Genomic DNA, 72,089 nt, shown 5'->3' with positions numbered 1-72,089 from the left:
GAGTGCTGCAGTCCACGGGGTCGCAAAGAGTCAGAAAAGACTGAGAGACGGAACTGAGTAATGATGCCATACATACTAAAAAGGGCTTCTCTGGTGGCTCAAATGATAAAGAATCTGCCAGCAATGCAGGAGACCCTAGTTGGATCCCTTAGTCAGGAAAATCCCCTGGAGAAGGGAATGGCTACCCACTCCAGTATTCTTGTCTGGAGAATCCTATGAATATAAGAGCCTGACCTATGGGATATGGTCCATAGGTTTGCAAAGAGCTAGACAACTGAGCAACTAAGCATGCACATACAACAAATCAATAAACCTATATCTTGAAATTAAATATTCTATTGCAGAAAGATCTCTCCTGATACTGGAATGAACTTTACCATTCAATTTGAATTCACAGCATGAGTGATATTGAAAAGAACTGGATCAATTTATTGAGGGAATTCTTAGTATTTTTTTTAAGTAAATGGATTGTTATTATTATTGCTAAACAGGAAGACAAAATAGAAGGCTTTCATTGCTATTTAATGAATTATACCAATATACTGACAGAATAGAGCTTTAACTAAGTGAACATGAATGTATAAAAAAGGAAAATATAAAAATACAAGGTAGAATAGAAAGTAGAATACACACACACATACAGAGTATAATAATGACATTTAGATGGGAGAAATTTTGAAGAAAAAATGTTCTCTGAAAGATATTGCTTTATGTTTGGTATTAAATATTCATACAATTTAGTCTCTTTAGCCCATGACACAGATCCAGCCTATGAAAAACCCACTCTGCCTCCTCTGTACTCTAGACTCTACAGAATTTCTCTAACTTTTTTGGACCAGGGATCAATTTAGTAGATGATAATTTTTCCATGGACTTGGGTGGGGGGTAGTTACAGTATGGTTCAAGCTCATTATGTGTATTTTGCACTTTATTTCTATTATTATTGCATCCTTGTCATATCAGATCATCAGACATTAGATTGCAGAATTCAGAAACCCCTGCTCCAATACTTGAGGTCACAACGAGTCCATTAGATGTGATTCAGATAAGGAGTTGGAAGTTAGGAAGGTGAATGTGAGTCAGAGTGAGAACTTAGAAGTCTTTCATATTGTTGAAGATTTAACTCCAGTGATGTTCATTTGGGAGACAGTCCTATTCGAGTGATCTTTTTCCTGACATTTTTGGATTTTCTATATTAACTAACAAATACTAATACAAGAAATCAGGTAAAAGATTAGGAAATAACACAGTTTTACAGAGTTTGAAGAAAAGAAGAGGAGCTTCCCAATGGGAAAGAAATTATTTAGGGAAAGATGTAATAAAGTCAACAAGTAGCATTTCTATTCCAGTATTTCAAACACTCAGAAAAGCCTAGGTTAAAATTCCTACTCCCCTTATTTAGAGTATGTGATTTGGATAAAATTAAAAATATTTATTTTTAACCTCATACCAATCAATAAATTAAGGATTTCAAAAGAAATATTCTATGATAAATACACACACTGCTGCTGCTAAGTTGCTTCAGTCGTGTCCAACTCTGTGTGACCCCATAGACGGCAGCCCACCAGGCTCCCCCATCCCGGGGATTCTCCACGCAAGAACACTGGAGTAGGTTGCCATTTCCTTCTCCAATGCATAAAAGTGAAAGTGAAGTCGCTCAGTCATGTCCAACTCTTCGTGACCCCATGGACTGTAGCCTACCAGGCTCCTCCATCCATGGGATTTTCCAGGCAAGAGTACTGGAGTGGGTTGCCATTTCCTTCTCCCCAAATACACACTAGCATATGGTAAAACAAACAAACAAACAAACAAAAAAAGTCTTAAAGATAAGTTCTCCCAAGTTAAATTAATATGGCATAGCCCTTCCAGAAATAAATTCCAGTTCTATCCATGGATATTTCCTTTTTCTTTGAGCTTCTTTGTGTTTTTCTCTGAAGGTTATTGAAAAGAACAAGATAATGAGAAACTACACAGAAATAAGAAAGTTTATCCTCGTGGGACTGTCAGATGACCCACAAGTTCAGGTTGTGATCTTTGTCTTTCTGCTCATCACCTACATGCTCAGCATCACTGGGAACCTGACCATTATCATCCTGACCCTGCTGGATGCCCACCTCCAGACCCCCATGTATTTCTTCCTCAGGAGTTTCTCTATATTAGAGGTGTCATTCACGACTGTCACTATACCAAAGTTCCTGGCCACCATCATTACAGGAGATAAAACCATCTCTTTTAATGATTGTATGGCTCAGTTATTTTTTTTCATTCTCTTGGGAGTCACTGAGTTTTACCTTCTGGCTGCCATGTCCTATGACCGTTACATTGCCATCTGCAAACCGCTGCATTACATGACCATCATGAATCATAGAGTCTGTGCCCTGCTGGTCTTGGCTTCTTGGATGGCTTCATTCTTAATCATATTTCCATTACTCATGCTGTTCATACAGCTTGATTACTGTAAGTCCAATGCTATCAATCATTTTACTTGTGATTATTTCCCCTTATTACAACTTTCATGTTCAAATACCAAATTACTAGAGGTGATGGGCTTTTCCTCTGCTGTGTTTACCTTAATGTTCACTTTGACATTAATAATTCTTTCCTACACATATATAATCAGAACAATTCTGAGGATCCCTTCCACCACTCAGAGGACAAAGGCCTTTTCCACGTGTTCTTCCCACATGATTGTCATCTCCATCTCTTATGGCAGCTGCATTTTCATGTATATGAATCCATCAGCAAAGGACAGAGTGTCTTTGAGCAAGGGGGTGGCTGTGCTAAACACCTCCATAGCTCCCATGCTGAACCCCTTTATTTATACCCTAAGGAATCTACAAGTCAAGCGAGCCTTCATGGACATGGCCAGGAAGACTCTACTTTTCTCAAGGAAATGAAAAAATAAAAGTCCTGCTTTATAAATTAGAGGCATAACAAAGAGCAATCAAATAAAAATCAGGGCTTTTCAAAATCCACTCCTTTTCACATGATTTCCCTGGAAGTGTTTTTCACTGCTCATACTTTCAGTGCCAGCATCTTACCAGAGATAGTGTATACACTATTCCTGTTCTAATTCCCATCATTCACTCATGAATTTCCCTCCCTTTGGGCTCTTCATTCCGCTCTTTAACCTTGGGCTGACTTAATTTCCCTTTTTGAAATGTTTTTTAATTCCATGTTTTCACAATATTTCTTAGAAAACTAAGGGCAGACAGAAAGAGGCAGAGCAGCAGACATGAGAGAGACCTGTGTTTTGATTTCACCAGGAAACATTCTTTCTTGAAATTTAGGAAATATTAAATTATTTTAAACACTGTTTTTTCATTTTTTTTTAATTGGAGGATAATTGTTAAACAATGTTGTCTTGGTTTCTGCCATACATTAACATGACTCAGTCATAAGTATCCATATGCCTCCTCCTTCTTGACTTCACTCCCACCTCCGGCCCCAGCCCACCTCTCTACATTGTCACAGAGCCCTGGGGTAAGTTCCCCGTGTTATACCCCAACCTCTCATTGGCTACCTACTTTACATATGCAATGTATAAGTTTCAATGCTATTTTCTCAATTCATCCCACCTTCTCCCAACCCACACTGCCACCATGCTCACAAGTCTGTTCTCTATGCCTGTGTCTCTATTGCTGCCCTGGAAATAGGTTCATCAGTACCATTTTTCTAGATTCTATATTGAACATCGACATTTTAGCATCAGCAAACTAAAATGGATGGGAATCGGTGAATTTAACTCAGATGACCATTGTGTCTACTACTGTGGACAAGAATCCCTTAAAAGAAATGAAGTAGCCCTCATGGTCAACAAAAGGGTCCAAAATGCAGTACTTAGATGCAATCTCAAAAATGACAGACTGATCTCTGTTCATTTCCAAGGCAAGCCATTCAATATTAGAGTAACTAAAGTCTATGCCACAACCAGTAATGCTGAAAAAGCTGAAGTTGAACAGTTCTATAACCTCTAGAACTAACATCCAAAAAAGATGTTCTTTTCATCATAGGGGACTGGAATGGAAAAGTAGGAAGTTACAAAATACCTGGGGTAATAGGCAAACTTGGCCTTAAAGTACAGAATGGTGCAGAGCAAAGGCTAATAGAGTTTTGCCAAGAGGACACACTGGTCATAGCAAACACCCTCTTCCAACAACACAAGAGAAGACTCCACACATGGACATAAGCAGATGGTCAATATCGAAATCAGATTGATTATATTCTATGCAGTCAAAAATGGAGAAGTTCTATACAGTCAGCAAAAACAAGACCAGGAGCTGACTGTGGCTCAGATCATGAACTCCTTATTGCCAAATTCAGACTTAAATTCAAGAAAGTAGGGAAATCACTAGACCATTCAAATATGACCTAAATCAAATCCCTTGCAATTATACATTGGAAGTGACAAATAGATTCAAGAAATTACATATGATAGACAGAGTACCTGAAGACCTATGGACAGAGGTTCATGACATTCTACAGGAGGCGGTGATCAAGACCATCTTCAAGAAAAAGAAATGCAAAAAGTCAAAATAGTTGTCTGAGGAGGCCTTACAAATAGCTGAGAAAAGTAGAGACGCAAACTCAAAGGAAAAAAGGAAAGATATACCGATATTAATGCAGAGTTCAAAAGAATAGTAAAGAGCAATAAGAAAGCCTCCCTCAGTGATCAATGCAAAGAAGTACAGGAAAACACTAGAATGGGAAAGACTCAAAATCTCTTCAAGAAAATTAGAGATACCAAGGGAACATTTCTTGCAAAGATGGGGACAATAAAGTACATAAATGGTATGAATCTATCAGAAGCAGAAGATATTAAGAAGAGGTGGCAAGAATACACAAAAGAACTCTACAAAAAAGATCTTCATGACCCAGATAATCACAGTGGTGTGATCACTCACCTAGAGCCAGACATCCTGGAATGTGAAGTCAAGTGGGCCTTAGAAAGCATCACTATGAACAAAGCTAATGGAGGTGATGGAATTCCAGTTCAGCTCTTTCAAATCCTGAAAGATGATGCTGTGAAAGTGCTGCACTCAACATGCCAGCAAATCTGGAAAACTCAGCAGTGGCCACAGGACTGGAAAAGGTCAGTTTTCATTCCAATCCCAAAGAAAGGCAATGCCAAAGAATGCTCAAACTACCAAACAGTTGCACTCATGTCACACGCTAGCAAAGTAATACTCAAAATCCTCCTAGCCAAGCTTCAACAGTACATGAACCATGAATTTCCAGATGTTCAAGGTGGATTTAGAGAAGGCAGAGGAACCAGAGATCAAATTGCCATCATCTGTAGGATCATCGAAAAAGCAAGAGAGTCCCCAAAAACCATCTACTTCTGCTTTATTGACTATTGGAAAGCCTTTGACTGTGTAGATCACAACAAACTGTGGAAAATTCTTAAAGAAATGGGAATACCAGACCACCTGATCTGCCTCTTGAGAAATTTGTATGCAGGTCAGGAAGCAACAGTTAGAAACAGACATGAAACAGCAGACTGGTTCCAAATAGGGAAAGGAGTACTTCAAGGCTGTATATTGTCACTCTGCTTATTTAACTTATATACAAAGTACATCATGAGAAATGCTGGACTGGATGAAACACAAGCTGGAATCAAAATTGCCTGGAGATATATCAATAACCTCAGATACGCAGATGATACCACCCTCATGGCAGAAAGCAAAGAGGAACTGAAGAGCCTCTTGATGAAAGTGAAAGAGGAAAGTGAAAAAGTTGACTTAAAACTCAACATTCAGAAAACTAAGGTCATCGTATCCAGTCTCATCACTTCATGGCAAATAGACGGGGAAACAATGGAAACAGTGATGGATTTTATTTTGGGGGGCTCCAAAATCACTGCAGATGGTGACCGAAACCATGAAATTAAAAGAAGCTTACTCCTTGGAAGAAAAGTTATGACCAAACTTCCCAGCATATTAAAAAGCAGAGACATTACTTTGCCAACAAATGTTCATTTAGTCAAAGCTACGGTTTTTCCAGTAGTCATGTATGGATGTGAAATTTGGAGTATAAAGAAAGCTGAGTGCCAAAAAATTGATGCCTTTTAACTGTGGTGTTGGAGAAGACTCTTGAGAGTCTCTTGGATTACAAGGAGATCCAACCAGTCCATCCTAAAGGAAATCAATCCTGAATATTCATTGGAAGGACTGATGCTGAAGCTGAAACTCCAATACTCTGGCCATCTGATACAAAGAACTGACTCATAGGAAAAGACCCTGATGCTGGGAAAGATTGAAGGCAGGAGCAGAAGCAGATGACTGAGAATGGGATGTTTGGATGGCATCACTGACTCAATGTCCATTGAGTTGGTGATGGGCAGGGAGGCCTGGCATGGTGCAGACCATGGGGTCCCAAAGTGTTAGACATGACTGGGTGTTTGAACTGAACTGATGTGTATGCATTAATATACAACATTTGTTCTCTTTCTGGGAGAAGGCAATGGCACCCCGCTCCAGTACTCTTGCCTGGAATATCCCATGGACAGAGGAGCCTGGTAGGCTGCAGTCCATGAGGTCGCTAAGAGTCGGATACGACTGAGCGACTTCACTTTCACTTTTCACTTTCATGCGCTGGAGAAGGACATGGCAACCCACTCCAGTATTCTTGCCTGGAGAATCCCGGGGACGGGGGAGCCTGGTGGGCTGCCATGTATGGGGTCACACAGAGTCGGACATGGCTGAAGTGACTTAGCAGCAGCAGCAATTCTCTTTCTGACTTACTTCACTCTGTATAGCAGGCTCTAGATTCATGCACCTCACTACAACTGACTCAAATTTGTTCCTTTATGTGGATATTTGGTTTATGAACCAGTTTATAACCCAGCATATGGTTGTGCATGTGTGCTCAGTAGGGGCCAAATCTTTGTGACCCTATGACAACCTTCTCTGTGCATGTGCTTAATACAACTTCTTTATCCATTCATCTGTCAATGGACATCAAGGTTGCTTCCATGTCCTGGCTGTTGTGAATTTTGCTGCAATGAACATTAGGGTACATATGTCTTTTAGAACTGTGATTTTGATACATTGATTCTTCCAATCCAAGAATTGGTATATCTCTCCATGTGTTTCTGTCATCTTTGATTTCTTTCATCAGTGTCTTATTGTTTCCTGTATTGTTTCCTCTTTTGTGCATTTATTTCTGGATATTTTGTTCTTTTGTTGCCTTGGTTAATGTGGTTGATTCCTTAATTTCTCTTTTGGATTTTTGTTGCTAGTGTATAGGAATTCAAGGGATTTCTGTGTATTGATTTTGTATCCTGCAACCTTACTAAACTCACTGATTAACTCTAGTCATTTTCTGATAGTATTTTTAGGGTTTTTTTTTTTTTTTGTATAGTATCATTCTGTCTCCAAAGAAAGTTTTACTTCTTCTTTTCCAATCTGGATTCCTTTTCTTTCTTATCCTTCTCTATTGCCAATTGAACATAATTCCAGTTTTTACCTTTTCATCATGGCTGTGAAATAAGAACAATCATATGAAACATTTCCAAATGAAAAACAAGGTAAAAATTTCTTCAAGAGAAAAACAATTACAGTTACCTCAGAAATTTGTTTAAGAAAAGCTATGATGAACCTAGATAGTGTATTAAAAAGCAGAGACATCACTTTGCAAACAAAGATCCATATAGTGAAAGCTGTTTTCTCCAGTGGTTATGTATGAGTGTGAGAGTTGGACCATAAAGAAAGTTGAGCACCCAAGAATTGATGCTTTTAGACTGTGTTGCTAGAGAAGACTCGAGTATCCTTTGGACTACAAGATCAAACCAGTCAATCCTACAGGAAATCAACCCTGACTATTCATTGGAAGGACTGATACTGAAGTTGAAGCTCCAAAATTTTGGCCACCTGATTCAGAGAGCCAGCTGACTGGAAAAGACCATCATGCTGGGAAAAATTGAGGGCAGGAGGATAAGGGGGGAACAGAGGATGAGATGGTTGGATGGCATCACCAGATCATGGACATGAGTTTGAGCAAACTCAGGAAGATAGTGAAGGGCAGGGAAGCCTGGTGTGCTGCAGTCCATGGGAACACAGAATCAGACATGAATGAGTGACTGAACAATGACATAAAGTTGTTGGAAAGATTCAATCAGCCAATATAAAAAGAATAATTAGAATAGTTCTGGAATATAGTAATTGCTGACAAAAATTAATCTCAACCCTCCCTTTCTCTTTCTCCTCATTATCATAATAGTATTATTAATAGTAAAAAGAGTTCAATGTACTTGAATTTCTAATCTTTTAAAAATATTTGAATAGATATTTATATTGTATTTCCAGCACTCTAGTGATTGCCATTGTTTGATTTCCTGAAAATTCCAAATAGAATAAAATTTCCTAATAATGCCATTTCTATTACCTGTTAAAATGAAAATTTCAGAAATCCACATCAACCCTCACACACTTTTCATCAAACTAAATGGCCTGTGCATCTTCAAAAATAAAGTTTCTACTCAAAATTGTAACATTTACCTGTATTTTTTACTTCATTCAAGTATATTTGAATAAAAAAATTACAGAATATTCTGAAATAATAGTCAGCTTTAACCAGTTTATTGGGTTGAGTGTGGGTAAAATTTGAATATGGAGATAAATGAAAAGGAATCATACAACTGTTTTGAAAGAGTTTTTGACAGATTATGAGAATAGAAAGTATTAACAAGAACTTTATTCTTCTGATGATATAATCACTTGCATTTACTGGAGAAAAAGATGACCTTTTGGATGGTCTCCTTGAAAGCTTGCTTCACTTGCTGGTTCCTCAGTGAATATATGAATGGATTCATCATAGGAGGAACAGAAGTATTCATAATAGCAACTCCTTTGTTCAAGGATGCCTTTTCTTTTGCTGAAGGGTTAGCATACATGAATATACAGCTTCCATAAGAGATGGAAATGACAATCATGTGAGAGGAGCATGTAGAAAATGCCTTTTTTCTCTGACTGGCAGAAGGCAGTCTCAGAATTGTCTTGATGATGAACATGTAGGATAGAATTATTAATGCCAAAGTAAAAAGCAGAATTACTATTGCAGAGTAGAAACCAATCACTTCAAGGAGCCATGTGTCTGAGCAGGATAGTTGCAAGAGGGGGAAATAGTCACAAGCAAAGTGATCAATGATATTAGAACCACAGTAATCTAACTGGAGAAAAAGAATAACAGGTGGGAAGATGTTTAAGAACCCTGCCAGCCAAGCACAAAACACAAGCAATCCACAGACTCTGTTGTTCGTGATGGTTGTGTGATGCAGGGGTTTGCAGATAGCTACATAGCGATCATAGGACATGGCAGTTAGAAGACAAAATTCAGTGATACCCAAGAAAATTAAGAAAAACAACTGAGCTGTACAACTGTTGTATGAAATTGCTTTGTCCTTGGTGATAATTGTGCCCAGAAATCTTGAAATACAGACAGTTGTAAAGGAAATTTCTAATACAGAGAAGTTTCTGAGGAAAAAATACATAGGTGTCTGTAGATGGGAGTCCACCAGTGTGAGAATGATGATGGTCAAATTTCCAGTGACACTTAATATATATGTGATGATTAAAAAGAGAAAAGTCACAATCTGAAGCTCTGGATCATCTGATAGCCCCAGAAGAATGAATTCTGTGGGTCTTGTGTGGTTTTTCATTGCTGATCCTTTGTCCCCATTCAAAAAGAAAATGGATGATTTCCTATAAAAAATAAAAGATCAAAATACATTTGAGCATAGAATACAAAGCTTTTAAAGTATCGTTCATGATGATAATGAATGAAATTTAAAAACATGTTCACCTACATAACTCTCTCCAATTTCCATTCAACTTTTCATTCTAGTAAGGAATATTATCTGAAGTCAAATATTATTTATTCTTCAAAAATACATTGTCATAGACTATGAATAAAATAAAACTCATATGATAACACTTATATAAGGCTTTTTTCTCTAATAAATTTTAGTTGTTTCAAGTTATTCTTTAAAATATCTAGCTTCTTTGTAAAACACACATATAGATTTTAATGATTCTTCTGCTTTCCTCAGTATTATAAAAACCAGTATAGTTTGCATTTTAATCTAAATAGAGAGTTTGAAAGTGTACACAGTTTATGTATGTCTACTTCCACATTTTATATTCTGCATAACTGAGGCCCACTTTGTTTAGGTGACTTTCACTAGTTTAAATGACTAGTCAACATACTAAAACTGTGGAAAATTCTTAAAGAGATGGGAATACCAGACAATCTAACCTGCCTCCTGAGAATCGTATATGCAGACAAGAAGCAAAGTAAGGACTGGACATGGAATAATGGACTGTTTCAAAACTGGGAAAGGAGTACTTGAAGGCTGTATATCATCACCCTGCTGGTTAATGTGTGTGTGTGGTTTAGTCGCTCAGTCGTGTCTGACTCTTTGCGACCACATGGATTGTAGCCCACAAGGCGCCTCTGTCCACAGGATTCTCCAGGCAAGAATACTGGAGTGGGTTGCCATTTTCCTCTCCAGAGGATCCAGAGGATCTTCCTAACCCAGGATCGAACCTGCGTCTCCAGCATTGCAGACAGACTTTACCATCTGAGCCAGCATGGAAGATTATCACCCTGCTTATTTAACTTATATGCAGAATGCATCATGTGAAATGCCAGGTTGGATGAATCACAGGCTGGAATAAAGATTGCTGGGAGAAATATCAATTGCCTCAGTTATGCAGATAATACCACATTAATGGCAGAAAGTGAAGAGGAGTAAATAGTCTCTTGATGAAGGTCAAAGAGGGCAGTGAAAAACCTGGCTTGAAACTCAGCATTCAAAAAACTAAGATCCCGGCATCTGGTCCCATCACTTCATGGCAAGTGGAAGGGGAAAAAATGGAAACAGTGGCAGATTTTCTTTTCTTGGGTTCTAAAATCATTGCAGATGGTAGCTGCAGCCATGAGATTAAAAGGTGCTTGCTCCTTAGAAGAAAAGCTGTTATGAACCTAGACAGTGTGTTAAAAAGCAGAAACATCACTTTGCCAGCAAAGGTCCAAGCAGTCAAAGCTGTGGTTTTCCAGTAGTCATGTACAGATGTGAGAGTTGGACCATAAAGAAGGCTTAGAGCCAAAGAATCGATGTCTTTGAACTGTGGTGCTAGAGAAGACTCATGAGCCCCTTGGATAGCAAGGAGATGAAACCAGTCAATCCCAAAGGAAATCAACCCTGAATATTCACTGGCAAGACTGATGCTGAAACTGAAGCTCCAATAATTTGGCCACCTGATGGGAAGAGCTGACTCACTTTAAAAGACCCTGATGCAGGGAAAGATTGAGGGCTGAGGAGAAGGCGAAAACAGAAGATGAGCTACCTTCATGGCATCATCGACTCAGTGGACATGAGTTTGAGCAAACTCTGGGAGACAGTAAAGAACAGCGAACACTGGCATGCTGCAGTTCATGGGTCACAAAGAGTCAGACACGACTAACCACCCGAGCAACAACCACACACCATAGTAATATCTCACTTCAGAATATGGGTGCTTACCCATGGGGATATTTTGTTGGCACTCTGTCCCAAATTACCTTTTTAAGGCTTTGGTTGATGCAATCCCTTCTTCCCTTCCTTATAATAGACTAAAAGCACAGGAAGGGTAACTTCTGCTACCAAAAGAAATAATTGCCTGGACACAGTTTAGTTCATACAATGCACACTTATTTTCTTTTGCTTTACAATTGTACTTTATCAAACAAATAAGTAGATGGTCAAAACCTTTACTGGGAAGCAGATATTCCTTTAAGTAGGGAATGTCATTTTTATAGTTTTATTCCTATAAATGAAAATTTTTCAACTTAAGAAAAATTAATGAACAACTCAAAACTTATTGCTATGCTGCTTCTTTAGGACTCCATGAATAGTTTTCTTGTTAGTAAACCACCACTTACTCTTTAATAACAAAAATTTCCTAAATTCACAAACCCATATGCAAATAATACTTTAAAACACATAATTGAAATATAATAATATTCATTAACTTGAATAATAACAAATTTTACTTACTTCCTGGTTTTTCTTGATGATTTAGTCTCAAATTTTATGGTCTGATCACTTCAATGATTATATCATTTCAGAGTTGATGAAGTGAGTTAGCAATTTATTTGGTTTCTATAGTACTCTGAAAACAAATATGGTGAGTTAACTCTGCAATGGCTCTCAAGGATTATATTCTCATTGTGGTTCAGCTGGTAATATTTGACCACAACAGCCTTCATTTCTGATACTGCAAGATTTGGGGCACATTTCACTATACTGCAACTCATAACTGCTATTTGTCTCTTACACAAGCTCTGTATAAAAGGCGGGAGGGGGATTCAGGATGGGGAACGCATGTAAATCCATGGCTGATTCATATCAATGTATGGCAAAAACCACTACAATATTGTAAAGTAATTAGCCTCCAACTAGTATAAATAAATGAAAAAAAAAGTAAAAAGAAAAAGAAAAATCAGAATAGATTGAACAGTCAATAAAGGACTTTCTTGAAAAAAAAAAAAAAAAAAAAAAACTCAGTTGCACTGGGTAGGTTAGTAAAACACTTCTTATATTTGCCTCTTTTCATATAATTAAAACACTTCTTATTAAAATTTCTTTGTATTAATGCACAGATTTTAAATGATTATTTTCTAATTCTGTGACTCTATATCCATGCAATTTGAGTAATATTTTTCTTAGATTTCAGAGACTATTATATTTTCCTACAAATGCTGCTTTGAGAAAAAGAGATTTAGAAATTTCTTCTCCATGTAAGTTATACACACAGAATTGGATTTATCTTGTCTTTCCTGTTTTCTCAGGGGATTGTGTTAAGTAAACAGAGGGCTGATGAGGCATTATTTAAAGACACAGGTGAATTGGTTTTGTAAGCATGAATAAGACAATGTTTGGGTTTCCCTGGTGGCTTAGTGGTAAAGAATCCACTTGCCAATGCTGGAGGCACAGGTTCGATCCCTGAGTGGGAAGGTCCCACGGAGCAACGAAGGCAGTGTGCCACAAGTATTGAGCCTGTGCCCTAGAGCCTGGAAACCACAATTTCTGAGCCCACAGGCTGCAACTACTGAAGCCCCTACCACCTGCAGCCTGCTCCACGTGAAGAGACGCCACCGCAGTGAGAATCTCACACAACATAAGTAGAGAGTAGCCCCCACCTGTCTCAACTAGAGAAAGCTGGTGCAGCCAAAAATAAATGAATAAGTAAAATTATTTTAAAAAAGAAAGTGTAAAAAACCAAAATGACTGAGGTAAATGAGGCAACTTCATAAACAACACATGATATTGAGTCACCAAATTTTGATTTAGATTTGACTCTTTCTTATTGTATTTAAAGAGTCCACACTTTTCCCCCAGAAATTCTGGACTTTTCCTAGGATAGTTACTGTGAGTATTTCCCTTGAATTTTGACTTTGCATCATGGAAATTGGCAAGCATGACAAAACAGTGCCTCACCTTCACCCCTGAGAGACAGTTGTTAAACATTTACTATTCTCTTATTTAGAAGATGTCAGTCATGTGGTGGATACTCAATACATAATTCTGAGTGAATAAATACATTGAAATTATTTTGGTGTATAATCAATCTCCAGTACTCAATAAAATTTTTAAAACCGTTAAAGAATTTGAGAAACAAAATATGAAAAGAATCACTATTTGGATACAAAAATGTTAGTCACTCAGTCGTGTCCGACTCTTTGCGACCCCACAGACTGTAGCCCATCAGGCTCCTCTGTCCATGGAATTCTCCAGGCAAGAATCCTGGAGTGGGTTGCCAGTCCCTTCAAATATAAAGGCAAATCTCTCACCGTGGCAGATTTCAAGCTACCAGTGGGTGGGTCCTGTGATGTGGTCCAGACAGGCTCCAGCACACCACTTTTGGGAGTGAACCAGTTCATCTACAAAGTGAACAAAGATCACTGCTTTCATGGGGTGAGGGATGTGAGAGAATGTAGACAGTAAGCATGAATGTAATTAACTAGTAAACTATATAGTATTTCATATGCTAATAATTATTTTGAAAAGGAAGAGAAAACTGAAATGCCTTGGAAGTGGGGAGCTAGTATAATTTTAAATAGTGTCAATGGGGTAGATTTTATTGAGGTGATATTTGGATAGAGATCTGAAGGAGGGATGGGTGCTAACCATGTGATTATCTGGGAGAGGAGACTTTCCATTTTAAGAAGCATTTAGTGTAAATACAGTAAGGTCCTAGAAGGAAAATCACATTACTTGAATGATTTTTGTTGTTTATTTTGTTTTCTCCTTTCTGATATTTTTCAATTTTTGTTGAACTAGTTTCCTCGATAGAATCTCTAGGAGAGTATTGAATAAAAACAGTTATAGTGGTCCTTCACATCTTGTAACTGATTTTACCAAGACTACAGCTACTATTTAAAGCATTAAAAATGATGTTTGCTGTAAACTTTAAATTTTGAATATTTTCAAGTATACACTAGGATAGAGAACTGGAGAAATAGTTTCAAGTACAGATCAAGCAGATTCAATAAATATGAAGGCTATTTTATATCTCTTTACTTGTTTTTTGAAAAACTTTTAAATATTTTGTTGTATTTTAAACCAGAACTTATACAGGATACTTTTTCTTATCTGTATATTTTCAGGATGAATTCCTAAAATATATACATATATGTATTTTGCTTAACCCTGATGCAATTTCCAAACTAGCTTAATTAGCAAAATGTCATTGGTATCATTTACCACCTTGCACACACTTGTGCAAGTTCATGCTCACTTGCTCAGTTGCGCTCAACTCTTTGAGACCCCATGGACTCTAGCCCACCAGGCTCCTCTGCTTATGGGATTTCCCAGGCAAGGACAGTGGAGAAGGTTGCTGTTTCCTCTTTGAGGGGATCTTCCTAACCCAGAGACTGAACCCATGTCTCCTGAGTCTTCTGCATTGGCAGGAGGATTCTTTACCACTGAGCCACTGGAAACATACTCCTCGATACCCAGTTGTCTCAAAACATCATTTTTTGTTCACTTGTTCAAATTGGAGCCAGACAAGGAGCATGTAGCATGTCTAGTTGTGATGATCTAGTCAAGTTACTTATGCTACTGAAATAATGTTTTATTCTATTTTACTAAGAGACTTTGAAAAATCATAAATGGTCACTGCATTTTATCAGAGGATATGTGATTTTCTTTTTCAATTTTTGTTTTCAGTTTTAGTCTTTTAATGAGGCAAATTTCACAAATAAATTTTCTAGAGATAAAGTTTCTTTGAGATAAGATCACATGTAACATGAAATACTAATTTGATAATTTATTTTAGTGCATTATTTCCTTATTTGTGAGTCAAATTGCTGATGACTTTATTTCTCACTTAATCTTTTGATATCATGAACATTATAAATGTCCAAAAATGAATTTGAAATGCTTGCCTCATCTTTTTTCTGAAAATACTTGATAAGAATGTGCTCATTTACCTTCTTAACAATAAATAAAAAAATAAATAATTTTGCTGTTAAATTTAAAATCATTATTTTAATTTTTTTGAATTTTCAAATTTTAGTCAAATTACCTTATATTAAATAAGTAATAATATACTAGCCAATATTTATGGAAAAGTCTGAAACAGAGGTGTGCCAACTGTGGTCCATGAGCAACAATTTGTCCACCCCCTCTTTGTGTTAAAAGTTTGATTGGACACACCTGAGCACTTTCATTCACCCATTGTTTATAGCTTCACTTGTATTACAGAGGGGGAAAGAGTTGAGTAATTTCATCAGGGACGCTATGGTCTGCAAATTCCAAATTATTAATATAGTGTCTTTTAGACGCAAATTCTGTTGACTTCTGATACTGATAATTAAAATGCTTATACTGATTGAAATCTTGTGTAGAATTATATAAACAGTCACCTTATCTGATATCAGCATAAACTCCCTCATATCTCTTGTAATAATTTTACAGTCCTTTTAATTCCTGGAAATACAACTAGCTAATTTATGGTATATTTTTATTCAGGTAACAAGAACTCACATCATCAATCAATTCTAAGCTTCAGTTTTTCAAATAGTTCCAATTAACTGTAGAAATTGTTGATTCAACAAGAAGGTAGGAAATAGTAGCTCCATGACTCTTTCCAAACTAGAAAACTCTTTAGTACTGTTTGAAGTTGTTTTCTTTGATTTTCAGCAAACTATGGCTCTAAATCTTTCAACTGAGTACAGTGTATGCATATCAGGAAGAATTTGGCTCAATGAATTACAATTATAGCCTTTCTAGTAAAATGTTTAGAAAATGTAAGATGAGTTTGTGTAACATGCATATGCATATGATTTGAAATTTTGGTTTCATGGAAAAGCAAAAAAAAAAAACCAAAAAAAAATTAGTGCCAGAGAGCAAGATCTTGGATAATCATCTTCTAAATTCTAATCAACACATTTTCAAATGCAATGCTACATTATAATGCTTAAAACAGAGTAAACATACACATTTTTAACAAAAGAAAAGCTAAAATTTATATATAGTAAAGTTTTGCCTATGTTAATTGTCATTTAATTAGGTAATTGAATGAATTATATGTGTATTGTATTAACTCAAAAAACCATTAATATGAGAAAGTTGTAAAAAGTATCAGCTATTGATTATTAAAAAAACATCTTGACATCAAGCATTAATTTAAATATACAACTGACTATAGCAAATGTAGTCATATATAGTTTCCAATAGTATCTAATTCTTCACAGTTTTATTAGAAATTGTTATATGTGTTAATTAAAGAGTTCCCAAAAAGAGGGACAATTTCACAGTTTTCTTGAAAGTATATATTCATAATTGTTCTCAGATTGATAAATTATATGGCAGAGAAGATTTTAAGATGGATTATGAGAAAAGTTTTTTGATTTCTCAAGAAATTATAATTCCATTACTTTTTTAGTTGTGCTGTTTTTTACACAATTACTAAGTAGGCCATAGTATGGAGAAAATAATATATGTAATACTCTAATAAGATGGTCAGATTATGTTCATGGTCTTGTATAGTAAATTAAAAATAGTGTTTAGCATGATTTGTTATTTCCTGAATTTCTAGAAAGAAAGAAATCATAAAACACAAGTCTCTCTTGCGCATTCTTACTCTGCCTCTTTCTGTCTGAATTTAATTTCCCAAGAAATATTGTGGAAGAAATGGGATTTTAAAAGTTTCAAAGAAGGAAATGGCAGTTTCATAGTTACAGAGAGGAACACACACGTGCAGCTGCACAATCATGCCCAATCTTTGCAACAGCATGATCTGTAGCCCATCAGGGTCCTCTGTTGGTAGAATTTTCCAGGCAAGAATACTGAAGTGTGCTGCCACTTCCTACTCCAGAGGATCTTCCCCACCCAAGAATTGAACCTGTGACTCTTGTGTCTCCTGAATTGGCAGGTGGATTCTTTATCCTGGTGCCAACTGCGAAGCACAGAATGAAAAGCTGAGCCCAAAAGTAGGGAAGTGCATGAGAGAAGGATGGGAATATGAATAGAAAAAAATAAATGTATACAGTATGCTTGCAAACCTGCTGTCAATGAAAGTATGAGTAATGAAAAATAACTCCATGGAGACAATATGAATATTAATAAATTTTTGAAAAGCTCTGAGTTTTATTTAATTGTATTTCATTATGCCTCTGGGGCTTCCCTGGTGGCTCAGATGGTAAAGCGTCTGCCTTAGTGCCAGAGACCCGGGTTCAATCCCTGGGTTGGGAAGATCCCCTGGAGAAGGAGATGGCAACCCACTCCAGTACTCTTGCCTGGAAAATTCCACGGACTGAGGAGCCTGGTCGGCTACAGTCCATGGGGTCGCAAAGAGTCAGACATGACTGAACGAGTTCACAGGTCACATGCCTCTAATTTATGCCTTTAATAAATAGGACTTTTATATTTTCATTTCCTTGAGAAAATTACATTCTTCCTTGCCATGTCCATGAAGGCTCTCTTGACTTGCTGATTCCTAAGAGTGTAGATAAAGGGGTTCAGCATGGGTGCTACTGAGGTATTTAGCACAGCCACCCCCTTGCTCAAAGAGACTCTGCCCTTTGCTGATGGATTCGTGTACATGAAAATGCAGCTGCCATAAGAGATGGAGAGGACAATCATGTGGGATGAACACGTGGAAAAGGCCTTTGTCCTCTGAGTGGTGGAAGGGATCCTCAAAATTGTTCTGGTGATATATGTGTAGGACAACATTATTAATGCCACAGTGAATATCAGAGTAAACACAGCACAAGAAAACACCATTATCTCCAGGAATTTGGTGTCTGAACAAAAAAATTGTAAAATGGGGGAAAAATTACAAGTATAATGTTCAATAACATTGGACTTGCAATAATCAAGCTGTAGGGAGAACATGAGTAATGGAAATGTGATAAAGAATGAAGCCAGCGAAGAAGCTAAGACAAGCAGTGTGCAGACTCTATCATTCATAATGGTCATGTAATGCAGCGATTTGCAGATGGCAATGTAATGGTCATAGGACATGGTATCCAGAAGATAAAACTCAGTGACTGCCAAGAGAATGAAAAAAGAAAAATAACTGAAAAAAATAAAATACAATTAAATTGCATTTAATAATACAATCATTAAAAGAAATGGTTTTATCTTCTATAATAATGGTGGCCAGAAACCTGGGTATAGTAAGAGTTATAAATAATACTTCTAATATGGAGAAATTCTGAGGAAGAAATACATGGGGATTTGGAGGTGGACATCCAGCAGGGTCAGGATGACAAAGGTCAGGTTCGCTGTCATGCTGAGCATGTAGGTGATGAGCAGAAAGACAAAGATCACAACCTGAAGTTGTGGGTCATCTGACAGTCCCAGAAGGATAAACTTTCTTATTTCCATGTAGTTTCTCATTTTTTTCTTCTTCTGAGTAACATTCAGGAGAAAACAGAAACAGAAGAGCTGAAAGAAAAGAGAATTATTCATGGACCTCACTGGAATTCATTTCTGAGAGTGTTATGCCATACTGATCTAACTTGGGAGATCTTTGAAACAACAATAAAATAGATAACTTTCTTTAAAAGAATTTCTTACTATATGCCACTGTGTGTGTTTTCCATAGAATGCTTCTTTTAAAATCTCCATTTTACTTATTGGAGCCAGGCTAAAAATACTTTAAATTTTTTTATCCAAATCACATCCCCTAAATGAGAAGAACAGGAATTTTAATCTAGGCTTTTCTAAGTTTTTGAAACTGGAATAGAAGTGCTGCCTGTTGATTTTTTTAAAATCCTTCCCTAAAAGGTTTCTTTCCCATTGAGAATCTTGTCTTTTCTTCAAACCTGGTAAAATTATATTATTTCTTAATCATTCACCTAATTTTGTATTGTATTTGCTTTTTAATATATAGAAAATTCAAAAATGCCTGGAAGAAGATCACTCAGCTGAGTCTGTCTCTCAAATGAAAGTCATGGGACTTAAATCTTCAACAATGTAAATGATTTCTAAGATCTCACTCTGACTCACATTTACCTTCCCAAGCTCCTGTTCCTCATATGAAGCCACATCTAATGGACTCATTGTCATGACCTCCTCAGATATTAAAGCAGTGGTCCCCAATCTCTGAGCGCTAATGTCTGATGATCTGAGGTAGAGTTGATGTAATAATAATAGAGATGAAGTACACAATAAAAGTCATGCACCTGAATCATCCTGAAACCACACCCCTACCCTCAGTCAATGGAATAATTTTCTTCCACTTAAACTGCCCTTAATGCCAAAATGTTTGAGGACCACTGTAGAGAGTCCAGGGTCCAGAGGAGGCAGAGTGCATGTTTAGTAGACTGGATCTGTGTCATTGGCTAAGAAGACCAAATCGTATAAAAAATCTAAAATAAAACATAAAACATCATCTTCCAAAGAACACTTTTTTCTTCAAAATGTCTCCCATCTAAATGATGCTATTGTTCTCTCTCTCTCTCCACTTCCTTCTCTCTCTCTGTCTGCTACTTTGTGTGTGTGTGTGTGTGTGTGTGTGTGTGTGTGTGTGTGTATGTAGCTTTCTACTCCGTGTTATACTTTTAGGTTTTTCCTTTCATCTACATTGATATTCCTTAATAGAAAGTCTATTTTTCTAGTACTTTGGAGTAATGCAAGAAGTAGCAAGGAAACACCCTTATTTTTGTCTTCCTATATAACAGTAATGATAACATGCCTTCATTTTAAAAGGAAGCTAAGAGTTCTCTCAGTAAAGAGAGTTTTCCCCCAGACCCATGGAATTTAGGATAACAAGCTTCATATTCCTTTCAATCCTTTTGCTGTTTTTTTAAATGAATTTTAATGTCTTGGATATCTCATTGTCAAATCAGTCTTGTAGCTCACTGAACGTGAAAATCAATTTCTATAAACATATATCCTCAAGGCAATTTGCACCCTCAATATTGCTAAGCAGTGTTCCAATTCTCTATCTTGCCCTCTTTCTTGACTATCATTTTCTGTGGTAGGTTTATATGTTAGGTTATTTTGTCATAGAAGAGAAGAGAATATTGGTGGTAATTTGATATCTTGGGTAAATTTTGAGCTTAAAACAACCTGAACTTTTTCTGGAATAATCCACTTCACTCTTGACTGTGCTTGCTGACATTTAGTATCATGTAGGAACTTCATCATGACTTCAGTAAAAACAAAAAACCCATAAGAAGAACTAATTTAGATTATTTTAAGATCATTGCTTTAAGACTGCCTTCAAATAGTCCTACAATTAGTTCAGAATTCTGTTTCTCTGAGTCCTCTAGAAAAAAAATGACCTTATTTTTTCTTAATGGAAAAAAGCAGTCAGATCAAGTCAATAAGATCAAAGCACCAATCAGTACAAATAGGAATAATGAAGGAAAAATGTAATCATCTAAATCACTTTCAAAATCTATAGGTTTTCATAGACATATATGCTCTAATTCTTCCCTGATTGACTCAGTTTGTTAACTATATCTATATTTGAAGATAATATTAACTTAAAAAATAAAAGAAGTTATATATAACATATGAGATTATTTGGGGTTTGCATTCCAAGAGAAATACATGAAAAATACAGCTCTCTCTGAGTTTTAGGTTTGTTTGTTTGTTTCTCCACTGGGAAGATGGGGATAATATTTCAGGGGATAATTGTGAGGGCTAATTTATGTTATAAGTAAAATTCACCTATACAAAGCTTTTAAAGCATGTACTCCACGTAGAAAACATCGCTCTTTATTATTTCCTAAAAGTAAAATCGATTATCATATTTGAGGAAGAAGGTCCCGCTAGGAAACAATAATATTCATTTCAAGGAAACTTATTTGAGAGACAATGCTAAGACTTATGCATATATCTCATTGACTCATTACAATTATGTTACTTTTGAAGAAGCTGACCATGAAACTTTAAGTAACATAATGAAGATAATGCTACTAGTTAATGCACAAATTGGAACTCTAAGCTCTTTTTGCTGAAACTGAAGCATGTGCTACTTATCAAATCTATATTCAATGAGAAGGACCAAACTCAGAAAGTAGTTTTCTGAAAACTAATAAAGAACTAAATTAGTAAAACAAACAGGGAATGTAAACATGTTCATTTTTCATAATCCTGGACATACACTGGAAGAAATGTAACCCCAAAATATTCCACTCAACTGGATGATAGGTTAAGCCAAGAATGACTAAATCAACACTAAGAAAAAGAATGCTTTATATGCTTTTAACTTTGCAAACTATCCTATTCTTGTCATACAAATGCATCATATGAGCCAGTTTCAATTATTAAAAATTTACTGGCAGCCATTTTAGTTTTAGGTTAAGCAATCCAGTACTTCTAAGAGTCATTCTCTCTCAACACATTCAGAGTTATCTTATCTCTATAGATAGTATTTTTGAAACATCTTCCATTGTAGCCATGGGAGCAAAAAGAGTGAAGAGAATCAAGATATGGAGTTACTGTGGTCCTTTCTGGACAGGACTTTTATGTGGATTTTAACCTGCATGAGCCACACATTGTTTAATCCACCCCACATGGGCAAGGCTCGTGGGAAATACTCCAGTGAATAAAATGTGCCAACAAGGGCCAAGAAGAAAATGCTCCAAGGATTATAAATATGTTATCGACATTTGTACCACTATTGAAACAGAAATCTTGGAAGACAATGTCCAAACTGCTAGAAGAGCATGAGAAATAGGCCAGAAGTAAACGGAAATTTGTGCATACTTTCTATGTTAAAATATATAAACGTGCAAAATTTTGGAAAAGATTTCCTGAATTTTCTAAGTCAGGATTTCTCCTGGCTTTTTCACTTCTTGTTTGCTGAAATACTGAGAACGTATCTCATGTAAAAATGTTACACTTTTTTTTTCTCATGTAATAAAAGGTCTCTATAAGATGACTTTGAAAAGGGGCAATTCTCCAAGAAGACCTAAAAATTCCTAATGACTATTTCTAATTCCTAGCAACAGATAAACTATGTCATGCATAAATTAATAGAATGATGCACATCCATCCATTGATGGACATCAATACCCATCCATCAGAAAGAAACATACCCAGCAGGTAGAACATCAATAAGGACATGAAGGAACTCAGCAAGGTCATCAACCATCTGGTTAAAACTAACACCTATAAAGTACTCTTTGAAACCCCGCGGACTATAGCTCACCAGGCTCCTCTATCCATGGGATTCTCCAGGTGAGAATACTGGTACTTCATCCAGTAACTGGAAAATCTACGTTCTTCTCAAGCTTCATACAGAATCAAGACATTTTGGACCATCAAACACACTAAACAAATTTAAAAATTAGAAATAATATAATGTCTACCCTAAGGCCATAATTGAATTAAACTACAAATAAATTACAAAAAGATAATTAGAAAGCCCCCAAATCTCCATTTAATGGAGATTAAATGACATGCTTCTAATAACATACGGAGCAAAGAAGAAATGTCAGAATAAATTTTAAAATATTTTGAGATAAGTAAATAAAAAGACCACATCAACATTTGTAGGATACAAAAAACAATGTTTAAAGAGAAATTAATGGCATTGAAAAAATATTAGAAAAGAAGAAAGATCTAAAATTAAAAATCTAAGTTGTGCCTCTGGAAACTAGAAAAAGAAGAAATTAAGTGCAAGGTAAGCCACTCACACAAACTGGAATCAAGATTTCCAGGAGAAATATCATAAAACTTAGATATGCAGATGACACCACTCTTATGAAAGATAGCAAAGGGGAACTAAAGAACCTCTTGATGAAAGTGAAAGAGGAGAGTGAAAAAGCTGGCTTAAAAGTCAAAAGATGAAGATCTTGGCATCCAGTCCCATCACTTCATGGTAAATAGACAGGGAAACAATGGAAACAGTGAGAGACTTTATTTTCTTGGGTTCCAAAATCACTGCAGATGGTGACTGCAGCCATGAAATTAAAAGACATTTGCTCCTTGAAAGAAAAGCTATGACCAAACTAGACAGAATATTAAAAAGCAGAGACATTACTTTGCCAACAAAGATCCATCTAGTCAAGTCTATGGTTTTTCCAGTAGTCATGTGTGTATGTGAGAGCTGGACCATAAAGAAAGCTGAGTGTCGAAGAATTGGTGCTTTCGAAATGTGGTGTTGGAGAAGATTCTTGAGAGTCCCTGAGGCCACAAGGAGATCAAATCAGTCAATCCTAAAGGAAATCAGTCCTGAATATTCATTGGAAGGACTGATGATGAACCTGAAGCTCCAATACTTTGGCCACCTGATGTGAAGAACTGAATAATTAGAAAAGACCCTGATGCTGAAAGAGATTGAAGGCAGGAGGAGAAGGGGATGATAGAGGATGAGATGACTGGATGGCATCACTGACTCAATGGACATGAGTTTGAACAAGCTCTGGGAGTTGGTGACGGACAGGGAAGCCCAGGGTGCTGCAGTCCATAAGGTAGCAAAGGGTCAGACACGACAGAGCAATTGAACTGAAGTTAACTGAAACTAAGCCACTCACACAAGATAAACCTACGTGACTTTGGAAATATTGGTGACATAGAAACAACAAAGGCATAATCCATGAAATAAATAATTGATAAGATGAACTTCATTAAAATTTAAAGCTCAGGTTGTTTGAAAGACAATGCTAAGAATAATACAAGGCAAACCACAGACTGAGAGAAACATTTGTGAAAGAAACATCTGATAAACAACTGCTATCCAAAATATGCAAAGAATTTTTAAAATTAAACAGTAAGAAAACAAATAACCCAACTAACAAATAGATACTAGACCTTGACAGACCTTACCCCAAAGAAGATACACAGATGACAAATAAGCATATGAAAAGTTCTTCATATCATGTCATCAGGGAAATGTAAAACGAAACAGTGAGACCTACTGCATATCTACTGGGATGGCACAGCCTGCAATACTAACAGCATCAAATGCTGATGGGAACGTGGAGCAACAGGAAACCTCATTCATTAGTGATGGGGATGTAAAATGGAACAGCCACTTTGGAAGGCAGTTTGGCAGTTTCTTCCAAAGTTGACCATACTCTCTCTACAATCTAGCAATCATTCCCCTTGGCATTTTCTGAAGGGAGTTAAAAACAAGTTTCCAAAAAAAGTGAAACTCTTCTTTCTACCATGGTTAATGTTTCTTTCCTCATTTCCATGGTCCGCCAAAGGGCTATATATTCTGTCCTGGATTCTGGAGCTCTCCAGAAGGTATTTTCTCCTATGGATGTTTATTCAATTGGAGATTCTGTTGGGTTAAGAGATTCAGAGCCTCCTATCCTGCCATCTTGTTGATCTGACTCTTCCCTACATTGTTTTCAATACACAGGTAATATTTACCAAAATAACGATATGCTGGGCTTCCCAAGTGGCTTAATGGTAAAAGAATCTGCCTGCCAATGCAGGAGGCACAGGAGCCTCCTATTTGATCCCTGGGTCTGGAAGATCTCCTGGAGGAGAAAGTGGCAACCCATCCCTGGAATTCTTGTTTGGACAATCCTGTGGACAGGGGACACTGGAGGAGAGCATGACAACACGCTCCAGTATTCTTGCCTGGAGAATCCCCGTGGTGGGCTACAGTCCATGGAGTCAAAAAGAGTAGGACACGACTGAAGTGACCAAGCACATGGACAGAGGAGCCTGTCAGGCTGTAGTCCACAGGGTCACAAAGAGTCAGCCACAACTGAGCACACATGCACAACCATATTCTGGGTTATAAACTGGTTCATAACAAACAAAACACTCATAAAAAGGAGCAAGTTTCATTCAGTTGTTGTGAGGTGGGTGAATCTAGAGTCTATAATACAGAGTGAAGTAAGTCAGAGAAAACCAAACGTCCTATATTAATGCATACATATGAAATTTAGAAAAACAGTACTGATTAATCTATTTACAGAGAAGAAATGGAGATGAAGACATAGAGAATGGAGTTGTGGACACAGCAAGGGAAGTAGAGGCTAGGAGAAATTGAGAAAGTAGCATATATATATATATGTAAAATAGATAACTAGCAGGAAGTTGCTATATAACACAGGGAGCCCAGCCTGGCTCTGTGACAACCTAAAGGGGTGGAATAGAGCAGGGAAAAGAGGCTCAAAGGAAGGATATATATATATATATATATATATAATTCTGACTGATTCACATTGCTGTATGACAGAAACCACCGCAACATTGTAAAGCAATTATCCTTCAGTAAAAAAAGTCAAAGAATTGAAAACATTGTGACCACAGAAGTGTTTAGTTAAAAACCAGTATCAATCCCAAGTAATAAGGCTTTCTAAGAAAATATTCCAAAAGACTACAGGCAGTATGATTAGAGTTTCTGGGTGTCTGATAAGAATCAATTTTTGCTATTCCTGTTGGTTACATGTCTGCACATTATTTTTTTCATAATTAGATGTGTTACACATGTATTTTATGTGTACCTTTCTTGATGGCCCACAAATTCAATAAAAACTGAAAGACAATACTGCTGAAGCAATCCTATAAAGAAGACGAGGAAACCAGAATAATTATTCTACCAGATAAAGCCACCATAACTAAGACTGTATCAGTTGTACATGGATAGGCAAATAGTCAGTAGGACTGAAACATCTCAATACATCATGTTAAGAGATATTTGATGTCAGCTTTATATTATCAATGACGTTAGTATTTCTTACTGGTTAGCTAGTTTCTCTACTATGAAGTTCTCCATTGTAAAGGTACTTTCCCCTCTGTAATTAACAATGACTAGGCAGTGATATTTTGTGCAATGCAGGAATATTTTGAGACTGTATAAATATCATATTCCTTAACAAACTCTTATCTATTATAATAATTCAGGATTATTTGTTCTCTAATCTAGATAGTGGAAACATATAATAGAGTATCGTTAATATTAACACAACCTTTATTTTTCTAAATCTATCAGTTCTTTTACATTTATTAGTTGTGATTTTACCATAAAGAACAATACTCTTCATTAATTTATTTTGAAGTGTTTTCTACTTAATGTGTTATTATTTATTTATATAATTATTTATTTCAGTGCTCAAATGTCCCGATATAGAGTACTTCTTCTAAGTGTGTCCTTTGTTGACATGTTGCTACACTTTCTGGAACAATAAGATACTCTAGCTCATCGTATCCTTCAGATATTTAGTCCTATAATCAACCATTTCTCCAGTTCTCAGAAACTATTTTTAGTGAGAAATGATGCTTAGAACCATGCATCTAAATGCTTTGTGTGGTTTTGCTATTGAGCTATCATTACTGCTTGGAACTTTCACAAAATGGAGAAAGGAAATGCATAAAAAATAATAGCATCACATTGACAATTTTATTCTAATCCAATAACAGAATTTTTCAACTTCTCTTATACAGTATTGTATCTTTCTCTGCCATGAGAAACCAGGCTCCAGTGTAAATCTGTTAGCCTATCAGTTATTCAGTTTAAAACACACATAAAATTGTTTCTGAATTGTAACACAATTATAAAAACTAATGTACTAAATAAAGTTCAATTTTTCTCTGCAGTTCCCATCCTACTGATGGTCAGTTGTCAAAATAATTGAAAAATTATCTTTGAATTTGAAAAATAAAATTGAAAAATTACTTTTATCAGTTTTTTGCTCTTCTCCCTACATGGTTAGCAATGTGTTTTAACATTATGCTCAGTGGTGTGTGTTTAATTTTATTGTTTTCCCTGCTTAATTTTATCTTTGGATTATGTGAACAATAAGAATATTTCAAAAGTTTATGCAATTAGGTATACTCAGAAATGTGTCAGTCACTTTTTTTCTCCATTTATCTCTATTTTCTTACCTGAGAACATGTTTTTGTTATAGAAGCCTGATGTTATATTTTAATATTTGTATGGTTAGTCCTCTCCTATCACTCTTATTTCTCAAGATTTCCTAATTATCATGTTTGCTTTTCCATATGAAATTTAGCATTATGCCCTTCTGCATGGGCCAAATGACCAAGAAATTCCAATGTTACTTGAACAATCAGTGACAAATGGAATCCTTTAAGGCTTCATCACAAATAAACATTCATAACACAAACTGTGATTGTGAAACAACTTTTCACAGATAAACATGTTCCTTTGGGGCAATGCTCCGTGGTTTTCTATAGGTGTATGAGAAATGTTTACAAAACTCTGATAATATACTAGGCTATAAATTGTGATTCAAATAATTTAGAAGGATATAACTTAATTAACACATATTTTATGACAATATGAGAGGATTCTTTGGGAAATTTTATGTCCAGAAGACCCACCTGTAACAGACTGAGGCCAGTGCCTCTCAGTGACTCTCCCCCAAAGAGAAAAAGAATAGTGTGGAGCATGTATCCGGCATCTGGACTTTTTGAGGACTGGGAAAGCACTAGTGTCTGTGTAGTTTTTCTTGGGGCCTCTATGGGACCTGACATACTATAAATGCCTAAGGGCTACTGAAGTCAAAAAAGGGCTGGGTGATGTGCTGGTACTTCAAGGAGCTGAGTTACAGCAAACAGAAATAGAGGGAGCAAGAGATTGTGGACTCCATGCAAAAAAAAACAAAAAAACAAAAAAGATAAAATCTTCTAGTTAGGAATCTTCATACACAAATCTGAAAAGACACAGCCTCAGAAAAGATTTAAAAGACCACTCAGAATCTCTAGGTGGACTGAATGGTGATGGATTCCCCTGTAAAGGTGGTTGTTTTGTCAAATATGTAGATAGCAACACAGAGTTAAAAGGAACATTAAAAAAAAAACAAAACAGAAAAGTGACACAATCAAATAGACAAAATAAATCTCAACACATAAGCCCTAAAAAATTGGAGGTAAGTAAATATCTGACAAAAATTTAGAATAACTGTCATAAGTGCAATCAATGAGTTCAAGAAAGTGGAAGTGTTTTAGTTTTACTTGATTTATTTTGAATTTTTAAATATCAGCATTTTTTAAAATGATACAGAACAAGGAAGTTCCATAATTAATACATAATATCTTGATAAATATGCACTTAATTTCACAAAGTATAATGAACTATATTTAAAGTGCAATGCACTACTACATACAATATTTTTGGAATGAATTTACTGTATTATAATATATAAGAGGAAGATTCTTTAATGTTAAGAAATTATAAGTGTTCACCTTGAAAATACATCAGATATTACACACTAATTTTGAAACTTTGCATTTAAAGTACAATGTGATATCATATGATCATTTTAGGGACTGATATTTACAGGATTAAAACTATTTTTAACTTCATGCTATAAAGTATGTCTTAAAAAAAATGAAGTATGCCTTAAAGAAATACAATTCTATTCTAGAATGTGCTGTAGGATAATAAACTTTTACTATACTTTAAATGTCAATAAACAATGACTGGAGAAATGGAAGAAATAGACTGAGAAAGTATATATTAGCAGTCATGTGGCCTGGTAAGAGGATATAAACAGCAAGGAGAATTATACAGATATTTAGGAATTTCAGAATTTAACCTAATTGTTCTTTAAAGTGTTTTTGACCCCTCAAAAAATCATTTACTAGCAGAAAATATTGCTTTATAGACCACGTCTTTGAAGGCTTGTTTCACTTGCTGGTTTCTCAGGGTGTAGATGAAGGGGTTCAGCATGGGGGCCACAGAGGTATTGAGAATAGCTACTCCTTTTGTCAATGATGCCTTTTCTTTGGCTGAGGGATTAGCATACATGAATATACAGCTTCCATAGGAGATGGAGATGACAATCATGTGAGAGGAACAAGTGGAGAAGGCCTTTTTCCTCTGACTGGCAGATGGGATTCTCAAAACAGTCCTGACAATGTACATATAAGACAAAATCACTAAGGCCAAAGTGAACAGCAAACTAACCAAAGCAAAGTAAAAACCCATTACTTCTAGAAACCGTGTATCTGAAAAAGACAATTGTAAAAGGGGGAAATAGTCACACAAAAAGTGATCAATGACATTGGGAGCACAGTAATCCAGCTGGAGGAGAAGCATAAGGGGCGGGAAAATCGTCAGAAACCCACTGAGCCAAGCGCAGACCACAAGCAGGCTGCAGAGTCTCCTGCTCATGATGGTTGTGTAATGCAGAGGTTTGCAGATGGCAACATAGCGGTCATAGGACATGGCGGTTAGGATGTAAAATTCAGTCACCCCCATGAAAATAGAGAAAAATAGTTGGGCTGCACAGTTGTTGTAAGAAATAGTCTTGTCCCTGGTGATAATTGCCCCCAGAAACCTAGGGATGCACACGGTAGTAAAGGAGATTTCTAAAAAAGAGAAGTTTCGGAGGAAGAAATACATGGGTGTCTGGAGATGGGAGTCCACCCAGGTTAGGGTGATGATAGTCAGGTTTCCAGCGACACTTAATACATATGTGATAAATAAAAAGAGGAAAATCACAATCTGAAGGTCAGGATCATCAGAAAGGCCTAGGAGGACAAACTCTGTGATCATGGTATGGTTCATTTCTCTGTCTCTTCTTCTTTTAATTATATTTAGGTGAAAAGTGAATTAAAAGGGAAGAGATGAAAGATACAATTTATTATGATCAAAGTCATTATCATTAATACAATTCTAAAACATTCTCTCTAATTCATGCTGATGTCATTTTCTTTTAACTTACTTTCATTATATATTAAAACATATATGTCGTTCGTGCTTTATATAATGCTTCTCTTATTCTAATTAGAAAATCTTCATACAATAAATCACACTACTGAGATGATAAATGAAATTTATACTCTTTATTTTGTCCATTTAATGGAATCCCTTGCAATTTTGTTGGAATAATCCTATAAAATATTCATTTTCCTTTTTTTCTATCATGCATTTATTAGAAGACACCACCACTTAAAAAACAGAAAGATGATCTCACTTCCTTCAAAAGATCAAAAATGAAATTTAAAGGACTAAAGTAGCAACCCATTTTTCTTTGTGCACAATTCATTAATTTTTATAATATAAATCAATTAAAGATTTTCTTAGCAAGTAAACTTTAAAATGCTTAATGATTAAATTATTAATTTATTTTAATATTAATATTTATGAAGTAATCAACATGAGAATATGCTATACTTATATATATATATATATATATTAGAAAAGATAGAATAAATAGCTGAATTATTTAGTAGGAAATATATTCACTTAAAGATTTGTCTATAATTCCATTGAAATCATTAACGTTTGGCATCTTCTGTGATTTGCTACATATAGAAACATTTCTATTTTTGAGTTTAAAAGGATATGCAGCATTTATCTACTTTTCTTTTTGTATTGAAGCACAAACTGAAAAGTAACTACTTGCCTCAGATCACAGCAGCTGTGTCACCCAGATTGTAGCCCAGTGCATTTTCCATTTGAACATCCTTATTTCTCAGCTATTAAGCTTTATAAAAAATGTTTTATTCCCTTGAAGTTCTGCAACACATTTATCTTTTGCATGAGGCAACTGACCCAAAAGGATATTCCAGAAATGTGTAGGTAAACCTCTCCTATGCATGCAAACATATTCACTTAATTCCCATCTCTGCTAGATATATCATTCTGTCTGTTTGTTTGGCTAAAATCATGACAGATCCCTTCTCATTTCTGATATTCACATTTCTGCTGTGAGTAATAAAATGCAAAATCATTGTTTCCCTGCCAGACACTAGCAAATGTCATATTAATCAGATTTCACTAAATTTTCTCTATTTTATGGTGACTCAAGGGAGATAGTTCAGGAAATAAAAACAATGTCAGAAACCTTAAGAAGATGTGGAAATATACTATCCTCCTTTTCAATAAAGTTGGTCTAGAAGTTTAAGGAAGCAATATTTAAAGAGAGAACTGCAAAGAATATGACAATATTGGGTATAACGAGCATAGACACTTAAACTAGGATCTGGTATCCCTCTGGCTGCACTAATAGCTCAAATTTTTCACATCCAGCTGCTTTGACCTATGAAGAAAGTCATACATTGATCTCCTGGGAATGAAGCAAAGTCGAGGCCAAAGCTCTGCTAAGATATAGACCATGAGGGATTTCTGGAAGCCATCCTTGGCATTCTCAGTAGCCTCCTAATTCTCCTCTATGGTGAATCTCTCTTGAGAATGACTATGTTCATCTTTGTATCCCATAGAAGACCTCAATGTTGACTTTTATAAAATAACCACTTCCATTAACCACAACTATTTAATAATTCATGAGTAATAGAAATAAATAGGAAATCTTACAAAAATAGAACGTTTAATCTAACATGCCCTTGATAAATAGACAGTGTATACAAATAACAGATTCTCAAAGCAATAAGGATCTAACCAATTAGTTAATGTGTTTGTTCTGAAGTTCATAATGACTTCATTAGACAATGAAACCTTGGTACTCTACATGATACACTAGCAAGGCAGAAGTCACTTAGAATTCAGTTCAGTTCAGTTCAGTTGCTCAGTCGTGTCCGACTCTTTGCGACCCCATGAACCGCAGCAAGCCAGGTCTCCCTGTCCATCACAAATTCCCAGAGTTTACTCAAACTCATGTGCATCGAGTTGGTAATGCCATCCAGCCGTCTCATCCTCTGTTGTCCCCTTTGCCTCCTGCCCCCAATCCCTCCCAGCATCAGGGTCTTTTCCAATAAGTCAACTCTTCACATGAGGTGGCCAAAGTATTGAAGTTTCAGCTTCAGCATCAGTCCTTCCAATGAACACCCAGGACTGATCTCCTTTAGGATGGACTGGTTGGATCTCTTGCAGTCCAAGGGACTCTCAAGAGTCTTCTCCAACACCACAGTTCAAAAGCATCAATTTTTCGGCGCCCAGCTTTCTTTATAGACCAACTCTCATATCCATGCATGACCACTAGAAAAACCATAGCCTTGACCAGACAGACCTTTGTTGGCAAAGTAATGTCTCTGCTTTTTAATATGCTATCTAGGTTGGTCATAACTTTCCTTCCAAGAAGTAAGCCCCTTTTAATTTCATGGCTGCAATCACCATCTACAGTGATTTTGGAGCCCCAAAAAATAAAGTCAGCCACTGTTTCCACTGTTTCCCCATCTATTTGCCATGAAGTGATGGGACCAGATGCCATGATCTTAGTTTTCTGAATGTTAAACTTTAAGCCAACATTTTCACTCTCCTCTTACACTTTCATCAAGAGGCTTTTTAGTTCCTCCTCACTTTGTGCCATAAGGGTGGTGTCCTCTGCATATCTGAGGTTACTGATATTTCTCCTGGCAACCTTGATTCCAGCTTGTGCTTTCTCCAGTCCAGCGTTTCTCATGATGTCCTCTGCATATAAGTTAAATAAGCAGGGTGACAATATACAGCCTTGACACACTCCTTTTCCTATTTGGAACCAGACTGTTGGTCCATGTCCAGATCTCACTGTTGCTGCCTGACCTGCATATAGGTTTCTCAAGAGGCAGGTCAGGAGGTCTGGTATCCCATCTCTTTCAGAATTTTCCATAGTTTATTGTGATCCACACAGTCAAAGGCTTTGGCATAGTCAATAAAGCAGAAATAGATGTTTTTCTGGAAGTCTCTTGCTTTTTTGATGATCCAGCGGATGTTGGCAATTTGATCTCTGGTTCCTCTGCCTTTACTAAAGCCAGCTTGAACATCTGGAAGTTCACGGTTCATGTATTGCTGAAGCCTGGCTTGGAGAATTTTGAGCATACTTTACTAGCATGTGAAATGAGTGCAATTGTGTGGTAGTTTGAGCATTCTTTGGAATTGCCTTTCTTTGGGACTGGAATGAAAACTGCCCTTTTCCAGTCCTGTGGCCACTGCTGAGTTTTCCAAATTTGCTGGCATATTCAGTGCAGCACTTTCACAGCATCAACTTATAGGATCTGAAATAGCTCAACTGGAATTCCATCCCCTCCAGTAGCTTTGTTCATAATGATGCTTTCTAAGGCCCACTTGACTTCACATTCCAGGATGTCTGGCTCTAGGTGAGTGATCACACCATCGTGATTATCTGGGTGGTGAAGATCTTTTTTGTGCAGTTCTTCTAAGTGCATACTAAAACAGGATTGGAGAAGTCTACATAGTGAATAGGAGGCCTGTGCACTGTGCTGGCATCTTCCAAATGCATCTGAGAGCTAAAAGAAAAAAATACAAATAACTTTAGTATTTCAATCATCTCATAACCAAGGAGATGACATTAGCAATAATAAATCCTTGTGCTACAGTCTCTTTAATTATATAAATGATTTAATTCAATTCTTTTCCTCCTGTCTCATGTGAATATTAGTGTGTTGATTGGGAAATGTTGGGGACTGAGAATTAGTATGAAGATTCTATAGATTCAGATGACTCAAAAGCTGAATTTGGAAACATCACATAGGTTCCCTTGCCAAGAGAAGGATCCATCTCCCTCGGTTTCATGAAGCTGGCCATGCATTGTTTAGGGACCTTGTCATTACCTCGCATGAAGGAGCTTTTTGCCTCGTGTGAGCATTTATCATTCCTAAATCATTTTTAACCTTATAGCACATATACATGTCTGAAATTATCCAGGAGGTGGTAAACATGAAAAAACTAAAAGTAGCTTTATATATAAAAATTTTCACAATTTTTTTTGCATTTTTGCAAACTTTAAAAATTTTTTATTGAAGTTTAATTGCTTCACAGAATTTTGTTATTTTCTGTCAAACCTCAACATGAATCAGCCATAGGTATACATATATCTCCTCCCTTTTGAACCTCCCTCCCCTCTCCCTCCCCACCCCACTCCTCTGGGTTGATACAGAGTCCCTGTTTGAGTTTCCTGAGCCAGACAGCAAATTCCTGTTGGCTATCCATTTTATAGGGTAATATAAGTTTCCATGTTACTCTTTCCATACATCTCACCCTCTCCTCACCTCCCTCCATGTCCATAAGTCTATTCTCTATGTCTGTTTCTCCATTGCTGCCCTGTAAATAAGGTCTTCAGTACCATTCTTCCAGATTCCATATATATGTGTTAAAATATATTTCTCTTTCTCTTTCTGACTCATATCACTCTGTATAATAGGTTCTAGATTCATCCAGCTCATTAGAACTGACTCAAATGTTTTTCGTTCAGTGCCTGATAATATTCCATTGTGTACGTGTACCACAACTTTATCCATTCATCTGTTAATAGACATCTAGGTTGCTTCCATGTTCTAGCTATTGTAAATAGTGCTGCAATGAACTATGGGACACATGTGTTTTTTTCAATTTTGGTTTCCTCAGGGTATATGCCTAGGAGTTGGATTGCTGGATCATATGGTGGTTCTATTCCTAGTTTTTTTTTTTTTAAGGAATCTCCATACCATCTTCCATGGCTGTATTGATTTACATTACCACTAGCAGTACAAGAGTGTTCCCTTTTCTCCACACCCTCCCCAGCATTTATTGTTTGCAGACTTTTTGATGATGGCCATTCTGACCAGTGTGAGGTGATATCTCATTGCAATTTTGATTTGCATTTTTCTAATAATGAGCGATGTTGAGCATCTTTTCAAGTGTTTGTTATCCATTTGTATGTCTTCTTTGGAGAATGTCTGTTTAGGTCTTTTCCCCACTTTTTGATTGGGTTGTTTGTTTTTCTGGCATTGAGTTGTATGAGCTGCTTGTATATTTTGGAAATTAATCTTTTGTCAGTTGTTTCATTTGCTATTATGTTCTCCCATTCTGAGGGTTGTCTTTTCACCTTTCTTATAGTTTCCTATAAGAAAATGATGTGAGGAGCTGACTCATTTGAAAAGACCCTGATGTTGGGAAATATTGAAGGCAGGAGGAGAAGGGGATGACAGAGGATGAGATGTTAGATGGCATCACCTACTCAATGGACATGAGTTTGCGTAAACTTGGGGAGTTGGTGATGGACAGGGAGGCCTGGCGTGCTGCAGTTCATGGGATAACAAAGAGTCAGACATGAGTGAGCAACTGAACTGAACTGAACTGATAGTTGCCTTTGCTGTGCAAAAGCTTTTAAGTTTAACCAGGTCCCACTTGTTTACATTTGTTTTTACTTCTGTTACTGTAAGAGGTGAGTCATAGAGGATCTTGCTTTAATTTATGTCACTGAGTGTCTGCCTATGTTTCCCTCTGAGTTTAATAGCTTCTGGTCTTACATTTAGATCTTCAATCCTTTTTGAGTTTATCTTTGTATGTGGTGTTAGGAAGTGTTCTAGTTTCATTCTTTTACATGTAGCTGTCCAGTCTCCCCAGTACCATTTATTGAAGAGGCTGTCTTTGCCCCATTGTATAGTCTTGCCTCCTTTGTAAAAAATAAGGTACCCATAGGTGCACGGATTTATTTCTGGGCTTTCTATCTTGTTCCCTTTGTCTATATTTCTGTTTTTGTGCCAGTACCATACTGTCTTGATGACTGCAGCTTTGTAGTATAATCTGAAGTCAGGAACATTGATTCCTTCAGCTCCATTCTTCATTCCCAAGACTGGCTATTCTGATTCTTTTGTACTTCCATATGAATTGTGAGTTTTTTGTTCTAATTCTGTGAAAAATGCCATTGGTAATTTGTTAGGGATCATATTGAATCTGTAGATTGCATTTGGCAGTATAGTCATTTTCACAATATTGTTTCTTCCTACCCAGAAACATGGAATATCTCTCCATCTGTTTATGTTGTCTTTGATTTCTTTCATCAGTGTCTTATAAGTTTCTGTGTACAGTTTTTTTGTCTCCTTAGGTAGGTTTATTCCTAGATAGTTAATTCTTTTTGTTGCAGTGGTGAATGGGACTGATTCCTTAAATTCTATTTATGAATTTTCATTCCTGGTATGTAGAAATGCAAGTGATTTCTGTGTATTAATTTTGTATCCTGCAACTTTGCTAAATTTGCTGATTAGCTCTAGCAATTTTCTGGTACTCTCTTTAGGGCTTTCTATGTACAGTATCATGTCATCTGCAAACAGTGAGAATTTTACTACTTCTTTTCTGATCTGGGTTCCTTTTATTTCCTTTTCTTCTCTGATTGCTGTAAACAGGACTTTCCAAACTATGTTGAATAATAGTGGTGAAAGCAGACACCCTTGTCTTGTTCCTGATCCTTTATTAATGATGACAATGAAACCAAACCAGACAAAACACAGCAACAGGAAAGGGACGTAGATTATCTTTGGCCTCTGAAATACTGGGATTCAAAACTCTTCTCACTTATAAACAAGCCCAGCTCCAGAGGATCACTGGCTGGGCTCACCAGACAAGTGGGGAACAAGTGCATTGGGTTTGAGGAGTTTTCAAAGAGCAGGTGCAAAGTGTTACAAGGCCTGTTTCTCCCTGGCAGGGCAAAGATGAAGTCATAGGAAGGAACACATTGGAAACGGGAATATGGCAGAGATCTTGCTCTTCAGTTCTCCTCCCAGAGGCACCAGAAAGAGAGACAGCATCGAGGCCTGCTCCTGTGACTGGCAGGAGGCCAGTGGTTCACATGCACAGGACTCAGGACAATTCCGGCAAAGCTGGGAACCCGCAGAGGAGGTCTGTGAGCTCCAGGGAGACTCACTGTGGATTTAAACTATAATCCAACCATCAGATAATAGAGTGGTTGTCTTTCAAGGCCATAAAAATGTTGATGGAGAGAATCCCATCAATTTTATGTTTTCTTTCCTTTTTAAAATTATTTTTATTGAAATAGAATTGACATATAACATTGCATTAGTTTCAGGTGTACAACATAATGATTAGATATTTGTATAAATCACAAAATAATCACCAAAATAGGTCTAGTTAACATCCCACCACCACAGATAGTTACAATCATTGTTTGTGGAGAGAACTTTTAAGATCTACTCTCTTAGCAACTTTCAAATACATAACACAGAATTATTAGCTATAGTCACCATGCTTTACATGATGCTAGATTATTTTAACTTATTGCTGATTTATTTTACTATAACTATGGGAATGAATTCTCATGGCATCGAGAAAAAGAAACATAATTTTATATCATGCTGAATTTACTGAAATGAGTGCACTTATAAAAAATTCTGGATTTTCCATGTCACCTGGGGTAGATGGGCGAAATACCATTGGATTCTCAGGTGATTAATACACTTCAATTTCAAATTAACTTATTACAAAAGAAGTTGAAATAGCATAAGTTCCTTTATAAAAAGTAGTTTTAAACATATAGATTAAAGAGACAGATAGATTGGAATTTATTCAGCATATTCAAAGCTGTTGATTGGGGAAGGAGAGGGTGACATGATATGAGAGAATAACATGGGGAACTCAAAGACAGTGCTCTGTGACAACCTAGCAAGGTGGGATGGGGGATGGAGGTGGGTGGGAGGTTCAAGAACGAGGGGCATATGTATACCTAATGCTGATTCATGGTGATGTATGGCAAAAGACATCACAATATTATAAAATAATTATTCTCTAATTTAAAAAAATATAGCTGTTCATTAACAGAACAAACTTTATTCTCTAAGATGTCCAGAGTTGACACAAGTGTGTCTTTCCAGTGTCTTTTTTAACAGAGGAAAAAAGGACATGGGGTTGACCATTAAAGTGGGAAATGCTGCTATTGAAATATCTGTTAAACATTTCTCCTAACGTTGTCCTTTAAGTCTTGGTTTCAAGAATCCTTTACACACATTTCCAGCTGAGGTTAAATAAGGTAATGCTCTCCTTTCTTTTTTCAGCTCTTATATCTTAAACACAGTCCCTTTTCATGATCTATCTCATGCCATAATTTTTACATTTTTGTATTTTTGTTGGTGATTTTATTGCTTAAAATGGTCCTCAAAGACCAGTCTTAAGGTATTATTTCTTAAGAGCATGTACATTAATATAATCCATTATTGAAAACACTGGTAAAAAGCAGATTCTATGAGAAACTTTGAAAGCACATGAATTGCTATGCTCAGTGGAGATATAAGTTATTGGTTAACATTGTCTTAAGAAGTATTTGTTCTCAGTACTGTACTGGTTTGCTCAGTGCTCTTCAAAAAATTCATGTCCCTCTGGAGTCTGAAGCCTTGACCTTATTTAGAAATAGGATCTTTGCATATGTAAGGAAGCTAAGATGAGGACTTACACATTAATTTTCCATGTAGCTTTATTTAGTGACAGGTTGTCCATTATGTGTAATTTTAAATGTCACTGTGGTTTACAGATAAACATCAGATAAAAGCTATTGTGACATTTATAATTAAGCATGAGTGTGTTTATGTCACATTAGTCAAGTTCTCTTTAATAGTCTCTTTTTTCAGTATGTTCTGTGTATTACTTAATCATATACTATGAATAACTTCATTTGTCTCCCAAAGAAACAGCAAAAATAATTTAAAATTCTTTGTTCAGGATTTCTATTAAGATCATTAAATGATCCCAGGTTTCATTTAATTTAAGCTATATATTTTATTGAGCTCCTGGATTAAGAAGCAACATAATATAAATCTCAAAAACTTAATGTGGATGGAATATTATAGACATCTTTTCAGATTAAAGCAGTGAGCAAAAAAATTCTGGGGAAGAATATTGCTTATATCGGACAAGAGAAAGGGAATCTGAGAAATCAAAAACAATGTAGAATTCTCATACATTTTAGTAAGAAGTGAAAATTAGGTAGAAAGCTATCTTTGCCACCTCTATATTCTCAGAAAAAGTGTCAAAAATAATTATTGAATGAATCAGTGGTATGTCAACATTCAATGGAAATATATAAAAGCCTTAGGATAAGCCTGACATCTCTTATAGTTTAGAATAATTGATACCTTATAGTGTAGAATAATTGATACCTTGACATCAATTAATAATTGATAGTATAGAATAATGGATGTCTTAAACATCACAATGAATTTTTCATGTTTTCTTTATGATTTGAGAAAAACCCACTTTTTCATGGGGCTTCCCTGGTGGCTCAGTCGGTAAAGAAGCCACCTGCAATGCAGGAGACCAGGGTTCTATCCCTGGGTCGGGAAGATCCACTAGAGAAGGGAATGGCAACCCACTTCAGTATTCTTGCCTGCAGAATTCCATGGACAGAGGAGCCTGCTGAGCTGCAGTCCATGGGGTTGCAGAGAGTCAGGCACAACTGAGCAGCTAACACTTTCACTTGTTCACAACCTAGTCTGTTGCCACTTAAGACCTGCTTATCTCTACTGCTTGGTTACTGTTTCTACTCCTAATGAAGTTATGGATTACTATGAAAATGTACATCTTTCTATATATTTTCCTGCTCCGATTTCAGGCCACTCTCACCTAAATATTTTATTTGAAACTATTTACTAATTTGGACCACTGTTTAGTGGTTGGTGTCTTGAGACCAATCTCCATTGTGCCTTTTGTTTTTTCATCAATTAATCCCCCTGAGTCCATTGTAATAGAGCAGATAAAAGTATGGCTAACTTGAATATTACTTCTGCATAAAAATTTGTATCATCTTGCTCACCAAGCTTGAAGACACTACATCAGCTTTCATTTCAATTATATGAAGTACTAAGATAATACTTCTTTAAGAGACAATAGTTAGGAAATAATCCTGGGAACTGAGATCTTTGGAGAAGCTTGCTTTACTATTTAGAAGTGTCTTGATACATACCCTTTTTGTAAACATTGTGGAGGGGAGTCTTACAGTTATTCTTCATTATTGATATTTTGGTTATTTGGTTACAAATATACGATGACAGAAGGGAAACAGATTGCAAAAGATTTTGAAAAATCCCAAAGTACTTAGTTGAAGGAAATTAAAGCTATTAGAAGTGATATTGACTAACCAGCCATTATTTACCATAAAAGTAAGTACTTCTTTAATAGCTTTTTATAAAAATTGGCCTTAATAGTATATAATTATGCTTATACAAGTAATCTCAATTATGTACTATGTATAAATAAAATTAAACCACACAGTTTATATGCAATATATAAAGAAAAATTTGAAGCTACTATTTAATAGTTTTATGCAACATTTTTATTCATTATAGCATAAATATTTTGTGATTAACAGGACTTCCATGATTTTTTGTGTTCTTGTCTACATATCTTTCTATAATCATTTTTAATGTAATAAATATCAAGATACCATGTAATTATTTTTGTACATTATTCAAAATAATACACTTGATGTGTTTTAGCAATTACAGATATTCTTTAAATACGAGCTTTGCACATTTTATATATAGGGAAAGTTAGCGTTCATCATATAAAGGCAAAAGACAAAAAAAAAATGCTTATTTTATGACCAGAAGGAGAAGACTGAAAGTGGGACTATATCCCTCCCAGAAATTTTATAGGTAAAAAATCTAAGTAAGTTTATTAACATATTGAATTAATTGGCTGACACTGAGAAAATAGTATTTTTTGAAATCTCTGAAACCTCTGAAGACTATAGAAAACACATGAAGGCATTGCAGTCTTTCTAGACATAAACTATTAAAAAGAATTAGATGACAGCACATCTCAAGTTTTAGTGGAAAATAATATTAAATAAGGATCAAATAACTAAACAAACTGTATAGTATCAAGAGTTATTATACAAACAAAAATAAGAGGAAAGAAGCAAAATAGAAAAAATAAAAATTTGCATGAAACAGAAAGCAGTAAAAGTGTATCTTCAATGATATTGGAGTATACTGGAGGTAAGCTCTCAGTTTTATTTGAAGTTTTGAAGTCAGAGATTTGAGCCTCCTTTTCTCTTTTTTCAGGAATATATTGAAGCATTCAGAAGATTTTTTTTTTTTACTGATCTGTGTGGGAGAACAATGAAGGAAGTACAGGATAGTGAATTAATACATGACATAATAAATTGCAAAACTTTAAAAGTCTTTTGTTACTATATACTACTAAAACACTTTCCCCTAAAAGTACAAGGAAGCAATATTGTGTATGTACGTGTGTGTGTGTTTCTTTGCTGGTGCCATTTTTTTTTTAAATTTCTTCATCTGTTTTATAGCTAACACAAAGAATATCATTATAATAAAGGTAAATAATGAGAAATTACACTGAAGTAACCGAGTTTATCCTTCTTGGATTGACAAATGATCCACAGTGGCAGGTTGCACTGTTCCTATTTCTTCTTGCTACCTACATGCTAAGCGTGACTGGGAACCTGGTCATCATCACCCTCACCCTTTCAGATCCCCGTCTGCAGACTCCAATGTATTTCTTCCTTCGAAACTTCTCATTTCTAGAAATATCATTCACATCTGTCTGCATTCCCAGATTCCTTGTCGCGATCATGACCGGAGACAGAACCATTTCTTATAACGGTTGTGTGGCTCAGCTGTTTTTCTTCATCTTCTTGGGGGTGACAGAATTTTACCTCCTGGCTGCCATGTCCTATGACCGCTATGTGGCCATCTGCAAACCTCTACATTACACCACGATCATGAGCAGTGGAGTCTGTATACTTCTTGTCTTTAGCTCCTGGCTTGCAGGATTCCTGATCATCTTTCCACCAATAATCCTGCTCCTGCGATTGGATTTCTGTGCCTCCAATGTAATTGATCATTTCATCTGTGATGCTTCTCCCATCCTGCAGCTTTCTTGCACAAGCACTCGCTTTCTAGAACTCATGGCATTAATTTTAGCTGTGGTAACACTCATGGTGACTCTAACATTGGTTATTCTCTCCTACACATATATTATCCAGACAATTCTGAGAATTCCTTCCACGAGTCAAAGGAACAAAGCCTTTTCCACGTGTTCCTCCCACATGATAGTTGTCTCTCTGTCTTATGGCAGCTGCATCTTCATGTACATTAAGCCTTCGGCAAGGGAAAGGGTGACTCTAAGCAAAGGACTGGCTGTGCTCAATACCTCAGTGGCTCCTCTTTTGAATCCTTTTATATACACCCTACGAAATCAGCAAGTGCAGCAAGCCTTCAAGAGCGTGGTCCAGAGAATGGCCTTTTCTTCAAATAAGTGAATGCGATCACATTAAAAAAATTACCTCTAAAAAGAAAGCTGAATGAAAGCCTCTCTGCCTCTCTCTACATAAATTCTTTCAACACCTCATTGCATTCTTACAGTTAGACAGATGTATACATCATCAATGCCCGTTTTTCTTATTAGCCTAAAATCAAGGTCCTAACTCTTTTAAGTTACATGAGAAAGATCAATTTTCACCCATGTAACAGAATTTTAGATGTTAGTAATCTCCATTGTTTCTCATATCAAAGAAAGATAGATTTGGCAGCCTTACAAAAACAGAGATTGTATTAAGAAGTTTACTAGAAATCACATATAGAAATGAAATCTATTTTATGTGAAATAAAAATATGTATTTTAATTAAAATGTCATATGTCACCAAGAAAACATGTTATAATATTTAGAAGCATGATTAAAATATCTCCTTGAATTTATTAATAAAATAATTAAAGCATGTTGGAAAATAAAATAGAAATTTAATATAGAATATGCTGTCAGTATCATTAAATTTGCTATTTGAAATGCGGCTATATTTATTTTTCATTATTTTCCCCAGAAAATAAAAGCAATTTCTTTGCAGTAGAAGGGATAAACTTTATCTTATTTTTCCTTTGATAATATCTCCTGAAAATTAGATCCTTTAACTGAAGATTAACTTATTTTTGCCAACCATATTTGAAAAGGAAAACTGTGTTCTCTGAAGGCAAATTAAGCTATCCTGATAAAATTCATATTTATATTCAGACTCTTTCAATTCATTCAGGAATGTTCTCTTCTACAGACATGAAGAACATGGTAAACTCAGAATCTAGAATGGTGTGAGACACTGACACTTTGGAGGGTATCTTGGAAATGGCAATATATTAAATTTTTTTACCTTAGTTTTCCTTTATTAGCAAATCTACAATATTTGCTTTCTCTTCCCATTGTCTTTTTCACAGAAGTTTCTATCTCCCTCATTCATAGCCAAGAAAATGATCCTGGGAGTTAGTATTTGATAACTGCAAAAATGTGTCAAAGCTTGTTTCCTGTAGTTAATGAGCCCCTCAACTTCAATGTTTCAATAAGAAAATTGGTTGCCTTCGGATAGTAGTTATGTCTAACTAGATGCAGAATAAGAGGATTTGACTTTGGTGTCTTGATTTCCAGCTTGGCCTGATTAAAGTACTACTCTTGGTTAATGTAAAGAAGCTCCAATACTTTGGCCACCTGATTTGAACAGGTGACTCATTGGAAAAGACCCCGATGCTGGGAAAGATTGAAGGCAGAAGGAGAAGCGGGCAACAGAGGATGAGATGGTTGGGTGGCATCACCAATTCAATAGACGTGAACTTAGGCAAACTCTGAGAGATGGTGAGGGACAGAGAATCCCGGCATGCTGCAGTGCAAGTGGTCGCAAAGAGTCAGACGTGACTTGGCAACTGAACAACAACAAAGAGCTCTATATATTTCCTAAGTCCATGATAAAATATCTTTTCTAATTGGTGATAGAGAAATGTGATTACCATTAAGCTCTCTCCTATTCTTAAATTATACTCTTATGGAATGGATTACTTTTTTTCAAACAGAATTAATATAATATTACCACAAAATGAAAACTAAATGATAATTTTCTTTGATTATGAGTTATTGGGGCAATGTGTAAAGAAATAATACAAGTTTGCCTTTAGAAAACTATGCCAAGTAAGCAGAAGTGCAAAAGTGAAAATTAAGAGTGTGGACCTGGACCTGGAAAGTCTTATATTAAGCAAAATAAGACAGAGACAGTTACTGTATGATAACTGTGAAAATCTAAAAAATATGTGAAATCAAAAATTTTTAAAAAATGAATGAAACAAACCAGAGAAAAAAGATTCACAGGTGTAAAAAATAAATTAGTGGTTAATAAGTTAGTGAGGAAATGAATGTTCAGAGGGGCAAAATAGGGAAAGTGGTTAAAGAGATGCAAATTACTTGCATAATTTGTATAAGTATAAAATAAATAAGCTACAAGAATACATAGTATAATACAACAAATGTAGCCAATCTTTTATAATTACTATAAATGGAATATAGTACTAAAAAATTGTGAATCAGCATGTTGCACACATGAAATTTACATAATATTTCAAATCAACTGTGTCTCTATTTTTAAAAATGCATTTTTAAATGTGAAAAGTCTAAATATCTCTAAATAAATAAACATTTTAAATGAAAAGAAGTTAAAAAAAAAACAAAGTTAAATCCATGCTAAAAATGAAATCATTAATATAGTTCAATTTATGAAAGAGGGTTAAAAATGGGTGAAAAGACAAAGGAGGAAATGCCTAACAGCATAGGAAGACTATTAATTTTTACTGTCAATAAGGATGTAGGCAAATAATGAAATGAAGTTAATTATCATTTGAAATAACATTCAGAGATATTTGACAGTCTGTTTTTCCCCTTTAAGTGGCTTAAAAGACTAATAGACAACTCTCCTAATGGAAAAAAGAAAGGAAAAGTCATTTGTATTACTGAACTCCTAGTGAAGTTAAACAAGATGTTAGGGGAGAAAATACAGATTAATACAATCAAAAGTGAAAAAGAAGAGATTGCTACTGATCTCATGCATATTAAATATTAAAAAGCTTTATAATGATGCAAAGGAACTGACCAAAACCATCACCAAGGAATAGAAATGCAAAAAGTCAAAGCAGTTGTCTGAGGAGGCCTTATAAATAGCTGAGAAAAGAAGAGAAGTGAAAAGCAGAAGAAAAAGGGAAAGATATACCCAACTGAATGGAGAGTTCCAGAGAATAGTAAGGAGAAATAAGAAAACATTCATAGGCAAACAATGCAAATAAATAGAGGAAAATAATAGAATGAGAATACTAGAGATTTCTTCAAAAAAATTAGAGATACCAAGAAATGCTTCATGCAAAACTGGGCACAGTAAAGGACAGAAATAGCAAGGATATAGCAAAAGCAAAAGAGATCAAGCAAGAATATACAGAAGAAACATACAAAAAAGTTCTTAATTACCTGGATAGCCATGACGGTGTGGCTAGACACCTAGAGGCAGATATCCTGGAGTGAGAAGTCAAGTGGGCTTTAGGAAGCATTATCATAAAGAAAGCTAATGGGGGTAATGGAATTCCAACTGAACTATTTCAAATCCTAAAAGATGCTGCTGCTAAAGAGCTGCACTAAATATGCCAGCAAATTTGGAACTCTGCAGTGACCACAGGACAGGAAATGGCCAATTTTCATGCCAATCCTAAAGAAAGGCAATGCCAAAGAATATTCAAACTACCAGACAATTGCACTCATTTCACATGCTAGCAAGATTATCCTAAAAATCCTTCGAGTTGGACTTCAGGAGTATGAGAAATAAGAACTTCCAGGTGTACAACTAGATTTTGGAAAGGCAAAGGAACCAGAAATCAAATTGCCGGTATCCACTGGATCATAGAAAAGGCAAGAGAATTCCAGAAAATTATCTACTTCTGCTTCACTGAGGACAATAAAGCCTTTGACTGTGTGGATCACAAGAAACTGTGTAAAAGTCTTAAAGAGAAAGGACTACCAGACAACCTTACCTGTCTCCTGAGAAGACTGTATGCAGGACAAGAAGCAATAGTTAGAACCATACATGGAACAAAAGACTGGTTCCAAATTGGGAAAGGAGTACATCAAGACTGTGTATTGTCAGCCTGCGTATTTAACTTCTATGCAGAGTACATCATACGAAAAACTGGGCTAGATGACTCACAGGCTGGAATCAAGATTGCCAGGGGAAATATCACCATCCTCAGATATGTAGATGATAGCACTTTAACGGGACAGAGAGAAGAGGAATTAAAGATCCTCTTGGTGAAAGTGAAAGAAAAGAGTGAAAAGAAAAGAGTGAATGCTGGCTTAAAACTCAGCATTCAAAAAACTAAGATCATGGCATCTGGTCCCATCCCTTCATGGCAAATAGATAGGGATACAATGGAAACAGTGACAGATTTTATTTTCTTGGGCTCCAAAATCGCTGCAGATGCTGACTGCAGCCATGAAATTAAAAGGCATTTGCTCTTTGGAAGGAAAGCTATGATAAACCTAGATAGCATATTAAAAAGCAGACATTACTTTGCCAACAAATGTCCATATAGTCAAAGCTATGGTTTTTCCAGTAGTCGTGTACGGATGTGAGAGGTGGACAATAAAAAAATGGCTGAGCACCAAAGAATTGGTGCCTTTGAACTGTGGCATTGGAGAAGACTCTTGAGAGTCCCTTGGACAGCAAGGAGATCAAATCAGTCAATCCTAAAGACATCAACCCTGAATATTCACTGGAAGAACTGATGCTGAAGCTGAAGCTTCGATACTTTGACCACCTGACGTGAAGAGCTGACTCATTGGAAAAGAGTCTGATGTTGGGAAATGTTGAGGGCAGGAGGAGAAGGGGTCAAGAGAAAGAGATTGTTGGATGGTATCACTGACTTGACGGACATCAATGTGAGCAAACTCTGGGTGATGATGAAGGACAGGGAAGCCTGGCTTGCTGCAGTCTATGGGGGTCCCAAAGAGTCACAAACAAGTGAGCAACTGAACAACAGCAGCCTTATTTCTGGTCCAACCCTCAAATCCATACATGACTACAGGAAAAATCATAGCTTTGACAATAGAGACCTATGCCTGCAAAGTTATGTCTTTGACTTTTAATACACTGTTTAGGTGTGTCATAGCTTTTCTTCCAAGGAGTAAGTGTCTTTCAAACTCATGGCAGCAGTAACCATCTGCAGTGATTTTGCTGCCCAAGAAAATAATATCTGACAATGCTTCCTTTTTTTTTTTTTTAATCCCTTCTATATTTACCAGGAAGATTTTGGGACCAAATGCCATAATATTATTTTCTTCAATGTTGAGTGTTTTTACTTTTTTCTTTTAATTAGTTTATTTTTTATTGAAGGATAATTGCTTTACAGAATTTTGCTGTTCTCTGACAAACCTCAACATGAATCACCCATAGGTATACATATATCCCCTCCCTTTTAAACCTGCCTCCCCTCTCCCTTCCCATCCCACCTCTCTTGGTTGATACAGAATCCCTGTTTGAGTTTCCTCAGCCATACAGCAAATTCAGCTGGCTATCTATTTTACATATGGTAATGTAAGTTTCCATGTTACTCTTTCCATACATCTCACCCTCTCCTCACCTCCCCCATGTCCATAAGTCTATTCTCTATGTCTGTTTCTCCACTGTTGCCCTGTAAGTAAATTCTGCAGTACTATTTTTCTAGATTCTGTATATATGTGTTAGAATACGATATTTATCTTTCTCTTTCTGACTCACTTCACTCTGTATAATTGGTTCTAGGTTCATCCACCTCATTAGAACTGACTCAAAATGTGTTCCTTTTTATGACTGAGTAATATTCCATTTAGTACATATACCACCACTTCTTTATCCATTCATCTATCGATGGACATCTAGGTTGTTTCCATGTTCTAGCTATTGTAAATAGTGCTGCAATGAGCAATAGGATACATGTGTCTCTTTCAATTTTGGTTTTCTTAGGTTATATGCCTAGGAGTGGGATTGCTGGATCATATGGTGGTTTTATTCCTAGCTTTTTAAGGTATCACCATACCATCTTCCATACTGGCTGTATCAGGTTTTAAGCTAGCTTTTTCACTCTCCTGTTTCACCCTCAACAGGAGGCTCTTTAGTTCACTTCCTGCCACTAGAGTGATATCATCTGCATATCTGAGGTTGTTGATATTTCTCCAAGAAATCTTGATTCCAGGTTGTGATTCATCCAGCCCGACATTTCACATGATGTACTCTTCATGGAAGTTAAAAAAAAAAAAAAAAAAAAACAGGACAACAATACAACCTTATACTATTTCTCAATTTTGAACCACTTATTCCATGTCCAATTCTAATAGTTGCTTCTTGACCACATATAGATTTCTCAGGAGATAAGTAACATAGTCTGGTATTCCCATCTCTTTAAGAATTTTCCCCAGTATGTTGTAATCCACAGAGTCAAAGGTTTTAGCATGGTCAATAGAGCAGAAGTACATATATTTCTGGAATTCCCTTGCTGTTTCTAACATCCAACAGACATTGGCAATTTGATCTGCTTCCTCTGTCTTTTCTAAACTCAGACTGTACATATGAAAGTTCTCATTTCTCATACTGCTGAAGTCTAGCTTGAAGGATTTTGCTATCATGTGTAATGAGTGAAATTATATGGCAGCTTGACATTCTTTGTCATTGTTTGTCTTTGGAACTGGAATGAAAACTGACCTTTTCCAGTCCTATGGCCACTACTGAGTTTTCCAAATTTTCTAACATATTGAGTGTAGCCCTTTAACAGTGCCATCATATAAGATTTGTAATAGCTCAACTGGAATTCCATCACTTCCACTAGTTTACTTCATAGTAATAATTCCTAAGGCCCACTTGACTTCACACTCCAGGATGTCTGGCTCTAGGTGAGTGACCACACCTTCATGGTTATTTTAAGACATTGTTAAGGCATTTTTTGTATATTTCTTTTGTGTATTCTTGCCACCTCTTCTTAATCTCTTCTGCTTTGATTAGGTCCTTACCAATTCTGTCCTTTATCGTGTCCGTCTTTGATTGAAATATTCCCTTGATCTCTCCCAATTTTCTTGAAGAGATCTCTAGTCATCCCCATTCTTTTATTTTCCTCTACTTCTCTGCATTGTTCACTTAATGAGGTCTTCTTTTCTTTCTTTTCTTTTCTCTGAAACTCCGCATTCAGTTGGGTATATCTTTTCTTTTCTCCCTTGCTTTTTATTTTTCTTTTTTTCTCAACTATTTGTAAAGCCTCCTCATACAACCACTCCCCTTCTGCATTTTTTTTTTTTCCTTTGAGATGGTTTTGGTCACTGACTTCTATACTATGTTAGGAACCTTTGTCCAAGTTCTTCGGGCACTCTATCAGATCTAATTCCTTGAATCTAAGGGATTAGAATGAAAAGATGTTAGGCATCGCTGTCCTTAGAGAGTTGCAAATTATATCAATAATGAGCTATCTGTATGCACATTTTATGACCTATCTGTAAAGCATTAACAACACCAATTGCTAGAGATAATGCAGGTAACAGGAAGTCTGATATTTTCACTCACTGTGAATGGTAACACAAAATGATGTAGTCACTTTAGGAGACATTTCTCAGCTTTGTAAAAAACTATACCTGTGCCTGATTCATGTATGGCAGAAACTAACACAATATTGTAAAGCAATTATTTCCAATTAAAAATAAAAAATTAAAAATTAAAAGATATGGGGAGTTTCTAAGTTATCTTGTTGCCCAGTGGTTAAGATTCTGGGCTTTCACTGCCATGGCCCAGGTTCAGTCCCCATGGGGGAACTGATATCCCAATGTCAAAAAGAATAGAAGAATCTAAGTATGGTCTTCCACATAATCCTGCAATTGCAGTTCCAGATACTTACCCAATTGATTTGAAAGCTCAAGTCTACACAAAAACTGAATTCAAATAGTTCCTAGAAGCTTTATTTATAATCACCAAAAACTGGAAGTATTCAAGATGCTTCTACATAGGGAAATGGATGGAAAAAAAGTGGTTCATCTATATACTCAATGAAAGAAAGTAATGAGTTATCAAAGTGTGAAAAGACATGGGTGAACCATAAATCAACATTTCTAATTGAATGAAACCAGTTTGAAAAGGCAACATACTGTATGATTTCAGTTATATGATATTCTAGAAAAACCAAAACAATACATGATGTAAAAAGATCAGTGGCTGTCAAGGATTGTTGAGAAATAGAGAGGACTACATAGGTGACATGAATGGGGACTTTAAGGCAAACAAACTATTTTGTTTAATATTGTCATGATGAAGTCATGGTCCTATGCATTTGTCAAAATTCATAGAAAATTAATTCCAAAGAGTAAAGCTTGGGCTTCCCTGGTGGTCCAGTGGTTAACAATCCAACTGACAATATAGAGAACACCTATTCGATGCTGGTCTAAAAGGATCCGCATGCCACAGAGCAACTAAGCCTGTGTATCACAACTACTGAGCCCGTGGCCTAGAGCCTGTGCTCCACAAAAGAAGCCCCTGCAGTGAGGAGCCTGTGCACACAACTAAGAGAGTGATTTTCTCTCATCACAACTAGAGAAAGCCCTCCTGCAGAAATGAAGACACGGTGTACCAAAAAGGGTTTTTTAGGAAGCGGGGGTGTTGGGAGCCGCCAGGACGAGAAAGGAAACTGCAAGGCAGCTCTTCCCCTCGAGGTTGTCCTGGGGGCCTGGTATGTCCCTTTCTTCCTTCAGTCTTACTGTTTTTGGGCTTTCTATTAATTTTTGGAAATGATAATTTATAGTAATAAGGCCTCGCTGGAAAAGTCCAAGACTTTTTGGAAATGCTTAAGATTGCTCTGGCTCAGGACACAACCATAAACATCAAGTCATAAAAGAAAAGGCCACAGGTATAGTTTGGCTGCTTGCTTAAAAGATTATAATGTTCTAGAATAGAAAAGAGTAGAGGTATTTAGATTTAGAAGTAGATATACTGCTTTAGTTTACTTGCTCTTGGTTGAAAGGGTTTTCACTATTGCTATTTCCTTGCTGCTATTTGTTCAATTTGCAATTGTTTCCCTTTCTTTAAACAACATGGGATATTATGGGTATTTTTGTAAAATTAGAAAATGGGGTATATAGGATTTTAATAGAAGATTTATATTAACCAGCTTTACTGCCATTATTTTACTATTAATAGAGGTGTTTTGCTGCTTTAAAGGTGTTTTTGCTGTTTAATAGTTAATCTTGTAAATTGAGATTTTGTGGTTTCAGGTAAAGAAAAATATCAGGTTTTTCTCATGGTACTATTTTCAGAAATGTCAAACATGTTACTGTAACCCTTCCCATGTATTGTTTTATTGTCCAAAGAATTTACACTATACCTGAGATTTATGAAACACTGTTTTTATTAGAGTGAGAATGTTAGGCCATTGAAGCAAGAAGATTATGTACGGGATATTTAAATATAAACTCTGTAATCGGAAATGTTCTAGATGAATGCTTAGGGGAAAAACATGGGGAAAAAATTAGTGACGGAAGCACAAACCAATATCTGATGTAATATGTGGTGGCTTAAGGGAGAGGTAACATTCATTCTATAAAAACTGAGCTATCCTAAAAATAAAATAAGAGCTACCTCTTCTACGCAACGTCTGTGTGTGTGTGTCTGTCTTCTCTCGCCGACGCCATTGATCCTGAGGGTTCCCCTGGATCCTGCTGGGGCTGGACCCCGGCAGGGGCGGGGGGAGTAAACCTTAATTTACACACATGTTTAAAAAAATCACTTAAGAGGTTAAGAGGTTGGAATGTAGAATATGACTCTTAAAACAATTGTATCTTAAACATCTGCAATAATCACACTGAAGGGAGTAGGGTTGAAAGTTGCTGACCTAAGTAGCTTCAAAATGATTGAAATTTGTAAGACTAAAAACAAAGAAAAGGTACATAAGTTCTACAATCTAGTTAATAAAGGGTTTTCCCTTTGACCATCATTGTATAGGTCAATAATTTTAATAATGTTATATAAGTAGACAGGTATTGAAGATTTAAGTAAATGGATAGTGGGTGCCAGGAATCTTACTTTTGCAGTGTGAGCTTACAGAGAAGAAGACCTGAAGTTATTATAATGTATCTGGTAATGAAGATAACAGTATAGATTCATTTTTAGTTTAGTATAAATCCAGAAGGTAGCATAAAGATGATACATATGTATTGATACACAGATTTGCAGTCTCATATGCTTTTCCTGGTTCTGTCCTGTTAGAGGACCTAGAATCAATGGCACATGACAGTGATGAAAACACCCAGAGCTGAGATCCTGGTTTCTATGGCAACTCACTCCAGGATTCTTGCCTGGAGAATTCCATGGACAGAGGAACCTGGTGGGCTACAGTCATGGGGTCACAGAGAGTCAGACAGGACTAAGTGACTAACACTTTAATCCTAAAGAATCCAGGCATCATTGAAGAAATAACTGAGGGCTGCGGTAAAGAATATACATGATGATCCTGAAGCATCTTATAATTCCAGAAAATAAAGAAGGGCCTTTTCTTTCTTTCTTTCTTTTTAAAGCACTATGATAGCAGTAGGTCAAAAGAAGCAGCAACCCATTGAAAGGGCTCCCAATGGCCAAAGCTGGGGAAAAATTTAGCAACAAGATAAATTAGCAATGGTTATAATTCAAAGTATAAAATAAGTATCCATGAACTCACAATGATCTAAAAAAAATGAAAAAAATTAATACATGAGACCAATGCATTAATTATCCATGTAAAGGAATCTTGAATAACTTTATAACAAAACATTTGAATTGAGTCTCCTGGTAGCCCTTTCCTCTTGCTATTTTCTGCTTCTTCACAAGTTTACATTAGTTGAAATATATTACCTCAGCAGACATTTATATCAAGCAAAAATAACACTGACAATACAAAGTCCAAACTTCAAAGACTGCTACTTCCTGGCTGTTGCTTTTTGCAATTGTCCTCTGACATTTAATGTTTTTTAAAAATTATTTCCCAAGGACACCTAATTAAAATTATTCAACTAAATTTAGGTTGAACGAATAAGCACCATCTCTCTCCAGAGGCATTTGAATTCTGTTTCACTGCAACAATGCTCTGTGGCTATTTTGAAGGGGGAAAAAAAACAGGTAAAAACCAGTCTGTTTGTTTTGGAAACAGTAGTTAGACAATCTAGTCTTCGCTCCTGGAAGGTAAACAAGTGAAAACAAAAATTATAAACCATCCTTCTTTCACAAAGGTTACTGAGAGCTAAGTAAGATATTATATTGCTAGATTTTCCTTGCATCTAAGGTTAGGCCACCACTAGTTTTATGAAAATTTTGGGAAATGAGCTACTAAATGCCTGGCCTTGGATGGGGAAAGGTGGAGTAGTTCCAAGTGCATTTTTCTCACAAGTTTCTACTGATACGCCACGCATTGCATCTCTTTTCTAGAGCTCCTATTTCTTGATTCTCACTCATAAATTTGAGCTCTCTCCTTATGAACTAGGAGCTTCACTTTATTAACCAGCACAGTACATAACTTTATTGCCTTTATTTGCCTGTTTCATGACAATAGCTACTGCTCTAATCACACTTTCTTCTTTTCCTTTCCCTTTTTCTGTTATCTCTTTAGTTCTTTGAATCTGACCCACATTCCAGGAAAGCTTGGTCTCTGGTTGGTTCTACTGTGCAACCATTTAAACACTTAGAACAGAGTTTCATTTAGCTGCTACTCTCTCCCATTTCCAGCACTTCTAGCTGTCCTCCTGGACAACAAGCTAGTATCAGAGACACTATTACTCAATAAAAAAATCCCGCAGTACTACCGAGTCTCAGCCTTTCAGACTCAACGTGAATTGACTACGTGGGACTGCCACAGAACCTCTGCCACTGTGTCACCAACCCTTTCTGAGGGACCTCTTGAACTCTTTGCTTGTCTTCTGGGTGTAACAATTTATCAACACCTGGGACTATGCCACTTTTCTGTTAGGGTCTTGTCAATTTTGGGAATAAACTTTGTACTGGATTTATCCTTCAATATTTCACCTCACTCTACACAGCCAGGATCAAACTGCCAAATTCCACCTACACACCATGTAAGTATGTTATTGCATAGGAAAATCAGAAAAGGTAGAAACACGCTTTGAAGTCTATGAAACACTCCAAAAATAAAGATTCCACACCAACACTCAAATGAAAGCAACAGATTACTTGGGTTTGAACAGTCAAATTGTTGCCACATGGGATTATATAATTGTAAGCATATTTTTCTTATCTCACCTCATTTATTTTTCTCATTTTCTAATAAATGTATACTTTGATCAATTAACTTTGCTTACAAGAATCTCTTCTAAAAAGTAATAGATTATTATTTAACTCATAAAAGAAAAAGTTTAACTTCTGAGTTTATCTAGGAGTATATGCATATTAAGTTTTTATGGCTCTGATCCTTTTGGTAAGTTATTAATTATCTATGTAGGCAGGAAAGACATTAAAATTTAAACATATGGAAAATAACTCTCTAAAAAGACTATGTGGTGATTGAGGATTAGAACATTTTATAATGTTCTATCTAATTTTTTACACAAATGATCAAACTCTGAAACATGTTATAGGTATATTTTTCTTATACAAATGTGATTATTAGTCCTATCAAGTGACTCACTCTTAAAAGGTTGGTGATCTACAAGATGTAAGTTTTCTTCTCGTGGCTTAGCTGTATTTTCAAAATTCAGTAATATTTGGTGTCTAATTTACTTCTCCATTATATATATACAAATATATAGCTCAGCTGGTAAAGATCCACCTACAATGCAGGAGACCCCAGTTCAATTTCTGGGTCAGGAAGTGCCCCTGGAGAGGGGTAGGCTACCCACTCCAGGATTCTCGGGCTTCCTGGTGATTCAGACAGTAAAGAATCCTCCCACAATGCAGGAGACCTGGGTTCAATCCCTGGGTTGGGAAGATCCCATGGAGAAGGGAATGGCAACCCACTCCAGTATTCTTGCCAGGATAATCTCCATGGACAGAGGTACCTGGTGGGCTATAGTCCATGGGGTCCCAAAAAGTGGGACATGACTGAGTGACTAAGCGCGCACACACACACACACACACACACATTTCTTAAACCAGCAGAAGTGATTTTTAAAAAGCAAGGCTGGACCCTCTAAATCTTGCTTCTTTTTGCATTTACAGACTTGGAATAAGTCAGTAATAAGAAATGAAAAATCACACCTTGTGAAAAAGTTCATTCTTTTGGGATTAACAGATGATCCAGAACTAAATGTTTTGATTTTTCTATTTCTATTTTGCACCTACATACTGAGTATAAGTGGAAACTTGACAATAATCACCTTTACTCTGGTAGACTCATAGCTCAAAACACCCGTTTATTTCTTCCTTAGGGATTTCTCTTTCACAACAGTTTGTATTCCTAGATTTCTGGTCAGCATTGTAACAGGGGATAATCATTTCCTATAGTTCCTGCATGACTCAGGTGTTTTTCTTCATACTCCTTGGTTCAACAGAATTTTTCCTTTTGACTGTCATGTCCTATGATCGTTATGCTGCTATCTGTAAGCCACTGCATTACACAACAATAATGAATAGTAGAATCTGCAACCAGCTTGTCATTAGTTCCTGGCTGGCTGGGTTTCTCATTATCTTCCCAGCTGTGATCATGGGACTTCAACTGGATTTCTGTGATTCCAACATCATTGACCAGTTCACCTGTGACTCTTCCCCCATGCTACTCGTCTCCTGCACAGACACAGCCTTCCTAGAGCTCATGGCATTTTTCCTGGCAGTATTCACACTCATGGTAATCTTAACATTAGTGATTCTTTCCTATGTATTCATCCTTAAAACAATTCTTTGGATCCCCTCTGCTGAGCAAGGGAAAAAGGCATTTTCCACTTGTTCCTCACAAATGATTGTTGTCTCCATTTCTTATGGAAGTTGCATTTTCATGTATGTCAAAGCTTCAGTAAAAGAAGGAGTGGCTTCGACTAAGGGTATAGCAGAGCTTCATACCTCTGCTGCCTCCAAGCTAAATTCTTTAATTTCCTCCTTAAGGAACCAGCAGATAAAGTAGCCCTTTAAGAACTTGGTCAAAAAATGCTTCTCAAATAAAATTTTACTTGTAAAGAAATGCATGATCTGAACTTTAAATGAAACCTTATAACACAATTATTAATATTCTTGTATTTCTCCGTCGACTACTATATTCAACTTTTGTTTCCTTCAGGTTTTATTCTCCATCTATTCCATTTGATCTCACTTGATTCAGCTATCTTATTAATATTTGCATACCCTGAATTTTTTCTTTTGATGAGTGATCTGATGTCACATATACTGGAATGGCAGTGAATAAAAATTCCAAAGTTTAGATTTAACAATCATTGAAGAGCTTTCTCTTTGAGCATCAATCAAGAGCTAACTACAAGTTATCATCAAGCAATTCTAAAAAATGATTTCTCCCAATACAGCAGCACAGAGTATTAAAACAATGCTTCTGTGACATAAAGTCTCCTACTTTTACTGTGTTTCTATTTATCCTTGTATCTCCTACATTTTTTACATTATTTATGCCGATCTATTCTATTTGGGGCATAGACATTATAACTTCATTGTGAAGCCCATACTTTAATATTTAATATGCTAATATGCTTTTTGGACTAAATTTCAAAGTTACTACAAATATGGAGTTGATATTTCTGTAAGACCCCAATACCTAAACATGAATCATCTTTAACTAACAACATGGGTGATTGATCCATAGCCCATTATTTTCTTTTAATTTGTTAATGGTCAGTTTAGAGCTCATCAAATACTCCAATGGAAATATCCTGGCATGCCTTTTTCTGCCTAAGATCTGATAGCATCTCTTTGACTTTTTAGATAATTAAAACATATGCTTTTCTCACCCAGATCTCAAAATTTCTGATATATTAATGATATCTTGAAATGTTTTCCAGTGTTTTTATCATTACAGTCTTATATATTTATATATATATATGTATGTATATGTATGTAAGTATAAATTATTTCAGAATTTTGTGGACTTTGGAGTTTGTGGATTTAAGCACATTTGCACTATTGAAACTTTTGACATAAATATTCTCCATAAGTTCTACACTAGTAAAAATAAAATTTCATTTAATATTCATCTACTCATTTATTTGCTATCTTCTTGTACAAGGAATTTATAAGCAAATGTAATAATTTCCATCAGAGCACTTTTCCTTAATAGTCATCTGAACTCTCAATACTTGAGTTTATTTTCTCACAGTTAAAAAATGAGTTATTCTAAGAAGTGTATATATAAACAGCATTGCACATAATGAATAATATGCAAAAAATTAACAATTTCTGAGAGTATGAATGTTTAAAACATCCATATGATCTTTACATTTTCTTGTCTCAATAAAAACATTTACCACATCTGCTTGTAAAAAGTGTTTTACTCAATTTGACAATAGCTTAAGGTAGAATTGGGATATATACTGGGCTCTTAGGTGTTATTTTGCTGTTGTTCAGTCTCTAAGATGTGTCCAGTTCTTTGCGACCACAAGGACTGCAGCATGCCAGGCCTTCCTGTCCAACACTTTTGCATCATAGGTGTGAATTTTCCAGTTATTTCAGAAATACAGTTTTTCTTGTCTCTTTGCTTTATGAGACTTTTAATTTTTTCAGTTGTTTCTTCCGAGATTCTTTGTAGATGTAAATGCTTGCTTTGCATTTGTTGATGTAGATGTGACTCAAGGAATTTAGTGCTCAATAAAGCGTAGACCCTTCAATGCTAGTGTTCAGAGAAACGGTGAGCTGATGTTTAACAAGCAGTTATCAGGAAAAAGATACAGTTATAGTATAAATTTTACTAATCTAATTTACAAATAATAAAACATGAAACAAACTTCACTGTAAGTTCTATATACCTAGTTCTATATATCTATTGATTTTCACAGAATGACTTCACTGACTTTTACCAAGCTGCATAATCAACCTTTGGTTGCCAATTCAACACAATTTGGCAAATGGATTTGAACCTGACACCAGCTCTCAAATGTGCAATTGCAGTCAGAAATTTCAGTTCACTCAATAACTGATAGAAAAAGTTATTTTTTTTTTTTCAACTGGAAATATATAGAAGACTTGAACAACCTTATCAATCAAATTGACCAAACTGACATTTTTAAAACATTCACTCACATTAAAGAATACTTATTCTTTTCAAAGTAACACAAAACATTATCATACTAGATCCTATTCTGGGTGACAGACAAGTCTCAAGAAATTCATAAGATTCAAGTCAAACATTGTATGTTTACTGAAGACTATATAATTAACTTAGAAATCAATATGGAAAGATACCTGGAAAATCAACTATTTGTAAACTGAATAATATATTACTACGTAACCCACAGGTCAAAGAAAATCAAAGAAAATTATTAAAGTGTGGTTTAAACACAATAACATGGAATTATAGCATACCAAAACTTTGACAAATCACTGGAGACTGAGCACTTACTGGTCTGAGAGTGAGAATTATCTAAGGATTATCATTGAAAGGGGGTCCTCACTCTTCTGTAGGTGTTGCCACCACTAATCCCAACAGGTGTTCAAGCTGAGAAGCTAAGAAAGATATCCTCCTGATTCAGGCAAGAAACAGGAAGAGGAACCATTCTGAAATAATCCCCACCTATTCTTCATACAATGACCTATATTCCAAGGTAAAAGACTTTACCAAAAACATTTATGAAGGCCCTTCTAGGCTCACTAAAACACTGAGGTCTAATCATAAGATCATAGAATGATACCCTCTGCTACAACTTAAAACCACGACAACAAACATCAATGTATTGCCCCCAAAATAATTTCAGGGAGAAATCTTTATGATGCAAAGCCTAAACAATAGCAACTAACTGCACTTAACAAAGTTAAAAACAGTGATAAGAAATCTACATATCATAATCTCCCTGAAGTACTGAAAAGGACATAATGCCTCTGTGGTATTCTCCACAGAAACTTGTTGTTGTTGTTGTTCATCTTCTCAGTTGTGTACAACTCTGTGTTACTCCATGGATTGCAGGACACCAGACTTTATTGTCCTTCAGCATCTCCTGGAGCTTGCTCAAACTCATGTCCATTGAGTCATTGATGCCATCCAGCCATCTCATCCTCTGTTGCCCACTTCGCCTCCTGCCCTCAATTTTCCCCAGTATCAGGGTCTTTTCCAGTGAGTCAACTGTTCACATCAGGTGGCCAAAGTATTGGAGCTTCAGCTTCAGCATCAGTCCTTCCAATGAATATTCAGGATTGATTTCCTTCAAGATTGACTGGTTTGATCTCCTTGCAGTCCAAGGGACTCTCAAGAGTCCCTTCAACACCACAGTTCAAAAGCATCAATCCTGCAGTGCTCAGCCTTCTTTATGACAAAATGTGGTCCACAGAAACTATACAACCTCAAAACAATTGTGAGACAGCACAGGAAAAATGGGGAGGAATTCTAAAAAATACCTGCTCAGTACTCTTCAAATATATTAAGATCATGAAAAACAAGGAAAGACAGGATTTTTTCACAAATTGGAGAAAGCAAAGGAACATGATCTCTAATTCAATGAAGGATTTAAGATTTGATCCTCAACAAGTAAAGTATATTGATAGAAAAATTGATGAAATCCAAATAAAATATGTAATTCAATAATCATTATTGTAACAAAATTACTGGGCTCTCCACTTGGCTCTTCATAAAGAATCTGCCTGCTTATGCAGGAAATGTAAGAGATGTGGGTTTGATCCCTGGGTTGGGAAGATCCTCTGGAGGAGAGCATGGCAATCCACTCCACTATTCTTGCCTGTAGAATCCCATGGACAGAGGAGCCTGGCGGGCTACCGTTCATGAGGTCACAAAAAGGAGAACAGAACTGAAGTGACTTAGCACACATGCACAACAAAATTATTTAGTTTTAATAATGTTTTATGAAATTAAAAGATGCTTACTCCTTGGAAGGAGAGTTATGACCAACCTAGGTAGCATATTAAAAAGCAGAGACATTACTTTGTCAACAAAGGTCTGTCTAGTCAAGGCTATGGTTTTTGCAGTGGTCATGTATGGGTGTGAAATTTGGACTGTGAAGAGAGCTGAGCACCAAAGAATTGATGCTTTTGAACTGTGGTGTTGGAGAAGACTCTTGAGAGTCCCTTGGACTGCAAGGAGATCCAACCAATCCATCCTAAAGCAGATCAATCCTGGGTGTTCATTGGAAGGACAGATGCTAAAGCTGAAACTTCAGTACTTTGGCCACCTCATGCAAAAAGCTGACTTATTGGAAAAGACCCTGACGCTGGGAGGGACTGGGGGCAGGAGGAGAAGGGGGCAACAGAGGGTGAGATGGCTGGATGGCATCACCGACTCGCTGGACATGAGTTTGAGTAAACTCCGGGAATTGGTGATGGACAGGGAGGCCTGGCGTGCTGTGGTTCATGGGGTTGCAAAGAGTCGACTGAGCGACTGAACTGAACTGAACTATGCTTATAGATAAGAAGTTGCATTTAGAGGAAGTGGAACAAAATATTAATATATATGGTTGCTCTGGTACTGTTTGTCAGTCTTTTAAATCTGAACTTTTTGCAAAATAAAATCGATGCCTAATCCCATTTTCCAAAATTCAAGAAACCACCCTCCTAGCCATGATTAGCCTCATAAAACTGTATATGCTGTTACTTCCTCTTATTCAAAGAAATGTCTGAGAGGGTGTTGATTCTTCATCCATTCACTAATCAGCAAATACTTAGTTGTTGCTATGCTTGCTAAATATAATTCATGTTGTAATAAACATGGAGTAGAGACATATTTTCAAGTTACAGTTTTTACCTCCTTCAGAGAAATACCCAGAAATGGAATTGTTGGATCATATCTTAGTTCTATTTTTAATTTTTGAAACCCTCCATACAGTTTTCCATAATGATTGCACCAGTTTACATTCTCATCAACAGGGCCAGGAGTTCCCATTTCTGCACATCTTCTCCAATTTCTAGTCTGGTTGATAATAGCCAAACAAATATGAGGCAATATCTCACTGTGGCTTTGATTTGCATTCCTTATTGAATGAGCTCCTTCTCATTTGCTTGGTGGCTATCTATATGTCTTCTATGGAAAAATATCTATTTAGATTCTCTGTCCATGTTTTGATAAAAGATGATTTATTCAAAACTTTACCAAAAAAAAAAAAAAACTTTTAGAATTCAACAATAAGAAAATGAATAACTCAATTAAAAAATGAGTTACAGATCTCACAGACACCTCCTCAAAGGTGAGCTACAGAAGGAAAATATTGTTGTTCAGTCACTAAGTTGTGTCTAATTCTTTGCAACTCTGTGAACTGTAACATGCAAGGCTTTCCTATTCTTCACTATCTCCTGGGGTTTGCTCAAACTCTTGTCCAGTGAGTCAGTGATGCCGTCCAATCATCTCATCCTCTGTTGCCCTCTTCTTCTCCTGCTTTCAAGCTTTCCCAGCATCAGGATCTTTTCCAACAAGTGGACTCTTCACACCAGGTGGCCAATATTGGAGCTTCTGCTTTAGTATCAGTCCTTCCAATGAATATTCAAGGTTGATTTCTTTAAGAGTGACTGGCTTGCTCTCCTTGCAGTCCAACAGACTCTCAAGTGTCCTCCAGCACCACAATTCAAAAGCATCAATACTTTGACACTTAGTCTTCTTTATGGCCCAACTCTCACATCCATATATGACTACTGGAAATATCATAGCTTTGACAATATAGACCTTTGCTGACAAAGTTATCTCTTTACTTTTTAATATGCCATCGAGGTATTATCATGACTTTTCTTCCAAGGAGTAAGCATCTTTTAATTTCATGGCAGCAGTTACTGTTTGCAGTAATTTTGGAGCCCAAGATAATAAAATCTGGTGGTGCTTCCACTTTTCTCCTTCTATATTTGCCATGAACTTATGGAACCAGATGCCATGATCTTAGTTTCTTAAATGTTGAGTTTTAAGCTGGCTTTTTCACTCCCCTCTTTCATTCTCAACAAGAGGTTCTTTAGTTCACTTCCTGCCGTTATAGTGGTCCCATCTGCATATCTGAGGTTGTTAATATTTCTCTCAGTAATCTTGATTCCAGGTTGTGATTCATTCAGTCCAACATTTCCCATGATGTTCTCTGCATAGAAGTTAAAAAAACACAGTGACAATATACAGCAGTGTTGTATTCCTTTCTCAATTATGAACCTGTCACTTGTTCCAGATCTGATTCTAACTGTTGCTTCTTGAGCTGCATACAGGTTTCTCAGGAGACAAGTAAGGTAGTCTGTTCTTCTCATCTCTTTAAGAATTTTCCACAGTTTGTTGTAATCCATACATTCAAAGGTTTTATTATAGTCAATGAAGCAGTAGTACGTGAATTTCTGGCATTCTCTTACTTTTCCAATGATCCAATGAATGTTGGCAATTTGATTACTTGTTCTACTGCCTTTTCTAAACTCAGCTTGCACATGTGAAAGTTCTCAGGTCATGTACTGCTGAAGGCTAGCTTGAAGGATTTTGAGCATAACTGTGCTAGCATGTGAAATGATTGAAATAGTATGGCAGCTTTAACATCTTTGGCATTGCTCTTCTTTGGGACTGGAATGAAAAATGATCTTTTCCAGTCCTATGGTCACTGCTGAGTTTTCTAATTTTCTGCCATATTGAGTTCAGTCCATTAATAGCATCATGTTTTAGGATTTGTAATAGTTCAACTGGAATTTCATCACCTCCATTAGTTTTGCTCATAGTAATACTTCCTAAGACTCACTTGACTTCACACTCCAGGATGTCTGGCTCTAGGTGAGTGACCACATCATCATGGTTATCCCAGTCATTAAAACTTTTTTTGTGTATTTTTTATGTGTATTCTTGCCACCTCTTCTTAATTTTTTCTGCTTTTCTTAGATCATTGCCATTTCTGTCCTTTATTATGTCTATCTTTGCATGAAATATTTTCTTGATCTCTTCAATTTTCTTGAAGAGACCTCTAGTCTTTCCCATTCTTTTGTTTTTCTTTACCTTTCTGTATTGTTCATTTAAGAAGAACTTTTTTTTTTTTTTTCCTCTCTCTTTGTTATTCTCTGGAACACTGCATTCAGTTGGGTATATCTTTCCCTTTTCCCCATGCTTTTCACTTCTTTTCTCAGCTGTTTTAAAACATCCTCAGACAACCACTTCTTGTACTTCTTTTTCTCTGAGATAGTTTTGGTCACCTTCTATTCAATGTTAGGAACTTCTGTTCATAATTCTTCAGGCACTGTGTCTACCAGATCTAACTCCTTGAATCAGAGAGATTAGAATGAAAAGATGTTAGGGATCACTGTCCTTAGACAACTGCAAATTATATCAATAATGAGCTACCACTATGCACATATTATGACTAAACTGTAAAACATTAACAACACCAATTGCTAAAGACAATGCAGAGTAACAGGAAGTCTGATATTCTCATTCATTGCTAATGGTAGCACAAAATGATGCAGTCACTTTGGAAGGAATTTCTCAGTCTCTTAAAAAGCTATGCTTATGGCTGATTCATGTAGGCAGTAACTGACACAATATTGTAAAACAATTATTGTCCAATTAAATAAATTTTAAAATACTATGGGAATTTTCTGAGTTCCCTGGTGACACAGAGATTAAGATTCTAGGCTTCACTACCATGACCCACATTCAGTCCCTGGTGGGGAACTAAGATCCCACAAGCCAAGAGGCAAAAAGAAAAAAAAAAAATCTGAATATAAATTTCCACATGATCCAGCAATTGCCCTTGCAGATACTTACCCTATTGATTTGAAAACTCACTTCCACACAAAAACTACATGCAAATGTTTGATATAAACTTTATTTATAATTACAAAACAGAAGTATTCAAGATGCTGCTGAAAAGGTAAATGAATAAATACAGTGACAGAAAGAAATGAGCTATCAAACTGTGAAGACATAGAAGATCTATAAATCAATATTTTTAATTGAATGAAACCTGTTTGAAAAGGCAACATACTATATGATCTCAATTATGTGATATCCTAGAAAAAGGAAAACAGTACATAATGTAAAAAGATCAATGCCTGCCAGGGATTATTGAGAAAAAGAGATTATATAGGTGACATGAATGGGGACTTTAAGGCAAAGAAGTTATTTTGTATAATATTGTAATGATGAATTCATGGTCCTATGCATTTGTCTAAATTCATAGAAAATTGCATTCCAAAGAGTAAGCTTTGGGCTTCCCTGGTGGCCCAGTGGTTAAAAATCCAACTGCCAATGTAGAGAACACCTATTTGATCCCTTGTAAAAAAAATATCTCACATGCCACGAAGCAGCTAAGCCCGTACATCACAACTACTGCGCCCATGCCCTAGAGCCTGCACTACACAAAAGAATCCACCTCAATTAGATGTCTGTGCACACAACTAAGAGAATAGTTCTCACTCATCACAACCAGAGAAAGCCCTCCTGCAGAAATGAAGACATAGCACAGGCAAAAATTATTTTTTAAAAAGAGGGGGTAAACCTTAATTAACACAAATGTTTAAAAAAATCATTTAAGAGATTGGGGGATCACAGAATGGAATGCAGAATATGACTCCCAAAATAACTGTATTTTAAATGTCTGCAATAATCTCACTGAAGGGAGTAGGGTTCAAAGTTGCTCACCTAAGTAACTTCAAAAATGATTGAAATTTGTAAGACTGAAAACAAAGAAAAGGTACATAAGTTCTGCACTCTAGCTTATAAAGTATTTTACTATCATTGTATAGGTCAATAATTTTGATAATGTTATATAAGTACACAGGAATTGAAGAATTAAGTAAATGGATGGTGGGTGTCAGGAATCTTACTTTTGCAGTGGGAGCTTACAGAGGAGCTAGAGGAAGAAGTTATTACAGTGTACCTGGTAACAAAGATACAGTATAGAGTCATTTTTAGCTTAGTATAAATCCAGAAGATGAGATAGAGTAATATTATACATATGCATTTATACACAGGTTCATGGGCTCGTACGTTTTCCCTGGCTCTGTCCTTTAGTGTGTGACTGTGTTTGTCACTCAGTCGTGTCTGACTCTTTGTGACCCTATGGACTGTAGCCCGCCAGGCTTCTCTGTCCATGGAATTCTCCAGGCAAAAATAGTGGAGTGGATTGCCATTTCCTTCTCCAGAGGAACTTCGCAACCCAGGGATCAAACCCTGGTCTCCTGCCTCTCAGGCAGATTCTTTATCATTTGAGCTACAAGGCACCTGGAATCAATGGCACTGGGACAGCAATGAACACACCCAGAGCTGGGATCCTGGTTTCTATGACAACCCACCCCAGTACTCTTGCCTGGAGAACTCCGTGGACAGAGGAGCCTGGTGGGCTACAGTCCATGGGGTCACAGAGGGTTGGACACAGCTGAGTGACCAACACTTTCTAATCCATTCTCCAGTAAACGTATTCAGGCATCACTGAAGAAATATCTAACTCAAGGGCTATGGTAAGGAATATTCAAGATGATCCTGAAGCTAATGATGGAAGATAAAGAAGTGACTTTTTAAAGCACTAAGATAGCAGTAGGTCAAAGGAAGCAGTAGCCAATTGAGAGTGCTCCCAGTGGCCAAAGCTGTAAAAAAATCTAACAACAAAATAAATTAGCATTGGCTATAATTCAAACCATTAAATAAATATTCATGAATTCATAGTGATTTAAATAAATAATTGAACACATTAATACAGGAGAAGTAATACACGAATTACCTACAGAAAAGAATCTGAATAATTTTATAAAAAGTAAAACATTTGAATAGCACATGAAATCTACTGGTAGCACTTTCCTCTTGCTATTTTCTGCTTCTTCACACGTTTACATTCATTGAAATATATTGCCTCAGCTAACATTTATTTCAGGAAAAGTAAAATAACATGGGTAATATGAAATCCAAAATTTCAAAGATTGCTAATTCCTTGCTGTTGTCTTTTCTTTTTTAAAACAATTTTTAATTACTTTATTTTTTATTTTTATTTTATTTTTATTTATTATTTTTTAATTATTCCCCATGAACACCTAATTTAAATTATTCAGCTAAATTTAGGGTGAACTAATCACACCATCTGCTGGATCATCGAAAAAGCAAGAGAGTTCCAGAAAAACATACATTTCTGCTTTATTGACTATGCCAAAGCCTTTGTGTGGATCACAATAAACTGTGGAAAATTCTGCAAGAGATGGAAATACCAGACCACCTGATCTGCCTCTTGAGATACCTATATGCAAGTCAGGAAGCAACAGCTGGAACTGGACATGGAACAACAGACTGGTTCCAAATAGGAAAAGGAGTACATCAAGGCTGTATATTGTCACCCTGCTTATTTAACTTATATGCAGAGTACATCATGAGAAACACTGGGCTGGAAGAAGCACAAGCTGGAATCAAGGTGGCTGGGAGAAATATCAATAACCTCAGACATGCAGATGATAACACCCTTATGGCAGAAAGTGAAGAACCGAAGAGCCTCTTGATAAAATTTCAAGAGGAGAGTGAAAAAGTTGGCTTAAAGCTCAACATTCAGAAAACTAAGATCATAGCATCTGGTCCTCTCACTTCATGAGAAATAGATGGGGGAATAGCGGAGACAGTGTCAGACTTTATTTTTGGGGGCTTCAAAATCACTGCAGATGGTGACTGCAGCCATGAAATTAAAAGAGGTTTACTCCTTGGAAGGAAAGTTATGACCAACCTAGACAGTATATTAAAAAGCAGAGACATTACTTTGCCAACAAAGGTCTGTCTATTCAAGGCTATGGTTTTCCCTGTGGTCACGTATGGATGTGAGAGTTGAACTGTGAAGAAAGTTGAGTGCCGAAGAATTGATGCTTTTGAACTGTGGTGTTGGAGAAGACTCTTGAGAGTCCCTTGGACTGCAAGGAGATCCAACTAGTCCATCCTAAAGGAGATAAGTCCTGGGTGTTCATTGGAAGGACTGATGCGGAGGCTGAAACTCCGATACTTTGGCCACCTCATGCGAAGAGTTGACTCACTGGAAAAGACCCTGATGCTGGGAGGGATCAGGGGGAGGAGGAGAAGGGGACGACAGAGGATGAGATGGCTGGATCACATCACTGACTCGATGGACATGAGTTTGAGTAAACTCTGGGAGTTGGTGATGGACAGGGAGGCCTGGTGTGCTGCGATTCATGGGGTCACAAAGAGCCAGATATGACTGAGCAACTGAACTGAACTGAATTACACCATCACTCTCCAGAGACATTTGAATTATATTTCACTGCAACAATCCCCTGTGACTATTTTGAGGAAAAAAACCCAATCTTTTTGTTTTGGAAGCACTAGTTAGTCAATCTAGTCTTCTCCCTGGAAGGTAAGCAAAGAAAAACAAAAATTTAAATTATCTTTCTTTCACAAAGGTTACTGAGAGCCAGGTAAGATATTATATTACTAGATTAGTTTGAGCTTGCTCCTTCGGAACTAAGAGCTTCACTTTATTAACCAGAAAAACATATACCTTTATCCTCTTTATTTGCCTGTTTCACCAAAGCGACTACTGCTCTGATCCCACTTTCTTCTTTTCCTTTCCCTTTTTCTATCGTCTATTTAGTTTTCTGAGAGTCTGACCCACATTCCAGGAAATCTTGGTGTCTAGTTCTGCTGTGCAACCAGTTAAACACTTAGAACAAAGGTACGTTTCTCTGCTACCCTCTCCCATTTCTAGCGCTTCTAACCTAAACAACAAGCCAGTACCAGAGACACTGTTACTCAGTAAAAAATCTCGCAATACTACCCGAGTCTCATCCTTTCAGACGCAACATGAATTGACTACGTGGGACTTGTAACACCTTCTACCAGCACCTGGGACTATGTCACTTTTCTGTTAGGGCCTCATCAACCTCAGGAATAAATTTTCTGCTGGATTTATCCTTCAGTATATTCATCTCACTCTACACAGCCAGAATAATACTGCCAAATTCCACAAACACACTATGTAAGTATGTCATTGCATAGGAAAATCAAAGCCAGAAACAAACATGCTGAGAAGTCTATGAAACACTCCATAAGTAAAGATTCCACACCAACACTCAAATTAAAGCAACAGATTACTTGGGTTTCAACAGTCAAATTGCTACCACATGGGATTATATAATTTAAGTATATTTTTCTTTTCTCACCTCATTTATTTTTCCCATTTTCTAATCAATTTATACTTAGATTAATCAACTTTGCTTGTAAGAATCTATTCTTAAAAGTAATAGATCATTGTTTACCTCAGAAAATAAAAACCTTAGGTTCTGAGTTTGTTTATTTAGGAGTATATGCATATTAATTTTTATGGCTCTGATCTTTTGGTAAGTTATTAATTATGTAGCCAGAATGACATGAAGATTTAAAAATATGGAAAATAACTCTTAAAGGCAAATTTCAAAATGTTTCATTTTCTGAAAAATCATTATACATGTGGTGATTTAATGAACATTAGAACATTCTATAATATTTTATGTAACTTTTTTACCCATATGATCAAACTCTGAAAAGAAAGTTAACTACATGTGATAAACATATTTTTCTTATACAAACATGATTATTAGTCCTTTCAAGGGACTCACTCAATACTAAAAGGAGAATGATCTAATGATGTAAGTTTTCTAGTCATGGCTTAGACTTGGTTTCAAAAGTGGTGGTAACACTAAGTGGCTAATTTATTAATCCATTATATTATACATTTCTTAAATAAGCAGAGGTTAGAAAAAAGGAATCCTGTACTCACTAAATCATGTTTCATGTTTGTATTTACAGACCAGGAAAAAGTAAGCAATAAGAAAGGAAAAATCACACCTCTGTGAAAGAGTTCATTCTTCTGGGATTAACAGATGATCCAGAGCTAAATGTTTTGATTTTTCTATTTCTATTTTGCACATACATACTGAGTATAAGTGGAAACTTGAAAATAATCACCTTTACTCTGGTAGACTCATAGCTCAAAACACCCGTGTATTTCTTCCTTTGGAATTTCTCTTTACTAGAAATCTCATTCATGAAGTTTGTAATCCTAGATTTCTGGTCAGAATTGTAACAGGGGATATGACCATTTCGTATAATTCTTGCATGGCCCAGGACTTTTTCTTCATATTCCTTTGATCAACAGAATTTTTCCTTTTGACTGTCATGCCCTATGATTGTTATGTGGCTATCTGTAAGCCACTGCATTACACAACAATAATGAACAACAGGCTTTCTTATCTCTCCTAAAGAACAGAAGCAGAAGATATTAAGAAGAGGTGGCAAGAATACACAGAAGAACTGTACAAAAAAAGATCTTCATGACCCAGATAATCACGATGGTGTGATCACTCACCTAGAGCCAGACATCCTGGAATGTGAAGTCAAGTGGGCCTTAGAAAGCATCACTACGAACAAAGCTACTGGAGGTGATGGAATTCCAGTTGAGCTATCTTAAATCCTAAAAGATGATGCTATGAAAGTGCTGCACTCAATATGCCAGCAAGTTTAGAAACCTCAGCAGTGGCCACAGGACTGGGGAAGGTCAGTTTTCATTGCAATCCCTAAGAAAGGCAATCTCAAAGAATGCTCAAACTACCATAAGATTGCATTCACCTCACATGCTAGTAAAGTATTGCTCAAAATTCTCCAAGCCAGGCTTCAGCAATACATGAAACATGAACTTCTAGATGTTCAAGCTGGATTTAGAAAAGGCAGAGGAACCAGAGATCAAATTGGCATCTGCTGGATCATTGAAAAAGCAAGAGAATTCCAGAAAAACATATATTTCTGCTTTATTGACTATGCCAAAGCCTTTGACTGTGTGGATCACAATAAACTGTGGAAAATTCTGAAAGAGATGGAAATACCAGACCACCTGATCTGCCTCTTGAGATACCTATATGCAGGTCAGGAAGCAACAGTTAGAACTGGATATGGAACAGCAGACTGGTTCCAAATAGGAAAAGGAGTACATCAAGGCTGTATATTGTCACCCTGCTTATTTAACTTGTATGCAGAGTACATCATGAGAAACACTGGGCTGGAAGAAGCACAAGCTGGAATCAAGATGGCTGGGAAAAATATCAATAACCTCAGATATGCAGACAACACCACCCTTATGACAGAAAGTGAAGAATAACTAAAGAGCCTCTTGATAAAATTTCAAGAGGAGAGTGAAAAAGTTGGCTTAAAGCTCAACATTCAGAAAACTAAGATCATGGCATCTGGTCCCATCACTTCATGGCAAATAGATGGGAAAACAATGGAAACAGTGGCTGACTTTATTTTTCTGGGGCTCCAAAACATGGCAGATGGTGACTGCAGCTATGAAACTGAAAGACTCTTACTCCTTGGTAGAAAAGCTATGACAAGCCTAGATAGCATGTCAAAAAGCAGAGACATTTCTTTGCCAACAAAGGTCTGTCTAGTCAAGGCTATGGTTTTTCCAGTAGTTACGTATGATGTGAGAGTTGGACTATAAAGAAAGCTGAGCACCAAAGAATTGATGCTTCTGAACTGTGGTGTTGGAGAAGACTCTTGAGAGTCCCTTGGACTGCAAGGAGATCCAACCAATCCATTCTAAAGGAGATCAGTCCTGAGTGTTCATTGGAAGGACTGATGCTGAAGCTGAAACTTCAATAGTTTGGTCAGCTGATGTGAAGATGCTGACTCATTTGAAAAGACCCTGATGCCGGGGAAAATTGAAGGTGGGAGAAGAAGGGGATGACAGAGGATGAAATGGTTGAATGGCATTCCAGACTCAGTGGACATGAGTTTGAATAAACTCCAGGAGTTGGTGATGGACAGGGAAGCCTGGCGTGCTGCAGTCCATGGGGTCGTAGAGTTGGACACCACTGAGTAACTGAACTGAAGTGAACTGAACTCCTCCAGATAGAGTCATGCTTTTAGGTGTTATCTTTTCTTTACCTCTGCCTGATAATATAGCCCTATTTACCATAATCATTACATTCAGCCCTACAAATACTCTTTATCATGCAAAGTAAACAGCTATTATTTTAGCTTGGTAGAGCATAGACCATGTAATCTGGCATCCCCATGACACCATTAATGAAGCCTAGAAACCATTATGTTAATTAATTTTAACTAAGATTAAAATTAAAACAGCCAACCTTTGGTGACACATTTTATCTGTTCCTTTCTAAATTCAAGAATGCAAAATATTTACTTTTACAAATCTGGAATACTTTATTAAATCTGTCATTAAAAATGTATGACCTTTTCCAAAGAGAACATTACCTGTATTTGAAAAAGAAAGGAAAAACAAAAACAAAAAAAACCACCTTTTCACCATTGTTTGTACTATAGAATCACATAGGTAAGTGATTTTTTCCAGCCCCCACATAAATTTTGACCTCATATTCATTTTTCTCACAGAAATTTGCAAGAGAGTCAATTAGAGTCTCTCATCTTTTAAAATGATGATCAGAAAAATATTTGAAAAATAACCAATAAATAATTTTTTTTATCAGTCTTTTCTTTCATTCCAGGCAAACTCCAATATTATAGATAGAATTCTGTAGTCCTTCAATACCTAATGGCTCCCAAAAAGAACCTTATTAAAAATTGTAGCTAAAATTAATTGCATTGTAGATGCACTGGCTTTTCTTTCTCCAGAGAAGTTTTCTTTATGTTTCCTTCAAAACAAACAAACCAACCAACAAACAAAAAACCTCTTCTGTAACAGTATACTCAAAATATATTAAATGGGTCAGTTTCTTTTGGAGAAAAGTTTTCTGGAAAACCTATATCATTGAGCAATATCAGAAAAATTATAAAACATATGACATTTAAATTGCAAAAAAAATTTTGGAAGTTTGCTGACTGGATTTTCTCATCGTTACACATTGGGTATTTGCCTGAGAAATGGTTGGTTTATGACTAGGAAAATGCAAACCAAAGATTTAAATTTTTAATCATGAGTGCACAAATGTGAATTATTTTTATAAAATATGTCAAAGTGAAGGAAGTCTTTTCTACCTAAAACATCATGTTTCTCTTATTATAGATAAGCAGAACAATATTCAGGTTTAAACCATGACTGGGCTCCATCAACAACTATCATAAAAGTGAGTGTGTTTTTTCTTGCTACATCATTAATTACCTTTTTGAAATCATATATCTCTAAAAATTACTCTCTTTAAAATGCAGCATGAA

At 36.2% G+C, this 72,089-nt stretch overlaps 4 protein-coding genes and 2 pseudogenes across 5 annotated transcripts; 3 read left to right on the top strand and 3 right to left on the bottom strand.

Annotated features, from left to right (window-relative positions):
• Positions 1-1,958: 1,958 nt before the first annotated feature.
• LOC122423448 (olfactory receptor 6C1-like) lies at positions 1,959-2,897 on the top strand. The gene has a single exon (XM_043440529.1). The coding sequence runs from the start codon at positions 1,959-1,961 to the stop codon at positions 2,895-2,897; it is 939 nt and encodes a 312-aa protein (XP_043296464.1).
• A 5,816-nt stretch (positions 2,898-8,713) lies between these two features.
• LOC122423447 (olfactory receptor 6C3-like) lies at positions 8,714-9,658 on the bottom strand. The gene has a single exon (XM_043440528.1). It carries the CDS (start codon positions 9,656-9,658, stop codon positions 8,714-8,716), a length of 945 nt encoding a protein of 314 aa, XP_043296463.1.
• Positions 9,659-17,917: 8,259 nt separating this feature from the next.
• On the bottom strand, positions 17,918-18,889 carry LOC122423449 (annotated as a pseudogene).
• A 10,123-nt stretch (positions 18,890-29,012) lies between these two features.
• Positions 29,013-35,887, bottom strand: LOC122423595 (olfactory receptor 6C3). Of its 2 annotated transcripts, XM_043440810.1 has the most exons (2): positions 35,861-35,887; positions 29,013-29,924 (listed from the first exon to the last, which is right to left on the bottom strand). In XM_043440810.1, exons 1-2 carry the CDS (start codon positions 35,885-35,887, stop codon positions 29,013-29,015), a joined length of 939 nt encoding a protein of 312 aa, XP_043296745.1. The 2 variants fall into 2 exon arrangements, with proteins under 2 accessions (XP_043296745.1, XP_043296746.1); XM_043440811.1 differs by lacking the exon at positions 35,861-35,887 and having other exon boundaries at positions 29,013-29,967.
• Positions 35,888-41,394: 5,507 nt separating this feature from the next.
• On the top strand, positions 41,395-42,333 carry LOC122423599 (olfactory receptor 6C75). Its single transcript, XM_043440819.1, has one exon. It carries the CDS (start codon positions 41,395-41,397, stop codon positions 42,331-42,333), a length of 939 nt encoding a protein of 312 aa, XP_043296754.1.
• Positions 42,334-50,484: 8,151 nt separating this feature from the next.
• LOC122423182 lies at positions 50,485-55,964 on the top strand (annotated as a pseudogene).
• Positions 55,965-72,089: the final 16,125 nt, after the last annotated feature.

Source organism: Cervus canadensis, chromosome 21 (assembly GCF_019320065.1).
Source record: "Cervus canadensis isolate Bull #8, Minnesota chromosome 21, ASM1932006v1, whole genome shotgun sequence".
In the NCBI taxonomy this organism is placed as follows: Eukaryota; Metazoa; Chordata; class Mammalia; order Artiodactyla; family Cervidae; genus Cervus; species Cervus canadensis.
The sequence above is the reverse complement of the archived record's forward strand: the minus strand, read 5'-3'. Positions and strand labels throughout refer to the sequence as shown.

Coding starts and splice junctions, on each gene's coding strand:
- LOC122423595 (XM_043440810.1), bottom strand. CDS start 35,887: ATGAAGAATGGAGCTGAAGGAATCAAT. Junction 29,925..35,860: donor ATGGAGCTGAAGGAATCAAT/GTTCCTGACTTC, acceptor ATGATCACAGAG/TTTGTCCTCCTAGGCCTTTC.
- LOC122423447 (XM_043440528.1), bottom strand. CDS start 9,658: ATGAAAAACCACACAAGACCCACAGAATTCATTCTTCTGGGGCTATCA.
- LOC122423599 (XM_043440819.1), top strand. CDS start 41,395: ATGAGAAATTACACTGAAGTAACCGAGTTTATCCTTCTTGGATTGACA.
- LOC122423448 (XM_043440529.1), top strand. CDS start 1,959: ATGAGAAACTACACAGAAATAAGAAAGTTTATCCTCGTGGGACTGTCA.